Below are 72,089 nucleotides of genomic sequence, written 5' to 3'. Positions count from 1 at the left end.
TCCGCATGAAGCGGCTTTTACGGCAGTCCTGGGAACTCGTATCGTTCGTGCAGCTTACGGAAGAGGAGGGTGCGCAAATTCGCTCGGTCAGGATGCAGGGTTCTCGGTGTTGATCGAGACGTGCTCACAGGAGAATGCACCCGAGTTGAAGCGCGTAACCTTTGACCTAAATCGGGGCGCCGTTGGAAGCCCAGTGGCGTTCACCGGTGAATGCTGCTTCACGGTGCTGAGCACATTCGAAGCGACGCTCCTCGTAGCTTCTTCGGTGCGCGGTGTCATCCTGCGCCGGTACCATCCGTGGTGTCATCCTCGGCGGCTGTCCGGTGGTGTCGGCCATCAGCGGCATCGTCCGCCTCGGTGCTCTGGATCGGTGCCATCATCCTACTTGACACGTCGCGGCTGGCGTGGGTTGTCATCCTCACCTCAATCATTCATCGGTTAGCACATCAGGAATAGGCTTCGTGCCGCTGCCGCATGGACATACATCCGCCCGTTGTTGGCCGTATGCAGACTCAGTTGGAAAAAATGCATCGAGTTCGCGCAGAGTTCCTGGAAAGATTGGGCATGACCTATGCTGGATTTATGGACAGCATGAGTGCCCCATTTTCGCGGAAGCGGAAATGAGATCAACATTCGGCGATAATGGGCGACTGCGTCGATCCTGCCCTGAAGGCTGACACCATATGCACGCGAAATCCGCGAGTTTGAGCACTCATGGCACATGTACGCCAAAAGATCCCAGGCGAGCACCATGGCACATGTACGCTAGATTGGGCACCATAGCACATGTCGACCGGTTTGAACAGCCGGTTACCGCACATCCTGCAGCGCAGCTGGCAGGCGATGAAGCTGGCTGGCGCGACAAGCTAAGCGATGGCTAATGCGTGACAAGCTAGCGATTAGGCTGGCACCAAGCTAGTCCAGCGGTGACAAGCTAAGCGATTAGGCTAAGTGACATGGAGCTGTAGCGACAGCAACACCTAACATGACAATCTAGCTTGTCGCGTGATGCAGTCGTCTTAGTGGCATGACTCTCAGAGCACATCTAAGACCTAGCGATAACAACAGCCGACTAACAGCCTGACAGCAGCACAGCTCAACCTAGCAGTGAGCGCCAATCAGCCTAGCAGCTAATGGCAACTAACGATGCGCTAGCATTGACAAGCAAGCTAACAACTTGCATGACGGTGACAAGCAAAAATACCCAATTTTACAACCCTAGCAAAGCGGCACTACAACAAGCAGCAACCTATAGCAGCAGCTGACAGCAAGCAACCTAACTCTGCTCTGCGGCTCTCATCACTAAGCCCAATAGCGGTGGAGTCTCTGATGCTCATACGGACACAACACTAGATATCTACTAGACACGACCAATTTCTGACATCATCTTAAATTTGCATAGACATGGTAGAGATGAAACACGATACCCACATTTCCACAGCATCATCATGAAGCAAATTACTAGCATTTCTACGGAATCATCATGCAGCAAGCATAGGGAGGAGGAGCGTAGGGGAGCTCACCACGAAGCGGTGGGTTGGGGAGGGTGAATCGGGGAGAGCGGCCGAAAGCTGGCCAGGGAGATGACGTGAAGAGGGGAGAGACTCGTGCTGCTCCTGCTCCTGCTCCGCGGGCGTGCGCGGCGTGCTGCAACTCGAAGAAGGTCGCGACTTGCTGCTCCTGCTCCGCGGCGAGCTTGGGGAAGGGATCTGCTTGGGGGAGAGACCGTGGTAATTGATAGTCCAGGAGTTAGAACATAATCGTTGCATTTTTAATGGATTCAAATGAAGCACACCATAGAAACTCAATAGACTTTAGAAACAAGATTGTGTATTTTCTGATTTGGTTGTTGTAAACTTTACGTAACCCTATGAGATACAAGCTGCCTAACAGGTGTGCAGCTTTCCAGGTGGAGAGAACATGCGAGTGACATAAATCCACATAAGTAGGAAGACAATTAAGCTATCTAGTGTCACATAAATCAAATAAGTAGGATTACAATTAATCTATCTAGTCTAAAATTTTAGTAGATGTTGATAAATAAGCTAAATATAGCTATACCTATGCTGCTTTAATTGTTTTCTGACCGGGTCGCCGTGTCAACAAAATGAGAGAGGGACAAGATAAGAACTATCCTACAGAGTTAAACTTGGCATGTTGCTACGAGCTATTTTTCTACATTTGTGCGTATATCATAGGATGTCCAATGACACAACAGATACAAACACTTAGGTGAATCAGCTATTTAAACACATGTTAAATCAAAAACAACACTAACCCAAACAAAATATAAGCACATTAAGTGGGACATGATCAACTAAACAAATCATGATGAATTAAAAGCTTGTGGCTGATGTACTACTCCATCAACATAGGTGAATCAACATAGCTACTCACCTGACACATGAACAAGATAACGAGATAAGTCATGATTCACAACGGGCAAAGGAGGGGACGACGGCGGTAAAGTTCAAATGGGCTCGAGCCTGGTTGCTTCCCTTCTAGAGATAGACATGCCGCGGGCGAGCAGCGATCAATAGCGCGAAAGGACCGAGGCGGGGTTAGGGTTAGGAGGGTTCGTGCCAGTGCGGGGAGAGGAGGAGAAAGGCTCGGCGGGAGAGGAGGGATTACACAGGCGGAGACGTGGCGCAGGGGGAGATGGAGGTGCGACGGTGGAGAGGGCGCCGGTGGGAGGGTGGGGCTCTGCTCGCCGGCGTGCTCGGGGGCTCTATCCGCGGCGTCTTCTATACTCAGGGGCACGGCTGTGGACAAGGGGACGGTGGAGGGTGGCGGCCACCGTGCGAAGCGGCGTCGCGAGCGGATAGACAGACAGGGTAGCGTCGCGAGGCAGATCGAGGGAGGGCGGCGCGGCGCCGGAGGAGGATTGGGGAATGGGGATGGGAGAAGAAGAGAATAGGGTTTTAATTTGGCTAAGTCTGACACCCCTAAGCAATGGCGCCTTGCTCGGGTGCGCCACGGTGACTCTTAACAATAGCGCACCACTGGTGCGCCACCTACGCTGAGATAGAGGTCAAAAACAAAATGGATGGTACCTTGACAAGGTCAGCACCGTCACCTTATTATTTAGCTATCAGTCCCTGTTTAGTTCCACAGCCAGCAGTTCGAACCCTAGCGGCTAATTACTAACTTTTTTTAAATGATTTAACTTGACAGTAATAAATAGCATAATACACCAAAATAAAAGGCATAAATAATTATAATTATGTAGAATATTAAATACTATAGAATCTAGAAAATATCCAAAAAATATAAATTATATGTCTATTTTGGTCAATTTGCAAAATAATGTTAGATTAACAATATGACATCCATTATTCATACAGAAAATAAATACATATTATCTTTACAATCTTCTTGCCCTTCTTTCATGGTTGAATAATTTAGCCGGAACTCCTAGACTTCTTCTCTTGAATGGGCCTTTAGAGGTAGGGTGGTCACTGCTTCTTCTTGTTGTGTATAGTTTCTTCATCCTTCGTAAGTACGTCATCTTCCATCTTGATTCGCCGTACTGAGTGAAGTCTAGCTAGATTGGCGGCTCCATCCATTCGATGATGCTCCTTTTGCCTCTCACCTCCAAACCAACAAATTTGAGCTTTTCGGGTCGGTAATGAAGAAGCATTGGTCCACTTGGAAGCTAGTACCCATGGCTCATATTTCGCGGTGACTTTGCATTTTCAAATCCCTGCAAACAAACACATGCAACACATATGTGGATCGAACTGCATATACAACACATGGGCTTCGCATCAACACACATGCGTGATCGAGACGCTTTTCGCATACTTTATACGTGTGTGCAAGACGATCGGAACCGGTCACACAAAGCATAAAACCAACAAAGGCCGATACGCGAGACCTAGAGTGGATGATGTAAAAAGTTGAGATTGAGTAGGGTATTAAGCTAAGAAAGCTTCACCATTACTTACTGATAAGCTAAGACACTTAGCAATGAGCGCACTACTAAGTAGTGCGCCACTGCCACCCTTCTCTCATCTCTTCTAAAAAGGGAGCTCCTTTTAGACGATGGCGCACCCTAATGACATACGCCATAGGTAACCTATGTAGCGGTGGCGCACCACAGCGATGCGCCATTGCTAAGCCTATCATCTCTAAACGGTCTGGACACCTCCTAGCCGGTGGCGCACCTCTGCAACGTGCGCCATGGGTAAGGAATGTAAACGGTGGCGCCCCGGAGACGTGCGCCTACTAGGTTGGGGAGGAGATCTGGCCTCCTGTCACCACTTGTATAGCGCACCGAGTCAAGGTGCGCCGCTACTACTATGGTGGCCACCTGGTGCTAATGATGCGCCAACTGCTAAGTAGTAGTGAGCGCACGGCAGCTCATGGTGCGCCAACGATGGCAGTCTTACGGCTAGGCCTTTTCCTGGCGTGAATGATTAGTAGTCACGGTTAGTAATCTTTGACATAGGCATGCCGAATAAGCATGCCGAATAAGGCCACCGGATTATCGCAAGGATATGAGGCCCACCACCTGACTTTCAAGGCCTAGAAGCCCGGAGAATTTCGGATAATGAATATGAAGTTGTGACCAAGATTGTGTAGATACGGAAAGGCCCAACGCCTTCTATGATTTGCTAACTTATCATGCAGAAATCCTAAGCTCATACTCCTATATAAAGGAGCGAGACGAAAAGGATCGATTCATTGTGAACAAAACCACCGTAACTAATCGAAACGCATCAGGCAAACCTTACAGATCTACTTGCCCTCTACTTCTTACGAAACCATAAGTCTACAATCTGTAGGCAGCTGACAAGTTAATACCTTGTCAATTGGCGTCGGCGAAGTGGGGATTGGGTGTGAGTCGTCGATTTTGATGGCATCGTCAACATCATCAGCTACGCAAGCAATGCGATGGATGGAGGTAAACAGGTCAACCTGATCTACTTCGATTTTGTTCACCACCCCACTCCCGCCCGTTTGCATGCATATGCCGTCTGGAGGAGTCGCGGGTAGCGTTAGGGAGCTTCCAGCTACTCGTCGGGAAAGAAGGATGCCAAAAATCCCAGCAGCTTCCGATTTTTTCATGACCGTTGCGGCCGGATCTGATTTCTCGGGATTGTCAACATGTCTGCCCGAGTCGGGGAGACGAAGGAGTTGCTGCGTCCATGCTTCCCACCAAGCCCGCCGACGGTGGGCACTCAGGTACATTGGTGGTAAGCTTCAAAGTCAGTTCACGGATTCCAGTGGAGGCGACCTGGAAAGCAGCAACAACGACAACAAGCACATTCCTACCAGCAACTGTGACCTCTGCTGATGACAAGAGTCTTACGTTGATCTAACCAGTGGTGTCACCAGCACAGTGAGATGGTGAGACAGCTGTATATCCACCAGTACAGCTGCAATTGGTGGAGACAGAACAAGAAGGATGAAGAGTACGAGGCTGCAGAATGATTGACAATCCTTGCTGATCATGAGGATCTCATCAGGGCAGCAACAAGTACATGGACCACTTGAGAAAAGTGCAGCTACGCAAGGAAGGCGGATGGGACCTCAGAGAAAGCATATGCTTTGGAGCCAATGACCACTACAGCTAAGCCGAAGGTGTTGCAAGCTTATCAATGTCGTCGCTTGTTTCCTAGGGCTAGAAAAACCAGTGGCGATGCTCGATGAAAGAAGAGCTGCAGGCTATTTATGCATTAAGTGACGCGGGAGGCCAAAGCCTGAGTCGACACTCATCAACCCAGGAGATAGTCATGAACACCGTTCCAGGCAAGATCTCGACTGTAGCGTGCCACAGGGCATGTTAGAACTTGATCTAGAATCTCAGCTGTCATGCATGTCAATAGATACGAGGAACATCATCACGAAAACCACTGAAGGTGCAGGTATATGGCGACACACACTTACATAATGGCATCAAACCACCTCAAGGAGATCCCAGAGAATCGCATGCAGATGGCTATAGCTGCAGAGTCGATATAGAGGCACAGCCAATAGTAGGAAGAGAAGGTGCACCCACAACTTGAAAGGTGCTCCCACGCAGAAATGGTTCTTTACAAAATAGTCCCGTGCTGGACGAGAGTTAGAGAAACAAAGGATAGCACTCGACGAAAGGAGAGCTGCAGCTTCTGCATCAAGTGCGCGCAGGGCCGCCCTGAGTCAACAATCAGGAACTTCGGGGGACAATCACAGAGACGCCCGTGCAAGAGGAAGACCTCGACTGGCAAATGTGCCCGAGCATGAAGGAGAGAACCTGATCCAAAACGTTGACATGTCCTTCATGTCGATAGAAACGAGAGGGCACATCATCCCAAAAACACCGGAAGCAGGATATATGGGGATACATGCCTTCATATTAGCATCCAAACCACCTCCAGGAGATCTCAGGGAAGCACTGTATCAGATGGTCATGGCAGGAGTTGGAGTCATGGGGACGGCAATAGCAGGATCGAGTACACTGCAACCCGAAAGTGCTCCAAGAAATAGTCCAAGGCAAAATAGTCCTCGACCCACTACGGTGGCGGCGCGAGATCCTCCACGAGAAGGTTACGCGAGAAACAAGGTGGCGCAAGAACGAGTCGACAGAGCACGACAGGAGAGGGACCGTGAAAATAGAACACGAGAGCGTTGGCACTCACCGGAAGTTAGCGAGGATGATTTATGCCGGCTCCCTTGCTTCACCCGACGAGTTTCGCAAAACTAAAGTGCCTTCTAGCTTCAAGTTACCTGACAGCTACAAGAAATTTGATGGATTGCAAAATCATGAGGATTGGATAGTTGATTACTTACAGACAGTGAAGCTGATGGGCGGAACCAGAGCAACGGCCATGTAGAGCATTCAGGCCCACCTCAGCGGAGCCGCAAGATCTTGGATGAAGAAGTTACCGGAAGGATCCATCGACAGCTAGGAAACTTCCGAGGACTTGTTCGTGAGGAATTTCCGTTCCACGTGCAAGAAACCTGCGTCAATAGAGCAGCTAAGTACCTGCAGGTAGAAGTCGGACGAATCAATGAGGATGTACATCCAGAGGTGGAGCATCATAAAAAACTCGGCCGAGAACGTGTCAGATGAAAGGGCAATGGACGTGTTTATCACAGGAATCCGAAGAAGAGATCTAATCGAGGAATTGGGAAGATCCAACCCGAGAACAATAGCTGGCCTCATATAGATAGCGAATCGCTGGACTGACGGGGATGATGTTGTTCATAACAAACGGAAGAGGTCACCCGAGGAAGATCATAACAGGAATAACAATCAAAATAGGCGACGTTTTCGACCCTTCACAGATTATGACGGTCCCAGCCAAGTGGCGGCTGGCTTCAGAGGAAATAGTGGAGAAAATCATCGGGATGATTACCAGTGGAATAATGATCAGCGCAACGATCATAGAGATGCACCTTGTTCTAGCAGGCAAAAATAACCGGCCTAGGTTCCCAAGGCCATACAACATGTCACCCGAAGATTTGTTCAACGGGCCAGGCCAGATGCACTTTTACCTCGACAACAAGGGAAAGAGATAGTCGGGTCATCTCCAGAAAGACTGCCGAACTTTTCAAGCTTTGCAAAGATACGCGGAGAACACCAACATGCAAGCAGAAACAGGGGGTACGTGCAGGGGCCAAGGAGTGAAATTCACCTACCACCACCACCCGCAATTACCAGCGCAAATCAACATCGGTTGCAACTTACGACACCTCCGAGCGATGATGGTGACTTCATAAACACAACGGGTGCAGTGTCGATGATACAGAAGGGCATGCCCTCGAACAGGGTGCAGAAGTTAATTTCGCGATAGGTATACATGGCAGAAAAGATGCCTCCACCAACCATTGAGTACCTCAATTGGTCGGGACAGGCCTTAGGATTCACCCAAGAGGACCACCCACCTCAAGTTCCATGACAAGGACAGTCAGCTATGATCTTGCCAGCGGTGATTGCAGGTTTTGAGGTCTCCCGCATATTCATAGATGGTGGAAGCCGTTTAAATCTCTTATACGCGGATACGCTACGGAAGATGAATATCTCTCTGGCAAATCTGACACCAACGGATACGCGTTTCCATGACATTACACCGGAGAAGCCGAATTATCCTCTAGGCAAGATCTTACTCGACATACAGTTTGGAACTCGAGAAAATTTCAGGAAGGAGAAGCTGGAGTTTAAAGTTGTCGATTTTCCATCACAATATCATGCTCTCTTTGGACGACCCGCATACGCCAGATTCATGGCTGTGCCGCATTATACATACCTATTATGGAGGATCCTTGGACCCACTGGCCCAATCACAGTCAAAGGAAGCTTTGCTCTAGCAGATAAGTGCGATAAGGATTTTCACAAGCTTTCCGAAATATTCGGGATGCAGGCCGAGTACGAAGCATCTAAACTCACCACCAACTACGACGTGTTACCCGTCGGAGTTAGATCCTTGCAGGAGCAAGCTTTCAACACCTCCAAGAACTCTAAGGAAGTACAGATCCGCCCGATAGATCCAAAAAAGACGACAGCTATTGCGTCCAATTTGGACATCACATAGGAAAGTGCGCTCGTCGAGTTCCTCCGTGAGCGCTGGGAAATCTTTGCATGGTGTCCAGCTGACATGCCAAGAGTACCAAGGGAACTTGCCGAGCACCCTCTCAATCTGGACCGAAGGGCTGGACCAATTCGACAACCTTTGCGGCGATTCACTGAGCCAAACCTCAAAGCCATGCTATCTGAGATTCATCGGCTGAAAGAAGCAGGTTTGATCAAGGAGCTGCACACTGAGGCCATGTGGGTCGCTAACTCAGTACTGGTCCCAAAGAAAAACACTGAAGTCCTTCGCATGTGCGTCGATTTCACGTGTCTCAACAAACATTGTCCAAAGGATCACTTTCCCCTCCCGAGGATCGACCAAATTATCGATTCCACGGTAGGTTGTGAATGTCTTTCCTTCTTCGACGGGTATTCTGGTTACAATCAGATCCGCTTGAAAGAAGAAGATGAAGTCAAAACAGCTTTCATAACCCCTTATGGCGTATTCTGCTACAGAACAATGCCCTTCGGGTTGAAAATCGCGAGAACCACGTATCAGCGGATGATGCAGAAGTGCCTGGCCACGTAGATCGACGTCGTCATAACAACAAAGCAAGGATCATCCCTGATCGATGATCTCAAGGAAACCTTTGACAACCTCGACAAATTCCGCCTCAAGCTGACACTAGTAGGAAAAGGCTTATCAGTGGCGCACCAAAAATCAATTCTGTGGCGCATGGGTGGTGCGCCACATAATTCTCGCCACAAAAATAAGGTTTCTGTGGCGCACCGGCCCATGCGCCACAGAAAGTCTTATTTCTCTGGCGCACCGGCGGTGGTGCGCCATAGAATTTTTTTTTGAAATTCAAAAAAAATGGCGGCCAGATCTAGATCTAGATCTAGATCTGGGGCCGCCGATTTTGTTTTTAAAATTTCGCTGCAAGGTAGCCGGAGGTGGGTGGGTGGGTGAAGGAGGAGGACGGTCGGAGGAGGAGGTGGTGGTGGTGGTGGTGGTGGTGATGGAGGTGGTGGTGGTGGTGGAGGAGGTGGTGGAGGAAGAGGAGGTGGTGGTGGTGGAGGAAGAGGAGGTGGTGGTGGAGGAGGAGGTGGTCGCCGGAGGAGGAGGAGAAGGTCGTCGTCGCCGAAGTAGGTCGCCGGAGTAGGAGGAGGAGGAGGCCGGAGGAGGAGGAGGCCGGAGGAGGAGGAGGAGGAGGAGAAGGTCGTCGTCGCCGGAGTAGGAGGAGGAGAAGGAGGCTGGCCCCGGAGGAGGTGGTGGTGGTGGTGGTGGAGGAGGAGGAGGCCGGCCGGAGGTGGTGGTGGTGGTGGTGGTGGTGGTGGAGGAGGAGGAGGAGGAAGAGGAGGAGAAGTGGAGGAGAAGTTTGCATCCAAAGAGGAGAAGTGAGGAGAAGTTAGGAGAAGTGGAGGAGTAGTGAGGAGAAGTGGAGGAGAAGTGGAGGAGAAGTGGAGGAGGGCGGCAGAAAATTCAAATTTTGGACGTTAATTCTGTGGCGCATGGGCACTAGGTGCGCCACAATTTTTTTTTTTGTATTTTGCAGCAAAACAACTTTAACTGGCCGTAACTTTTTACTCTTTTCGAATTTTGGGATTCTAAAAATTGTCCAACCGGGTTCGTATGCAACCAGAATTTTCGTGGGATCATTTTGATATATTGTGCGTCTTTTTTCGAGTTCGTATGCAACCAGAAATCCAGTTTGATGATTTTCCCACACAATTTTGCAAAAAAAGTCGAAATTTATGTTTGTTAATTTTCAGTTGTAAAAGATGACATAATACATGGGCATCTTGATGGAATTTATTTTTTGAAATTTCTATCTATTTCTTTCATTTTTTACAGAGGTAAAAAAGGCGATCCAGGGGGGGGGTGGAGTTGCGTGGGGAGTCAAAAAAAGTTCTGTGGCGCACCATCCCACGTGCGCCATAAAAAGTCTTAATTCAGTGGCGCACCAGGACCAGTGCGCCACAGAATGTCTTATTTTTGTGGCGCACGTGGTCCGTGCGCCACAGAAATAGTGAAACCAATGGTTGGGGCTGGCTCCACAAAGTTTCTGTGACGCATGGATTGTTGGTGCGCCACAAAATTAAGAAATTTCTGTGGCGCACCGTGCCTGGTGCGCCACAAAACAACTTTCTGTGGCGCATTTTTGGTGGTGCGCCACAGAACTAAGTCCCACCTATAAGCGTTTTCCTACTAGTGTGAACCCGACGAAATGTTCCTTTGGTGTTCCTGCGGGAGAACTCCTCGAATACGTAGTGTCAGCAAGGGGAATCGAGGCCAATCCCGAGAAAATACGGGCTATCTTGACGATGAGAAAACCAACCAAGCTCAAGGAGATACATCAGCTGACTGGATGTGTCGCAGCTTTGAGCAGATTTGTCGCCAGGTTGGGAGAAAAAGCGCTGCCTTTTTTACGCGCTAATCAAGGAAGGGGAAAAAATGAGTGGAATGAGGAAGCAGACAAAGCTTTTGAGCATCTGAAGCGAACTATGTCAACACCACCAGTGCTGGTGGCACCCCAAGAAAAAGAACCGTTGCTGTTATATATCGCGGCCACACCTCAACTGGTCAGCACAGTCCTCGTGGTAGAGCGAGAAGAATAAGGAAAGATTCACGGGGTTCAGCGGCCAATATATTTCCTTAGTGAACTTTTATCACCATCGAAGCAGCGCTACCCGCAGTATCAGAAGCTAGCTTATGGAGTTTTTATGCCAGCACGGAAGCTAAGACATTATTTTTCGGCGCACCCGATAATAGTGGTCAATGAGGCCCCTCTTTCAAATATACTGAACAACCCAGAAGCTACGGGACGTGTCTCCCTTTGGGGAATCGAGCTTTCCCCCCGGGACATCACATACGAAAAAATAAAGGCGATCAAGTCACAAATTCTGTCGGACTTCGTCGCGGAGTAGATGGAACTTTAAGATACGGGACCACCGGATTTATCGAGTACCTGACACATGAATTTCGACGGGTCCAAAAGACTGGAAGGAGCAGGAGAAGACGTGGTACTTGTCTCACCCCAAGGTGACAAGATAAAGTATATATTACAGATGACCTTCCCAAATGCATCAAATAATAAGGCAGAATATGAAGCCCTGATTCACGGGATGAAGATGGCAAAGGCGTGCGGTGCCACCCGCTTAAATATCTTTGGCGCCTCCCAGTTGGTGGCTCAACAGGTGATGAATAAGTGCGATGTAGTCAATGACAACATGATAGCATATAAGGAGGTGTACAACGAACTCGAGAAAACCTTCGAAGGCTGCGGCAAGATAAAGAATCGGGGGCTCCAAGGTGACAAGATAAAGACTCGGGGGCTCCAACAGCTCCAGAGACACATACATCGGAAGATGAGAAGGAACCAGAGGAAGTCATGATGATCCAAATTCCCTGGATGCAGGTTTACCTGGCGTACATCACAAAGAAAGAGATACCCGAGGATCCGGTCGAAGCAAGGCGAGTTATTCGACGATCCAAAGCCTTCACCGTGGTTAAGGGAGAACTATACAAATGAAGCATTTCAGGAGTATTGCAGAGGTGCATCACACCCGAAGAAGGGCGAGTTATATTAAAATACATACATGAGGGAATATGTGGCCACCACGCAAGCAGCCGAGCAATAGCAGCCAAAGCTTTCCGCGTGGGATTTTATTCGCTGGCAGCAATAGAGGATGCAAAAGACATAGTCCGCACCTGCAATGTGTGCCAGAGATTTGCATCCAAGCCCCACTCTCCAGCAGCAGAATTGATACCGATACCGTTGGCATGGCCTTTCGCACAGTTGGGGCTCGACATGGTGGGAAAATTACACAAGTCTTGGCCAAGAGGAAACGTATATTTGCTTGTGGCTGTCGAAAAATTCACCAAGTGGATCGAAGCAATACCTGTAACTTCAGCTGATGCAACATCGGCGGTGAACTTCATCAAGGGGATAGTGTTTTTGTTTGGCGTCCCAAGCAGCATAGTTACGGACAATGGAAGCAATTTCACCTCCCGAGAATTCAAGGACTACTGTGAAAGCGTGGGCATCAAGCTGCAGTTCGCATCAATGGCGCATCCGCAAACCAACGGTCAAGTTGAAAAAGCCAACGGGCTTATCTGCAATGGCATCAAGTAGCGTCTATTAACACCGCTGGAGAAAGCTTGACACACCTGGATCGATGAGCTGCCATACGTATTGTGGAGCTTACGAACAACGCCGAATGCGGCAACCCAAGAAACACCTTTTTTCTTGGTCCATGGAGCCGAAACAGTGTTGCCGATAGAAATAAACACAACTCCCCCAGAGTCGCGGAATATGAAGAAGAAACTTCGCAGAAGGCACAGGAGGATGATCTTGACGCACTCAACGAAGCAAGAGACGAGGTGCTATCAAGATAAGCGCATATCAGCAGAACCTGAAAAATTATCACGGCTGACGGTTGTGACCCAGGTCTTTTCAAGTTGGCAATGTAGTCCTTCGACTCACACAAGATGGACACGAGAAATTTGAGTCTCCATGGTTGGGACCGTATATCGTCACTGAAGTTGTTCCTGGAGGAGCTTATCGGCTGAAGGACAAGAAATCGGGCAAGGACGAACCAAACCCGTGGAACGTGGCGCTACGGCGTTTCTATGCAATTCTGCGGCTCGGTTCAAACCAAGCGCGTTCGAAAAAAGAAAAAGAACTCTTACACGAATCTATCTATGGTTATATTCTTTCATGCAACATGGACAATCTGGGTCGAATCATCATACCGAAACTACTTGATGAAAGTGGCGTCCACTCTAAGAAGCTCATCGATCATCTTCTCGGCTACGGGAGACACAACTGCACTATGTTTGTCAATATTTATCCTCCTCTTCGACGTCTTGCGTTAAAAAGTGTCGATAATCAGGGTGAACTTGGCGCCAGCCACCATTTGAGCTTTCGCAAAGTCATGGATACTCTACACGTCTCTAAATTTACCCATAAGCTCGGTAAGGTTCTCAGGCTGAGGGTTCCGAGGAAACATAGCATTGTACACCATGGCCAGAGTACTACCGAAGAAGTCGCGGAATTCCTGAACTTGGGCAACTCGATCCTGGAATTGAACCATACGGCGGGTGCGGTCTTCGTCTGCCCAGAAGTCATTATCATTTTGCTTGGCAAGTCGAAGAAGGATTTCGACTCGAGATTTTACCCATTGTTGTTCGGCGGCAGCATCAAGAAACGAACCTAAAAGTAACACAAGAAGACACAACACATCGTGAGAAGGGATACGAAGAATATAAAAGGAGCGGCAAGACAAAAGTAACATACCAGCCATATCTTGACTTGCGTCAGTCATCAAGTCAAACATATAACTCTCGCGTTGAACAGCTCGTGAGGCATTAGCAGTCGTAGACTTCTTCAATTCGAGAGCTTCCTGTGCTTGCCGAAGAGCAGCCTGCTCACGATCCGAAGATTTGCGGGATTGGTCCATAACTATCACAGCCAGTTTCCTCATCGCTTGCAGCTGTTGTCGAAGATCGGCTAGTTCTTGGTGTATCAAGTCAGCACACGAGGAATCATCCAAGAAAATGCCGCCAGGAGCTCTCGCAGAATGAGAAGTGGCGGGTGAAGCGTTGGAAGGTCCAGCAGCTTTGGTATAGTTATCAAAAATCAACTGGAAGAAAGAAATATCGACATCAATCATTCGGCAAGGAACATTTTTAATTTAGATTCAACACATTTACATAAGGCGAGCCCTTACAAAAGATGACTCCTAGCGAGTTCATACAAATTTTCGAGAACAACAAAAGGTGGCGACAGCTACAAAATAGAAAAGAAAAAAGAGACACGGGTTGGTCTACTTGACCTCCGTCCGAGCAGTGCTAGCAGAAGTAGAGGACGTAGGGTCAAGGAAGGCGATGAGCTTCTTCGAGTGAGGCTTGGCATCCTTCACAAGAACCTTCCGCTTCTCCTTGTTTATGCCATTGGGAGTGCCAGATTTCACCCAGTCGACTTCCTGGCCGCTGGCAGCAACCAAGGCGATGGTCCCTTCGAATCCAATCTTCAGGCTAGCCTGACGATAGGCCAAAGCATGATCTTCCTTCGCCAGGAAATGCTGGGTGAGCTGGGAGTAGATCTTCGGCTGGGTATCTTTGGGGAAGAAGTGGGGGAAGATGCGCTTCAGGGCGGCCCGTGCGGAAGAAATGTTGGTGCGCTCCAAGTCGCAGATCAGTTCAAGAATCTCGAGAGCGTCATTGAGGCGATCGTCAGATTCTTGGTTTAAAGTATATTTCCCACCCATCCGCCTTGGTGGAGAAAAGCAGGAGTTCGTCAAGATTAAAGACAAGCAAAAACAGACAAAACTGAAGGCAAGGGAAAACATGGCTTACTTGTAAATCTTCGGTTCTGCATTTCGAAGCGCTCCACTATGGCATTTTCGTGCTCGATTTGCTGGGTCTCCTTGTCGCTTAAATCGTCCTCATCGATCTTGAGCCTCTGGCGGAGATTTTCGACAGCAGCGACATCTTTCTCAGCTTTCTTGCGAGCTGTCTCGCTGGTTTTCAGCTTGGTCTCCAGCGCGTCGGCACGTTCTTCGGCGCGGCGGAGTGCCTCTGAAAAGGAAAACGTTAGAAGACGAAGAATCAAGATGGGAATATGAAATATACTTAAAGCAGTAAAGTTTCACCTCTTAAAGTGGTGGCCTCGTTGTGGAACCCAATAAATTGGGAGCCCAGGTTGATTAGCTCTTTCATTAAGGGCTGCACAAAGTTGACAAGATAGAAAAACATCGTCAGAGGTGAAAAATTCGACAAGATAGAAAAACATCGTCAGAGGAGAAAAATTCGAATAAGCAAAAGAGGTGGCAAGCAGGAAAAAGGGAACTTACATCATCCAGGAGAGGAGCCGATGTACTCCCGGTGGCAAGCTCTTGTGTGCTACCAGCCCCGGTTCTAGCTTTCTTCGCTAGAGGCGCTCGGGGGCTGGGCACGGGAGTTGGCGCTTCCGAGTTATGCTCCGGGGGAGGCGAGGTTTCCACAGGAGTACGGTGTTCTTTGGAAATAACTAGGGTGTTGGAGGTGCTCGTAGGAGCTGGCCCATGAGCGGCGGGTTCCTCTTCTTCTGCTCCTTCGTTAGATCTATCAATATAGCAGCAAAGTAAAATATGAGAGTACCGAAGGAAAAAGAGATAGACAAAGGTAAAAAAAGAGCAACTTACGAGCTAACAGCACCAGCATCGGCGAAGGGGTCGAAGGCACCTTGTTCCTCCGGGGAAGATTCTTTGGCAGCTGGTTCGGTAAGCTTGGACGCGCCGGAATCTTTGACATTGTCTATTTTCCTCTTGCGCCCATCCGGAGAAGTGGCAAGAGGAGGAGAGATGGAGTGGGCAGATTCAAAGTGTTGTTCTGATTCTGTTTCTTTTTCGGAGGAACCCGCGGATCTTTGAGATTCCACGGCTTCACTCTCAGGAAGAGAGGATTCTTGCGAATCGTCGGTAACAATGACTCGACCATCCACCTCTCCACCTTCAGGTAGGGGGGAAGAGAAGAGAGATTCTGGTGATCCTGCTAGGTACAAAACAACGAGAAGACAAGAAAATAAGCACACAAGGGAAGTCAACAGCAGTCGAAAAATAGGGAACTCAACCTGAAAGAAAACACTTACTTCGGGAAGAGCGTGGTTAGCACTATATGGCTCCACGCGACAGGATGATGGGACTTCGTGGTTTTTGTTCAAGGAGGTAAAACGGCGGACGAGCCTCACCAAGTCCTTCACAGAAAGGTCCTTGGAAAAACGGTCAACATCCTTAGCTCCTGAGTACATCCAAAGAGGATTTTTGCGAGCCTGCAGATACTGCACTTGAATTGAAGGAAGTAGGAAATTATTTGTACACCCAAAAGTTCTTCCCCGTCCGTATTTTGAAGCTGATGGATGCGGGCCATCAGGGCCTCACTGGCCGCTTTTTCTTTGGTAGTGGCTTCTGTGTCCCAAGACTTGCGCCTCTGGATTTCTTCGGTAGGATCAAAGGGCGCGAGACCATACTCTTGGGAGAGGGCGGACTCATCCTGGATGTATAGTCATTTCTTGCGCCAACCTTCGAAGGAGTCGGGGAACTTCACGTCGAAATAATCGACATCGGGACGGACGCAGATACAAACGCCACATACATTGTAGATGACGATTCCACAGGTCCCAATCAGGATGAACACCGAGGAAACACTGGCAAAGAGTGATAAAAATAGAAATGTGGAGGAGAGAATTTGGGGTTAGCTGATGCAGCTGGATCCCATAGATGAATAGAAGGCCACGAAGAAACTCGTGGACAGGACCAGCAAGGCCGCGAACAAGGAAGTCGATGAAAGTTACCCAGAATCCAATGGGAGGATCAGGAAAGCTCTCATCTCCGGGCATCTTCAGGGCCTCCTTCTTCTTCAACAGACCCATATTCTTCAGCACACTATTTTGGACAGTACATGATATTATATTGAAGAGTTCATGGTGTAGTGTATGAACCGGGACGGAGATAGTAGATGATATTATCTCCATTTTAAAATATTTTTTTTTGAAAGATATAGTACCATATCTTGGGAAAATTTCATCAATCGTCATAGATCACGCGAGATAGAAGGAATTTCCATGATCATTTATTTTTCGAGTAATTTCACTTTATACATGGAGGAGAACGAGAAGAAGGAGCGCCGAAAATTCAGGCTCGAGCGCCAGGCGGAGACGGAGCTCACCGAGTACCGTTGGTGGAACTAGCGGGAGCAACTTGAACATCAACAACCATACCGCCAAACCTCAACCCACCTCCACCACCACCACCGCCAAACCGTAAAGTCAATCCACATCCGAGCATCACAGTGCATGCGAATCTCGACATCGGACCCGACGGGCTCCCCCTTTTCGGGATCCCAATGCAGAATGTCGTGGCAGCCGCAGTCCAAGAAATCAACCCCGTTGGCATGGACACGATAGAAATCCGACACAGCCAGGCCCTCATCGAGAGGGCGGTCGAGCAGCATCTCGCCCAAGTCGACTCGCTACGAAGGTAGGAACCCGCGACCTCTAGCAACCACAACCGGCCGGATAATCGCCTATTCGCCGCAAATGGCGAGCCGGTTGATGCGTGCACGATCATTGTGAAAAACCAACAGTGCATCACCGCCAACCATCATGACTTGCGGGAAACTCTCGACTCTACTCAGCCTGTTCGAGGCGACTTCAGCTGACTTGGGCCTCAGTGCTTTGGCCTCATGATCCGGGGCGATAATAACCCCGAGGGTTTCAAGGCGCCACGCGAGATCGACAAGCATGACCCCTCACACGACAAACTTGTAACACTATATTTCTCTGAGTTATGTATTACAACCTAGTAACACAATTTTGATCTTTGTAAATTATGTGTTACTACCTTGTAACACCTTCAATCGGGTGTTACAACTTTGTAACACTCTTCGCATCTCCCATACTTTGTGTTACAAACTCGTGGTGGACAGAATTGGTGTGTTACTGGGATTTTATGGAGTAACACAATTTTTCTTGTGTTACAGATATGTGTTACCAAACCTATGTATTGTTGTAGTGGCAGCTTCTGGTCTTGGGCGGAGATCTTCGACCGCTCCCAGCCTGAAACCCTGACCTTCTCCGCGGGCTCGTCGGTGCCCGGAGCATGGTTCTTGCACTGCTTCGTGCGCGGAGCCATGGCGGAAAACTTGGTGGAGAAACATGGGGAGAGAGAGCGTGTGCGTGAGGAGCTTGAGGAGCAGCAATGGCGGGGAGACAGAGAGCAGATGCGCGGCGCAGCAAAGGGGATGAATGAGGAGTACCAGGTAAATTTATAGAGAGAAGTTGATGCGTCCAGCCGTTGGATGAAAAGAGGGAAGTGTTCCGAGCCCTACGCGTGGCCAAAGGGTAAAAGGGTCTTACCACTCCGAATTTACTGAACGGAAGTTACTTCGCGCGTGTCGGAAATTACGGAGGACATGTGTCCCCCACTTGCGCGACGTGTCGATGGCGCAGAGTTTTGGACCCACGACCCAGTGAGGTGACAACAGTCATGGCTTTCCAAGGTGGGCATCGTGGCTATCGTCAGTAGCGACGTCATTCAAGAAAGCTTCGAGTGGTTTAACAAAATGTAGCGACAATAAAGCTTCGAGTTCTAAAAAAGAAACTTTGGGAGCCTATGATCAAACGCAAGCATCTGTTCATATGCTCGGGGGCTACTCTTATCATAAGTATTGTGTATACTCCTGATAAGAGGATGATGCGAAAGATAAAAATGCAGAGTTGATCAAAATAGCAAAAGTTGAGCCTACAGCCAAGTGCAAACACTCGGCTGTAGCCTCGGGGGCTACTCCCATCGGAGCGCTGGTCGCGCACCCGATGAAATATGAGGAAGAGAAAATAGGAGAATGACAAGAAAACCATCCATGAACACTTTGCTCTTACTGAATCCTCTTATTTGTGCTTCAATTACCAAGCCAACATGACCTGGTTTTGGGATAGACATCGGATGGTTCGCCCTGCTAAACAGGATGCTCTGCGACGACCAGTCGACATACTCTAGAATATTTCCCATGGTACTTTCTGCGAGGTTGATTTCTTGCATGAGCTTCTTCATCTCTCTTCTCGAAACACCAGTTTTGTGAATCATACTCATATGTCCCCGCGGTGGGGAAAGGACTCATTAGGATTACGAGTTTGAATTTGTTGAAGTTGGTGCTGAGGTGGGGGTGGTGGTGGAGGTATCGGCTGCTACGGCTGCCCCCTGCCTATCTCGTAAAACTTCTGCATTTCGATAAACTGTCGAAAATCTCTGAGCAGATGACTAGACTTCTTAGTGTGATCCTTGGGATCGATATATGCATGTATGTAACAGGGAGCATTTAGCTGCTCAGCAAAAGGAAACTCCGGGACCCTTGAAGGTCGCCCCTTGTAATTGCCGCGATTTCCTCCCGAATTGTTGCGATTGTTATCTTGACGATCATCACGTCTATCATCATACCGATCATCTCGTTGATCGGAATATCCAGCAGCTACGATGTTAGCATCATCGTATCCGCGGTCTTTCCTCTTCTTGCGGCGATCTCGTCGATCACCCGAATCATGCCTCGGCTGGTCGTCATCTTCGTCGTCACTGCGCTGACGAGGTTTTCTTACATGATCTTCTCCATCAGCCCAACTGTTGGCAATCTCTATCAACTTGGTGATAGTTTTTGGCTTCTTTCGACCAAGTTCTTCAATATACGATTCCCGTCGAATGCCGTCACTGAAAGCATCGATTGCTCTATCAACGGAAACATCTTCAACATCGTTTAATAGTTTAGTAAAACGCCCGATGTACGTGCACATTGATTCTATCTGCTTTTGTTGACAATGTCGTAGCTCTTCGATTCCGACCGGCCTCTTGTACGTAGCTTGAAAGTTTTTTACGAAAGCCTCAACCAAATCTTCCCAGGATATGATAGAACCCTTTGGCAAGCCTCTCAACTATGCTCGTGCCGAATCTTTCAGGTAAATCTGCAGACACTGCATTGCCACTATTTGATTTCCCTTGTACAAGATAACATTTTGTAAGTAATCATCTATCCAGGACCTCGGCTCCTGCTGCCCGTCGTATTTGGTAACATCAGTGGGGGTAGGCTTGAATCTCTTTGGTGGCATCGTCTCCCAAATTTTGTAACTTAATCAATCGGCTCCTCGCAATTCGCCGTCGTATTCCTGAGTTTCCTCGGAGTCATCGCTATCATATCCTTCTCTTGCAGCCCGTCGTCGTCGAGCTTTATCAATCCTGCTTTGCGTGATATCATCTCGAGTGTCTTTCGAACGATGCCTGGAACCACTGCCCTGGTGTGTATCCTTCTCCTTTCCAGGAACGAGTTTATCTCCAAGGATCACGAGGCTTTCCAGAGCACCCCGATGAGTTGCGCCATCAGCCCATCGGGTGTTGGATGATGGTTAATCAGATATGCCGCGAGGTTGGCAGTTTCTCCCTCGATGGTTTTCGGCCTCAGCATGCCTGCAGTGTCCATAGTCCTAAAGGATTTGGACAAGTTTGAAGTTATCTCCCTTGCATCACCTTCCGAAAGTCGAGGCATCCTTGGTCGATTTCTTCCCGAACCTTGGTTGCTCCGAGACGCACTAACATGTGAGGCTCTACGTTGCTCACTGGATTGATCAGCTACGAGCCAGCGCCGATCGAGACCTGCTTGCTCGTTTGACAACCGCACTCGATTCCTCTCCAAGATAGAATGATATGCGTTAAGAGTCCCTGCCGAAGTTCCAGAAGGGAGCCGAGTATTGTTGGTTATAGCAGCTCGAGCCGCTTCCCACTCTTCCTCAGTAATAGTGTAGTCACTATTATCGTTACTGGAGTTGTTCTCGATGTTGCGACGCCTATTGGTACATCGTGTGCGCTCTCCTTCCTCTCTGTCGACCGTGTTGAGAATAGCATAGATCTGATGATGCGCCACCTTCCAGGTAGTTATCCTGGCGATGTTGTCGATACTTCCATCATCCGAAGAATATTTGGCACTGCAGACGAACGGCGTGTCATCCGAGCCCAATCCATGCCTGATGTCGCAGTTTAGGCAATAGTACGATGTCAGATCGGATGACATAGAATCATCGGATCCAACGGACATAGATGACGTCGATCGGCATGGAGTCGATGGCGGTGAAGATGTTGTCGTCGATGCAGATAATTCAGCCGATAGATCGATCGGGACCGGAGTCGACGCGGTCGACCCTGCCGCTGATGATGATGGAGTCCTTGCTGTGTTGGAGACGAGTGGATCGGGCAGCCGAAGGATGCCCTCGGTGTTAATGCAGTAGTGGACGCTCCCGAACGTCATATTCAACCCGCCTTGCAGATCTGAAAAGATCGGACGAGACGAGTCGTTGTGCGGAGTAAACTCGAAGGACCCGAATCGAATCGAGTTCTCCGAGCTTGGTGATGAAGGAGCCGACGACAACGCCGGCGATGCTGATGAAGTTGCGGACGACATGACTGAAACAGCCGATGATGAGCCTTGTGCCAACAGGTTTCCCACATACGGCGCCAATTGTCGAGGGTGCTCCTCGGCAATGCCCACTTTTTGGGGCTTAGGCTTGACGTCATCCTGCAGGATGACATGAGACATCGGATAGCAAACAAACGGGGAGAGAGATTTACGCAAGTTCAGGGCCATCGATGAGGTAAAACCCTTACTTCCTGCTTGTCTGATCTTGATTATCAAAATTATTGGATTATAATGGGGTAGTCGAAGGCTAAGACTAAGATCTCGTCGAGAGGCTAAGATTTCTAATGACCTAGCTCTAGACTTGAGGGAATTCTGGCTGTGGTGATTGTGTGTCCCTCGACAGACCCTCTCCTGGCCCTTATATTGCAGGCCAGGTCTCGAGAGTTCTGTCCGGGTTCGGTCAGGTTACAAAGAGTTCTACGTCTAAACTTTCATTTTTCTTCGTCTTCTTTCCTTGTTCGTCAAGAATCTTTCTTCGGAACCGACATAACGGCCCACCTTAGTCGGTGGATGATCTTCATGGGGCCCTGGTTGGGCCGTAGGAGGTAGCATAACATTGGTTATCCGAAGGGTAATGCCCACATCAACGACGGTTTTCTTGGAATGGCAAAAAATGTGTATAGGTAGATATAGTGGACACAAGTGGGAAAACTTTTGCCTGATAGAGTTGGATGTACAAGCAAACATACCATGCTTAGTAAGAAGAAATTCTAGCAAGAGGGAGAATCAGAACTAAGGAATACCTTATAACATTTGTCACAATGCATAGAAAATTTGTTAATAAATATTCATCAAGGACAAACTACTAACATAGTATTGAAAGAAGTTCAAAAGCCAAATAGGGCTAGTTGTAAAATACATCTCATCATAACAGAGGAACATGCCTCCTAACTTGAAAAATCAATAGTAATTAGTGTGAAAACACAATAATCATTGGTTAATAATCAAAAAAAATTATATTAAACTTCAAAAGGATTATATACATTCTAGATGCATCAGGTTGTGATTCATTACCTACATCAATCCAACTAGACCATCTGATATGGGGTTTTCTCTTGTTTTTGATATTTAGTTCCTTGGATTGGCTGACTATACGAAACAGGGGCTTGTTTCCTTACATGTAGGAGGCCTCGAACTTGTCCAAGCACGAAGCTCAAAGCCCATAGCACAAACTCTAAAGAGCGCTAAGATGAATGATCGAATTAGCCGTTTCTATCAGGCTAGGTTGAGCTCGACTCCCGGCCTCATGTGAAAAACACGTAAAGTTGTGATTGCCTTCTCGAGCTCCTTTTGTTACTTCTCCTTCTTCTCTCATGTTAACACAATTGTTTCAGTACGCCGAGACCTTGCCATCAAAAGGTCTGAATCGACGAGCTGATTCCATCCCATTAATGATTTCAACTTGCGGTAATTGTAACTCTCAAATTTTGCCTCCCCATTCAGATTTTATTGATATCAATTTACTTAAATTCACCGCCTACTTTTAAAATTTCTTTTTAGTAGTAGCTTCATCTTGCTGCTTGGCATGACTTTCATGTCATGAATTTTTCTGTTTGGAAAAAACATAGACAAAGTGGTTATGAGTTTATTATGATATATGCACTCTCCATGTCTCTTTGTCTCGGTGTTTCGTACTTCCCTTTCACCATACTCTCTTTTCATCATTTTATCTTTTCTCCAATTTGGTTTTGTGATGCTGTCCACACAAAAAGTTCTTGATGGATTCGGTGACTCCATTTTCTTGATTGTTTCCAACTTTTGTCAACAATACCTCTTAAGTTTTATGGTTTCGGACGAAGTTTATCGGGATTGATTTTGCAAAATTCTTCATGCATGGTCGATCAATTTTAATTTCATTTGGTAACTTAGGCTCGCCTTTTCATGCAACTTCAATGTTGAAAGTTTTCTGTTTTATGAATCATTGTACTTACAAGTGCGAGGAAACAAAATCATGGTACTTGCAAGTGTGAGGTAATCTCACCAATCTTTCCATAAGGTAACCATATACAACACCATACATGCAGCCAAACCGAATCACTATCGGGTGTGGCTACGTGTTGCCATGTCAATGCAGACAACCAAACACCATGTTCTCGTACTGTCGAGCCTATCTCTGTGAGAGTATGACTCGTTTTTTCATGAGCTCGTCTCGCCAGAGCCAGGCGTACCTCTTCATCAATCACGCTCTAATAGTCGACGGTTACATCCGCTCTCCTGGTCATTAATCAATGGGCATGTCTTAGCCAACCAACGTAGCTTGCTTTGATGTAAATCCAGAGAAGAATGCTTATGGTTCAAGAGCTCAGGGTGTTTTTTTCTGCGGATGGTTCGGGAGCTCAGGGTGTTTTTTCTTGTTCATCTTACAAGGCTGGATTGCCATTGGCCAAGAGGAAGAAAAATCTTCAGGCCATGCCCCAGTATTGACCCGAAAAGGTTAGATCGAATCCATTTACTGTATCAAGCTGAATTTGTCGCACAGCAATACACCATTTGAGAGCGACATGTCGTGCCGATCGAGAACTCCAATTCGAACTTGCCCTAGCCAGCTCGATTCCCCTGCGTACACCGATCGATTGTTTTCGCCATGATATTGGCTGTCTGATGCATGCACGATAGGGATGCGATGGTACTTTGTACGGGACTCTCAGGAATCCGTCTACCTTTCCTCCTATACTAGAGTTGTGATGACTTTTGGTTGAGGCTGCGTTGAGCGGGTCTTCATTGCGGCGCACGGTGGCGTCATTTTCATCTGTTTAGATCTTGATAGTTTCTTTAGTTGTTATCACATATTCTAATATTTTTCCTCTCATCCATTATTCAGCAGATGGTGATAGATAGTGAATTAAGGTGGTGCAAGTTGACGCTTGTCTTTTTTTTTTCAAAAAGGACGCTTTATTATTCAAAAGTTTTGAGGTAATACACCCGACCTCTGCATAGCTAGGATGCACACAACCGTTCGACAAGTTTACAACTTTAGTTCAGAATAAAATGTACCGAGAAACAGAAGTCGATCATGGACTATCCGAGACTATGCAGCCACCCATGTTAGGTAATAAACTCCTTGGTTGAATTCTCCAACCGTGTAAATACCTCCGTAAATAGGTTGCGGTTCTCCATACGTTGAAGCGACGACCATGAACGGAGCGTAGCCGTAGACCGGTAGATTATCTGCATAAGAGAAAAGTTTTTTTGTCATTAAAAATCTTGTCATTTCTACATAGCCATAGCGACCAAATAACAGGGATCGATCCCACTCTGATAAGATTTTTAAACCTGACCTCTATCCCATTTAGCCAATTGCCAAAAATATTTACAATGCTTCGGGGTGGATGTAAGCTAGATATTTATTAAGTTGACCACTGCACAAACTTTGAAGAAAAGGAAGATATTTTTTTCCGGAAAAGAAAGAAAACGCTTCAAGGCCCATGAAAATAAGGAGGAAATGAATAAATGTTTTTTCGAGTTAGTTTTTAAAACTAAAGTATTTGTTTCATTATCCGTGGAGTGAAAAAGTAAGTAACATCCTCTCTTTCTTCATCCTCGATCTGTGAATATATTTGTTTCAGCCTGGACTTAGCTACAATGCCAGTTACATCACCCACATACACATAGCAAGTGGATTCTGCACGCTTATTGTAAACAAGAGACTTGGCCAAAGCTGATATGTGCTCACCAGTTCATCAACAGCAAGGCTACAAGAAATTGATCTTTTATATGTTTTTAGATCATTAATATTGTAGAGTTGGTTAGCAAATTAATCATATGTTCTGCGTCACAAAGTAACATTGAAAGCTTCCATGAGATAAGTTATAAGAAGTTTGTAATATTGTCTTGATCAATCAATGAACGCCGCAATGCTGTGTCTCTCCTTGTTGAACCGCTCAGGGTTCAGAACTTTTCTAAGAGAAGCGTTTTTTTGCTGAGATGACGCCTCGAACCGCGTGTCGATCCCAAGCAAATTGCACCGTTGGACCAAATCAGCTGAGAAACTCCACTTTGATTGAATCAGCCTTGTCTAAAATTGCCCACCTGATGATCATATCATACAAAGTCTCAAAGGCAAAAAGCAGTTTGAACTTAGAAGCACACTGACGACTGAACCCATTCAGAAAGATAGGCAGGCAGAAATAGCCAGAGATCCGCCGTGCACTTTGCTTTATCTTGCAACGATACGGACCATACGGTTCGTCCCAATGAGAGCGAAAGAATGGAACTATAATGCTGCCTTTCCGTTTTCCTTTACAGGAGGCAAATCCAGAACGATTGCTGAGAGACTTCCGGCAATGTGAAAGTGAACATAAGCTCCGCTGAAATGGTCGCTTATCTCTCTTGATTCAACTTGCCATTTCAAAATTAGGCAGTCGGCCCGGCCGAAAGGATAATCGTGAGGAAACGGTCTTCAAATTTCTTACTTTGTCGACATGAGGCATATTCATAGAGTAATAATCAGAGTCTCCGGGCTTGTACACTCTGATGTGCTAAGCAATCTAAACATCTAAACACTGTAGACTGTATATGCTGGAAGATGAATCAAGTTTTTTGAAGAAGGCCCTCTGAATGTGATTATAATTGTAGCAAGTAGGAATGCATGCCAACTATTGAGAAAAATCAAGCTGCAAGGAATGACATGCCAACGTACAGGCCATGACGACTAATCCATCCTGAATTTCTGATACAACAAAGCATGCCAAATAGCGACGTTGGAGCGCACATGCTCATGATTGACCCTCCTAACTAGAGTACAAAAGGGATCTAGCACTACACAACCAAACAAGCAACGTACAAGGAATACATCCAAAACGATTTTAAAAAAAAATACTGTAACAAGTTGCAGAGAACGCTACTACTATTATCTTCTCCCTCGTTTTGTCCCCCTCACACCTGCTGCGTACGCAGCTTCCCTAATTGACCACGTTTTGCTGTCGTCGGCTCGTCGCGCCGAGCATATATAAATAGCCCAAAGCCTCGCAATCTACACACCATCAGCCAAACGCACCCTCTTCTTCCGAGCATCGAACTTCCTTGCCCTAGCGTCAACACCACCGAACAACTGATCCATCACACACAGAGCTCCCACAACCACTAGCAATGGGGAGGGCTCCGTGCTGCGAGAAGATGGGTCTCAAGAGGGGGCCGTGGACGGCGGAGGAGGACATGATCCTGATCGCTCACATCGAGCAGCACGGGCACAGCAACTGGCGGGCTCTGCCGAAGCAGGCCGGGCTGCTGCGCTGCGGCAAGAGCTGCCGCCTCCGGTGGATCAACTACCTGCGCCCGGACATCAAGCGCGGTAACTTCACCAACGAGGAAGAAGACGCCATCATCCAGCTCCACACCATGCTCGGCAACAGGTGGTCGACGATTGCCGCAAGGCTGCCGGGTAGGACGGACAACGAGATCAAGAATGTTTGGCACACGCACCTCAAGAAGAGGCTTGAGTCTTCAGGTAAACCACAAGGCGCAATCAGTGCGCAGAAGCGCAAAGCCAAGAAGCCTGTTGCTGTGGCTGCATCCGAGGGCCCGGCCTCCGAGCCGGCTTCGTCGCCGGAGCAGTCCCTGTCGACGTCGTCCGACAGCGACGACTCAATGGCCACGTCAGTGGAGAACACGGGCAGCTTCACCTCGGGCGAGTTCCAGATCGACGACAGCTTCTGGTCGGAGACGCTGGCAATGACGGTGGACAGCTCCATGGAAGCCGGCGACCCCTTCGGTTGTGCTTCGCCGACCTCGAGCAACAACGAGATGGATTTCTGGGTCAGACTGTTCATGCAGGCTGGTGACTTGCAGAGCTTGTCTCAGATTTAGGGAGAGGACTGGCTGGCTGCTGGTAATCCTCTCACTGTTCGATCTGAAGCGCTACCAGCTCGCTGGAACAAGCGTGCGGCTCGGCCGGACCGTCGTACAACCACGGTAGACGCGGCACCACGACCGACGAGGCAACCGCTCTGAGCTGAAGACGCTCGATCGTTTCATACTGCGCGAAGACGAACCAAGGCGTATATATAAAGAATTATTAGGAAATTTCTGTAGTTCATCTGCTGAGTTGACTCTTGTTGCCTGCTCAGTTTCACTTGCATCGGCTAGCTATAATTAAGAGTGTAAACTTCAACAATGTTTATGTTTGAGGGACTAATGAAGGGGCGTGCAGGTTGAACCGAAAGACATGATCAAAGATACCAATTCAAAGCGGGATCATGTATATTGCAGTCCGTTAAAATCTTCTGACGAGTTATTACAATATAATGTTGGAAATAGTCCCTCTTATAGTGAGAAATCATTTTTAGCTCATAGATGTAGATGCACCCATTGTCTAAAAAGTGAATTTCAAAATGTCTAAAAATTCTATAAAAAAATCTAGGTGTACATCTTAACATTCTATGTTCATATATACTAAGTTTCCCAAAGAAGTATATTTTATGGGTTGTGTGAAAAAGATAATTTTTGGTGATTTAAAATAGATTTTTACGTGACATGTTTTTATCCTTTTTACGTCAGTCATACAAAATGACTTTTTTCCACAAACTTTGTGAGTGAACATAGAATGTATAAATGTACAACCAGGATTTTTCATCATAATTTTTCAACAATTAAAAATAAATTTAAAATATTTTTTTAATAGGCGCATTTAGACCTATGAGCTAAAACACCATGTCCCTTACAGCTCGGATACAGTAGTAAACATGTTTTTTTTTTTACTTTTTAGTCTCATCCAATTTATATGCTCGATCAATAACGTCCCTGTACAACTCATGAATTGTCATATGCTTCGTAACAAAACATTGCAAGTACATTCTCTACATGCATAAATTTTGTAACGGTCTAAAACTTAAAAGCTATGTTTTTTCACTTCAATCTATTCTATCTATTACTAGTACAATACCCGTGCTTTGCTACGGTTAACACACCCTTATCACAATACTTAGATTTTGTTAGTATATTTTGAACACTGATGATTAAAGAAATTGAGTCTTTTATACCCATCTCGTAGCTATTAAGTTCACATTGGTGAAACTCTGTAAATTATCTTTTCAGTTTCTCTACCGATTCTCCGTAAGGGCTTATTTGCCTCTCGGCCTTTTCGATATGAGAAACCCTGGAAACTAATCCCAAAACTGGAATTTCCTTCTGCACAAGGAACCTTGGGCGAGGTTATTCCGGATGAGAAAATGACCAACTGCTATTTGAACGTCGTGGAGAATAGAAAGGGGTAAAGGGAACAACAGAAGATCAGGCGCTGGATAGCGTGAGGAGTCAGTGCATCTCCGACCTTTGCATCAGCGCGGTCGAAAAATACGTGCCCGACACATAGTAATAACCGGACTATCCGTGAAGACACTAACATAGCTCAAATATGCGCCTTGGATGCGTCTCCGTGGACACACCAAGTGACAGCTTGGGTCTGGGCGGACGTTTCATCGGGCCAGCCTGGCAGTGATCCTGGCTCGATGCGTCTTCTCAGCCACGCCAGTACTGGCGACGAGGCGTCGCTTTGGCAGTTTGCGCCACGTTAATGGCGATGCCTCGTCTGCCGAGCGGCCGCTGCCAACCTCTGGCAACGAAGTTATGGCGATGCCACGCGTGCCGCGCCCCTCGGCTGCCTCCGGCGTATATAAAAAGGAGCGCGCGCTCGTCTTCCTCATCCTCTCCTCCACACAAACCCTAGCCGCCGCACAGCCGCCTCCACCTCCGTTGTAGCCACAGTTGTCTACAACGATGAGCAGCGCCGATCGCCGCCAGGCTACTCTGCCTCCACCTCCGTCTACACCTACTCCACCTCCCCCGGTCGACAACACCGTTCGACGATGACAACAAAGAAAGCGCGGACGATGTTATCGACTCTGCCAGGACCGCGAGGTTAATGGTTGACCCGGAGCAGGAGGCAGAGGAGGATCGCGCGGCGTTCGTCACACAGCAGGAGGTGGCTGCCGCAGAGGACACCTCCGATGACTCTTCCGAATTCAAGTGGGATCTCCTGACCCGGAGGAGGCGGAGGCGAAGCAGAGGGCTTTAGTAGAGTCCTTCGAGATGCTCAAGAAGGCCGGGGATGCCGCCAACGAGCTGCTGAGGCATCGGCTGCTAGAGGACGCGGCATCCCACCAAGATCTGGCGACCGCACGACAAATGGAGCGGTGGCCGGCGGAGAAGATGATGAGGAGGGAGGGAGGCAACGACGGGGCCGGGCCATCGGGTGCAAGTAGCCTAGGGCTTGTTTCTCCTTTTATTTCGTGTAGTATGTTATGATTTTCCCTTGAATGAAAAATATTGTTGGAGAAACAATATGGGTCGCCCCGTTGGAAGCACACCTAGACGCAAATGGACGCGCGGTAAAAACGATCATTTTCGTGTCCGTGAAATGCGCACGGCCACTTTTCGACGTCCGATATTCGTCGCCCGTTGAAGATGTACTCACATCCAAGGCTGTGGCTACTCTGTGCTAGCCGAGTATTTCTCTCCCAACCTATCGTGAGGCGAAACTCTCGTGCAGGGACGGGTCATGGAAAAGCCGGGCTCCCTCCCCACGTTGGCATCCAAATGGGACAGTTGGCCGACTCGGGTAAACCTAAGGACTGTATCGACTTTTTGTAGTGACATAAGATTGACGCGATGTTTTTCTAACAACCATGTAATCTGTAGCTCTAATGCCTAAATTAGTTCTGAAATATATGATCACAAGAATTCAAAATGGTGCAAGTTTTTTTAAGTTACTATTGACGTGTCACTTGCAAGGACTATCACAAAAGATGGACTATATACACCATTTTGCAGCAGCAAATATATAAGGTTGTCAATTTCAGCATCACTCCACGGAAACTTGGCCATGATGTACATCTCGTTGTCCAAGGTGACAATGTTAAGCATAGCAACAATTTAGATGGAGGACTTCTCCGACCAGCAGCTTTGTATTTGCTGATAATATTATAAGAAACATATGGATCTGAACTAGAGACATCACATTAATGGACATCAACATAATTACCGTGACAGATAGATCTAATATTTACAGCTACAATTTAACAAAATATTATTAGTTATGTAACTTTTTTGACATGTTTCATGTCGATAACTTGTCGGATATAGACTACCATGGTAAAGTCAACACGTATTTTTCTAGGGATTTCTATTTTTGTGCCCTTCGTTCGTTAGTTCTATTATTTTTTCCTCATCTCTAAATTTTTTTATCACTTTTGCCCAATCTCTTGTCTCAAACTCTCACAAGAAGGTCAAATGCATGTTGTCGTGGGGTCAATGACATTGACCATTATTCTGACATGTGGAGCCGCGGCGTGTGGATCATCATCGGACCATGTCTAGCTCACCTCCATAGGTAAAGTATCTAGTGATTCCACGCTTTACGTGATACCATGATACCAACCTAGATAATTTAAATTTATATACATACGTCAAAGAGTTCTGGAAAAAATTGTAGATGTTCACAAGATGTGTGTTTACATTCCTTAGAAGTTTCGAAAGCAAATTTGGAATACATAAACAAAATAAAAATAAAAATTGTTACATGAATAGTGCCATTTTGTGTTTTTGTCTTTTTGTGACACTATTTTTGTTGGAATTTTCTTTTTTATATCGTTGTGTGGATTTCGAATTTTATTCTTCAAATTTTGGGGATGATAAATACATATCCCATAAATATTCAAGAATTTATTTTGGAATTTTTGATATTTGCAATTTTAAATTTTGATAAATGGTATCATGGTATCACGTAGAATGTGATATCAGTAGATATGCTATGCCCCTAGATAAATCAGAGCACATTCTCTCTCTATCTACCTCATTAACCTCATGTCTCTCTCTTTCTGGAAAACAAATGAAAACACCTTTTCTCTCTCTTGCTCGATAGAAAATCTAGAGCAGTCAACACACAGTGCAAGGGATCCCTGATTTCCACAAAATAAGATGCTTAAGGAGAAGCAACACACATAGAGAGAGTACAGAGTCAACATGCAGCAATAACATATTCCTCAAACCGTCCTCATCGGCTCTAGCAGTTGTCGCTTCCTCTCCTTCTTGCTGCCTAGACCCTTGTTCTTCAACATCTTGGGTTTGGGAGGCGGTATGTCATTCCTCTCGATGTTCAGGTTGTGCAGGTGAATCCCAAACGCCTTGTGATCATCCATGAAGGCATACTTGTTGACATTCTCTCACACTTAGGGAGGGTGGAACCAAGGGCTTCATCATGCATCATGATGTTCTAGAAGTTGGCGCCGATACACCTGTGACAAAAGGGGCACATGTAAACGTATCCAGCCCAGCGGCCGTCGAGTTTACCCGACTCGAGCCTCCTCTAGATGTGACGACCCTTCATGTGGAAGGACTCGTCATCACTACCAACCTCGTCACTATCTTCATATTATGAACAACATTCAAGTATGAGTAAAATTCAGCAATAGATGACTCAAGTATGAACAACATTCAACCCAAAGAAGATCCTCATATGAACATGGCAAAAAGAAATGAGGCACCCTAAATTAACATTGGACACACGTATCTACTTAGAAATGGAGTTAGTGAACAAGATATAATGCACGATGAATTTGTACACACCAGTGGGTCACTAACCCCACTCTGAAAATATGAATCATTTGAGTGCCCAGTAGTTCATCATAGGCAAATAATCATCAAAGGCACTACCACAATCTCCAAATCTTAAAAAATAATACAGCGAGTCTAATTATTTGCATGTCTAACTTGCATAAATTAACCGAGTGAGTTCAATTAATTGCATAAATTAACCAATTGAGTTTAGTTACTTGCATAAATTAATCGAGTGAGTTTAAATCCCTAATCCCCAAATCTAAAAATATCCCCAAAAACTATAGATTTGCACACCCTAGGCACCAGATGCGAGCACGGCCTAACCCCAGGCACCAGATGCGACCACGCGGCTGGCCGGAATCTAACACAAAATGAAGAGACCAAATCCTAGTTACTTCAGATAGATCCTCAACAATGTTCGTGTCTTCAGGGTTTGGCGGCGTGTTGTAGGGCTCCTCCTCATATGGGTCCCAATCTAGCAGCCGCTTCCCGCGGCCGTATTCTTCATCGTCGGTGGGGACAGGGGCTGGACACCATCGGCAGCAGAGGCGCGGGCCTAGACTCTAGCAGCTGCCTTGACGAGGGCCTCCGATTGGCCCACTCCATAGGCCGCTGTAACGGCTTCAGAGGCGGTGACGGGCACCACGCTCTCCTTCTCCATCTATTTCTCTCTTGTTTTTCATAGATCTTAGTACCATATGAGCTGCCAACATGATTATGGTCATATATGTAATTCATATGTGGTGGATCTTTATTCTATGATATCTAGATATGAGATTGGAATCTATTATGTGTAAGATGTATTGATAGATGCATATCATGTATCCCGTTTTTTAAGTGCTTGTTTTGACCCAACGTGTATGCAAGAACATATGTGGGGAGAAGTGTGTATTAGATGGAGTAGCATGGTTTTAATGATTGAATATGACAACAAATTCATGATCTACTATGGTTTTAACTTTTCCTTTGCTGCCTCACTAGGGATAAAGTGAATGCATTTGCTATGTTTATCATGTCACAATAGTGATAATCTTGTTTGCTGAAGGTAGCATATTTGATATTCAAACATCATGTCCAAAGTACTTAAGCTATGCTCTGTTAATTCTTAATACAAGATTGCTTGGAGTTTTCCCTTTCTTGTGGAGTATAAGATAGGTGTGTTGCAGCATCTCTATGTTAGGACGTGTTACCCAAATGAATGCTTATAAAAAAATATTGAAGTTCCACCAATATTATCTCATTGATGAATTGTTGGTATCCACTACAACTTAAAAAGAGAGTAGACAAGTGAACCCATGAACCCCGGACCAATTTTAATCATAAGAAACACCTTTCCATCACTTTTATCATACTTTCTACTCACAGCACTATTTTAATACGAAAATACAAAATACTTTCTTTACTTAATCTCACACAAAACCAAAAAAATAACTATCTCACATATGTTCTTGCAAATTCTTGCATACACGTTGGATCAAAACAAGCACTTAAAAATGGGGTATATGATATGCATCTATCAATACATCTTACACATAATAGATTCCAATCTCATATCTCAATATCATAGAATAAAGATCCACCATATATGAATTACATATATGGCCATAATCATGTTGGCGGCTCATATAGTACTAAGATCTATGAAGAACAAGAGAGAAATAGATGGAGAAGGAGAGTGTGGTGCCCGTCACCGCCTCTCAAGCCGTTGCAGCGGCTTATGGACTTGGCCAATCGGAGACCCCCGTCATTGCAGCCGCTGGAGTCCAGGCCTCCATCCCCGCTGCAGAGGGAGTCAAGGCCCCCCCCTTCCCCACCGATGATGATGAAGAAGACGATCGCGGGAAGCAGCTGCTGGATTGAACCTGTACAAGGAGGAGACTTACATCGCACCATCGAACCCCCACAACACGAACATTGTCGATGATTGGTCGGAGGTAACTAGGGTTTTGTTTCTTCATTTTGTGTTAGATTCTGGCCCGCCGTGATCTCATCAGGTACCTAGAGTTAGGCCATGCTCACATCTGTTGCCTAGGGTTATTGCTAGTGCGGATCTGTAATTTCTGGGGATATTTTTAGATTTGGTGATTGTGGTTTTGAACTCATTCGGTTAATTATGCAAATAATTAACCTCACTTGGTTTATTTATGAAAGTAATTGAACTCACTCGGTTAATTTATGCAAGTTAGACATGCAAATAATTAAACTTACTACGTTATTTATTTAGATTTGGGGATTGTGGCCGTGCCTTTGATGATTTTTGCACTGATGATGAATTTTTGGGCACTCAAATGATTCATATATTCAGAGTGGGGTTAGTGAACCATTAGTGTATACAAATTCCTTGTGCTTATATATATATATATTTCGTTCACAGATTCCATTTCTGAGTATGTATATGTGTCCAATGTTAAACTAAGACCGACTCAGTTCTTTTTGTCATATTCATATTAGGAATAGCTTTTGGTTTAATGTTTTTGATACCACAATCACATATTGCTGAATAGATCACGTTGCAATTCACTCACACTTGAATGTTGTTCATAACAGGAAGATAGTGACGAGGTTGGCAGCGAGGATGATTCCTTCCACGTGTAGGATCGTCACGACTTGAGGAGGCTCTAGTCGGGAAAACACGACGACCGTTATCTTAGGCTGAAGGCGTGTACAAGTGCCCCTTTTGGCAGAGGTCTATCGCCACCAACTTCGCCAGCATCGTGATGCATGCTAAAGCCCTTGGCTCTACACGCCCTAATGTGGGAGAGAACGCCAACAAGTATGCCTTGATGGATAAGCACAGGGCGTTTGGAATTCACCTGTATCGCTTGCGCAACCTAGCCATCAAGAGAGGTGACATACTGATGTCTATGCAGGCTTATAATCTTGTAGACAGTGTTGGGCCTCCAAGTGAAGAGGTTTGTCGAACTCAAGGAGGTAGAGGTTGATGTCTACGGGTGCTTCTATTCTTGTAGACAGTGTTGGGCCTCCAAGAGCAGAGGTTTGTAGAACAGCAGCAAGTTTCCCTTAAGTGGATCACCCAAGGTTTATCGAACTCGGGGAGGAAGAGGTCAAAGATATCCCTCTCAAGCAACCCTGCAACCACAAAGCAAGAAGTCTCTTGTGTCCCCAACACACCTAATAGGTGCACTAGTTCGGCGAAGAGATAGTGAAATACAGGTGGTATGAATAAATGCGAGCGAGTAGCAACGGCACCGGAAAAGTGCTTTGCTGTCCAGGACTGGTGTATAGTTGATGGTGATAATATTGCAGGCAGTAGTAAAACAGTAAACAAACAACGATAGCAGTATTTAGGAAACAAGGCCTAGGGATCATACTTTCACTAGTGGACACTCTCAACATTGATCACATAACAGAATAAATAGATAGATGCTAGACTCTACACCCTCTTGTTGGATGATGAACACCACTAACTGTGTAGGATTACACGAACCCTCAACGCCGGAGTTAACAAGCTCCACAATATTCAATGTTCATATTAAAATAACCTTAGAGTGCATAACAGATCAACATAACCAAACCAAGTACTAACATAGCATGCACACTGTCACCTTCACACTACGAAAGGAGGAATAGATCACATCAATACTATCATAGCAATAGTTAACTTCATAATCTACAAGAGATCACAATCATAGCCTACGCCAAGTACTACACGATGCACACACTTGTCACCATTACACCGTGCGGGAGGAATAAACTACTTTAATAACATCACTAGAGTAGCACACATATATATTGTGATACAAAACACATTGCAATCATAAAGAGATATAAATAAGCACTTCACTATGCCATTCATAATAGTGAATAAGTATTCTGTGAAATATAGCCTAAGAGACCCACACGGTGCACACACTCGTCACCTTTACACACGTGGGACAAGGAGTCTCCGGAGATCACATAAGTAAAATCCACTTGACTAGCATAATGACATCTAGATTACAATCATCATCATATGAATCTCAATCATGTAAGGCAGCTCATGAGATTATTGTATTGAAGCACATAGGAGAGAGATTAACCACATAGCTACCGGTACAGCCCCGAGCCTCGATGGAGAACTACTCCCTCCTCATGGGAGACAGCAGCGTTGATGAAGATGGCGGTGGTGTCGATGGAGGAGCCTTCCGGGGCACTTCCCCGTCCTGGCGGCGTGCGGGAACAGAGACTCCTGTCCCCCGGATCTTGGCTTCACGATGGCGGCGGCTCCGGAAGGTTTTCTCCGGTTTCGTCGAACGTGGTAGGGTTTTCGCGACGGAGACCTTAAGTAGGCGGAAGGGCAGCCTCGGAGGGGCCTCGGTGGGCCCACACAATAGGGGGCGTGCCCCACCCCTTGGTCGCGCCGCCCCGGCGTGTGGGGCCCCCGGCTCCTCTCCGGTACTTCTTCGATGCTCCGGAACCTTCCGGGAAAAATAGGATGTTGGGCGTTGATTTCGTCCGATTCCGAGAATATTTCCTTTCTAGGATTTCGAAACCAAAAACAGCAGAAAAACGAGCAGCGGCACTTCGGCATCTCATCAATAGGTTAGTTCCGGAAAACGCATCAAAACGATGTAAAGTGTGTATAAAACATGTAAGTATCATCATAAAAGTAGCATGGAACATAAGAAATTATAGATACGTTTGGGACGTATCAAGCATCCCCAAGCTTAGTTCCTACTCGCCTCGAGTAGGTAAACGATAACAAAGATAATTTCTTAAGTGACATGCTATCATAATCTTGATCAATATAATTGTAAAGCATATGTAATGAATGCAGCGATTCAAAGCAATGGTAAAGATAATGACTAAACAATTGAATCATATAGCAAAGACTTTTAATGAATAGTACTTTCGAGACAAGCACCAATAAGTCTTGCATAAGAGTTAACTCATAAAGCAATAGATTCAAAGTAAAGGCTTGAAGCAACACAAAGGAAGATTAAGTTTCAGCGGTTGCTTTCAACTTGTAACATGTATATCTCATGGATAGTTGTCAATGCAAAGCAATATAACAAGTGCAATAAGTAAACATGTAAGAATCAATGCACACAGTTGATACAAGTGTTTGCTTCTAGGATAGAAAGAATAGGCAAACTGACTCAACAATAAAGTAAAAGATAGGCCCTTCGCAGAGGGAAGCATTGATTACTATATATTTGTGCTAGAGCTTTTCATTTTGAAAACAAGAAACAATTTTGTCAACGGTAGTAATAAAGCATATGTATCATGTAAATTATATCTTACAAGTTGCAAGCCTCATGCATAGTGTACTAATAGTGCTCGCACCTTGTCCTAATTAGCTTGGATTAACACGGATTATCATTGCATAGCACATGTTTCAACCAAGTGTCACAAAGGGGTACCTCTATGCCGCCTGTACAAAGGTCTAAGGAGAAAGCTCGCATTGGATTTCTCGCTTTTGATTATTCTCAACTTAGACATCCATACCGGGACAACATAGACAACATATAATGGACTCCTCTTTAATGCATAAGCATTTAACAACAATTAATATTCTCATAAGAGATTGAGGATTAGCTGTCCACACTGAAACTTCCACCATGAATCATGGCTTTAGTTAGCGGCCCAATGTTCTTCTCTAACAGTATGCATACTCAAACCATTTGATTTTGAAAACCGCCCTTACTTCAGACAAGACGAACATGCATAGCAACTCACATGATATTCAACAAAGGTAAAAGAGTTGATGGCGTCCCCAGAAAACATGGTTATCGCTCAACAAGCAACTTACTAAGAAATAAGACACATAAGTACATATTCTTCACCACGATAGTTTTTAAGCTATTTTATCCCATGAGCTATATATTGCAAAGGTAAATAATAGAAATTTTAAAGGTAGCACTCAAGTAATTTACTTTGGAATGGCGGAGAAATACCATGTAGTAGGTAGGTATGGTGGACACAAATGGCATGGTTATTGGCTCAAGGATTTGGATGCACGAGAAGAATTCCTCTCAATACAAGGCTAGGCTAGCAAGGTTGTTTGAAGCAAACTCAAGCATGAACTGGTACAGCAAAACTCACATAAGAACATATTGCAGGCATTATAAGACTATAAATTGTCTTCCTTGTTGTTCAAACACCTTTACCAGAAAATATCTAGACTCTAGAGAGACCACTCATGCCAACCAAATTTTAACAAGCTCTATGTATTTCTTCACTAATAGGTGCAAAGTATATGATGCAAGAGCTTAATCATGAGCACAACAATTGCCAAGTATCAAGTTATTCAAGACATCATACCAATTACTACATGTAGCATTTCCCGTTTCCAACCATATAACAATTAACGAAGCAGTTTCAACCTTCGCCATGAACATTAAAAGCTAAGAACACATGTGTTCATATGAACCAGCGGAGCGTGTCTCTCTCCTACACAAGCATTTATTCAAACAAAAACAAAAACAAACAGACGCTCAAGTAAAGTACATAAGATGTGACCGAATAAAAATATAGTTTCAAGGGAGGAACCTGATAAATTTGTCGATGAAGAAGGGGATGCCTTGGGCATCCCCAAGCTTAGATGCTTGAGTCTTCTTGAAATATGCAGGGATGAACCACGGGGGCATCCCCAAGCTTAGACTTTTCACTCTTCTTGATCATAGTATATCATCCTCCTCTCTTGACCCTTGAAAACTTCCTCCACACCAAACTCAAAACAAACTCATTAGAGGGTTAGTGCATAATTAAAAATTCACATGTTGAGAGGTGACACAATCATTCTTAACACTTCTGGACATTTCTCAAAGCTACTGGAAGTTAATGGAACAAAGAAATCCATCCAACATAGCAAAAGAAGCAATGCGAAATAAAAGGCAGAATCTGTCAAAACAGAACAGATCCGTAAAGACGAATTTTAAAGAGGCACCGGACTTGCTCAAATGAAAATGCTCAAATTGAATGAAAGTTGCGTACATATCTGAGGATCACTCACGTAAATTGGCATAATTTTCTGAGTTACCTACAGAGAATTAGGCCCAGATTCGTGACAGCAAGAAATCTGTTTACGTGCAAGTAATCCAAATCTAGTATGAACCTTACTATCAAAGACTTTACTTGGCACAACAAATGCAATAAAATAAGATAAGGAGAGGTTGCTACAGTAGTAACAACTTCCAAGACACAAATACAAAATAAAAAGTACTGTAGCAAAATAAACACATGGGTTATCTCCCAAGAAGTTCTTTCTTTATAGCCATTAAGATGGACTCAACAGTTTTAATGATGCACTCGCAAGAAATAGTATTTGAAGCAAAAGAGAGCATCAAGAGGCAAATTCAAAACACATTTAAGTCTAACATGCTTCCTATGAAAAGGAATCTTGTAAATAAACAAGTTATGTAGGCATAAGCATAGGAAAACTAGACAAGCTCAATTTCAAAATTTTAAACATATAGAGAGGTATTTTAGTAACATGAAAATTTCTACAACCATATTTTCCTCTCTCATAATAATGTCCAGTAGCATCATGAGCAAACTCAACAATATAACTATCACATAAAGCATTCTTATCATGAGTCTCATGCATAAAATTATTACTACTCCCAACATAAGCATAATCAATTTTATTAGTTGTAGTGGGAGCAAATTCAACAAAGTAGCTATCATTATTATTTTCATCATCAAATATAGGAGGCATATTGTAATCATAATCAAATTTATCCTCCATAACGAAGCGGTACTAAAAGACCAATATCATTATAATCATCATAAATAGGAGGCAAAGTATCATCAAAGTAAATTTCCTCCTCAATGCTTGGTGGACTAAAAAGATCATGCTCATAAAAACCAGCTTCCCCAAGCTTAGAATTTTCCATATCATTAGCAACAATGGTGTTCAAAGCGTTCATACTAATATGTTCCATGGGTTTTTTAATTTTCGCATCAAACCATCCATGTCTTAAATCAGGAAATAGAATAAGAAGCTCATTGTTGTCCATTATGCCTAACTAGTGTAAACAAGAAACAAAAAGATGCAATTGCGGGATCTAAAGGAAATAGCTTCGAGCACACACACAACGGCGCCGAGAAAAGTACTTTACCCGGAACCGGAGTATGAGTGCCTTTTACCTTTCCTCCCCGGCAACGGCGCCGAGAAAATTGCTTGATGTCTACGGGTGCTTCTATTCTTGTAGACAGGTGTTGGGCCTCCAAGAGCAGAGGTTTGTAGAACAGCGGCAAGTTTCCCTTAAGTGGATCACCCAAGGTTTATCGAACTCGGGGAGGAAGAGGTCAAAGATATCCCTCTCAAGCAACCACTGCAACCACAAAGCAAGAAGTCTCTTGTGTCCCCAACACACCTAATAGGTGCACTAGTTCGGCGAAGAGATAGTGAAATACGGGTGGTATGAATAAATGTGAGCGGTAGCAACGGCACCGAGAAAAGTGCTTTGCTTGTCCGGGACTGGTGTGTGGTTGATGGTGGTAATATTGCAGGAAGTATAGATGCAATAAAACAATAAACAAACAGCGATAGCGATATTTAGGAACAAGGCCTAGGGATCATACTTTCACTAGTGGACACTCTCAACATTGATCACATAACGGAATAAATAGATAGATGCTAGACTCTACACCCTCTTGTTGGATGATGAACACCACTAAGCTGTGTAGGATTACACGAACCCTCAATGCCGGAGTTAACAAGCTCCACAATATTCAATGTTCATATTTAAATAACCTTAGAGTGCATAACATATCAACATAACCAAACCAAGTACTAACATAGCATGCACACTGTCACCTTCGCACTACGAAAGGAGGAATAGATCACATCAATACTATCATAGCAATAGTTAACTTCATAATCTACAAGAGATCACAATCATAGCCTACGCCAAGTACTACACGATGCACACACTTGTCACTATTACACCGTGCGGGAGGAATAAACTACTTTAATAACATCACTAGAGTAGCACACGGATATATTGTGATACAAAACACATTGCAATCATAAAGAGATATAAATAAGCACTTCACTATGCCATTCATAATAGTGAATAAGTATTCAGTGAAATATAGCCTAAGAGACCCACACGATGCACACCTTGTCACCTTTACACACGTGGGACAAGGAGTCTCCGGAGATCACATAAGTAAAATCCACTTGACTAGCATAATGACATCTAGATTACAAGCATCATCATATGAATCTCAATCATGTAAGGCAGTTCATGAGATTATTGTATTGAAGCACATAGGAGAGAGATTAACCACATAGCTACCGGTACAGCCCCGAGCCTCGATGGAGAACTACTCCCTCCTCATGGGAGACAACAGCGTTGATGAAGATGGCGGTGGTGTCGATGGAGGAGCCTTCGGGGGCACTTCCCGGTCCGGCGGCGTGCGGGAACGAGAGACTCCTGTCCTCCAGATCTTGGCTTCGCGATGGCGGCGGCTCTAGAAGGTTTTCTCTGGTTTCGTCGAACGTGGTAGGGTTTTCGCGACAGAGACCTTAAATAGGCGGAAGGGCAGCCTCGGAGGGGGCCTGGTGGGCCCACACAATAGGGGGGCGCGCCCCACCCCTTGGCCGCGCCGCCCTGGCATGTGGGGCCCCCTGGCTCCTCTCCGGTACTTCTTCGATGCTGCGGAACCTTCCGGGAAAAATAGGATGTTGGGCGTTGATTTCGTCCGATTCCGAGAATATTTCCTTTCTAGGATTTCTGAAAACAAAAACAGCAGAAAACAGCAACTGGCACTTCGGCATCTCGTCAATATGTTAGTTCCGGAAAACGCATCAAAACGATGTAAAGTGTGTATAAAACATGTAAGTATCATCATAAAAGTAGCATGTAACATAAGAAATTATAAATACGTTTGGGACGTATCAGAGGTCAAAGATATCCCTCTCAAGCAACCCTGCAATTATGATACAAGAAGTTTCTTGTGACCCCAACACACTTAATACACTTGTCAGTTGTATAGGTGCACTAGTTCGGCGAAGAGATAGTGAAATACAAGTAATATGGATGATTATGAGTGCTAATTGCAATCTGAAATAAAAATGGCAGCAAGCAAACATGTAGCAAAACTGGTTGTAAACGGTGCTTCAATGCTTAGAAACAAGACCTAGGGATCATACTTTCACTAGTGGACACTCTCAAAAATAATATCATAATTGAATACATAATCATTTCTTCACACATGCTACTCTGAACCACTCTCCGGTTGGATAACGAACACAAATTCACCGTGTAGGGCTACAAAAGCACTCCTTAAAGTTTGCATTCCAAATCTAGGAACGCCCCGCGCTGTGTTTTTGAGCATACAAAGATAGTACGAACAAAACACCACAATTTATAAGTACTTCTGTAAAGTTTAGCCTAAGAGACACACACGGGTACACACTGTCACCTTCACACCGTGGGACAAGGTGTCTCCGAAGATCACATAATAAAACCACTTGAGTAGCATAATAGATGAAGAATAACATCTACTTATTCAACTAGATTACAAAGCTCATGATCACATAAAGATCATACCATGAGAGAGAGAGATAGACCACATAGCTACCGGTAAAGCCCTCAACCTCGGGGGAGAACTACTCCCTCCTCATCATGGGAGTTAGCAACAACGATGAAGATGGCGGTGGAGTCGATGGAGATGGCTCCGGGGCAATTCCCCGTCCCTGCAGATTGCCGGAACAGAGACTTCTATCCCCCGAAACTTGTCTTCGATGGTGGCAGAGCTACAGAACTTTTCGTGGATGGAGGCTGATTGATTTAGGGTTTTCGCGGCGGGAGGCAACTTATAGGCGGAAGGGCGAGGTCGGTGGGAGCCAGGGGCCCCACACCACCCCTAGGCGCGGCCAGAGGTGGGCCCGCGCCTAGGCATGGTGTGGCCACCTCGGTGCCATCCCCCGTCTCTGCTTTGGACTACGTTTTCATGTCGGGAAAAATAGGAGGTTTGGCTGTTGTTTCGTCCAATTCCGAGAATATTTCCTGTACAACTTTTCTGAAAAATAAAACAGCAGAACTGTCACTGTGGCATCTTGTCAATAGGTTAGTTCCGAAAAATGTATAAAAATGCCACGAAGTGTAAACAAAACATATAGAAATTGGTGTAAAACAAGGATGGAGCATAAAAAAGTATAGATATGTTTGCAACGTATGACATACCGCCTCCCAAGGCCAAGCTGCTGAAGTCCAAGGGTCTAGGTAGCAAGAAGGAGAGGAAGCAGCAGCGTCTGAAGGCGATGAAGAGGGGTTGAAGAATATGTTGTTGCTTCCTATTGACTCTGTGTTGTGTGTGTGTGTGCTTCATCTTAAGTAGCATATTTTGTTGAAACTAGGGATCCCTTGAAACTCTATGTTGTCGTTGTCGGATACCACTAGAAAAATGTTCATGTCCATTTCTAAGACCGTGGAATGAAATCGAGTGTCCATCAACCTTCCTACTTGAAAGCAAATGCTCGAGTCTACTCGTGCCTATCTGAAGAACGATATCCTCACACACTTCGTCATGGGGGGGGGGGGGGGGAGACAAGAAGCGTCTTGAGCGCGCACCTGTTTTGATTATTGGCAAGGCCAGGAAGAAAGGAAAGACTAAGCTTTTGAGGGAGTATGTGCATAACCCGAGAATCCCTTTGCCAAGTACCCGCAGATCTCCGAAAAAGAATGAGCTCAGTTTGTGCTAACCAATCCTGCAAACTACTCCCTCTGTATGGAAATGTAAGACGTTCTAGCAACTGTTTTAGCAGTCTTAAACGTCTTATAATCTGGTACGGAGGGAGTAGTGATCTGTGACTTGCCATGCTTGAAGTGTCAATTCTACTTCTAAAACGTATACATGTCATTGTCCCAAAACTTCAGACGTATCTGCAAATTCTTGTTCGGATATATGTTGTGCTGCAATGTGTGACTTGTGGCATATATCTCTGCAGTTTCTATTATCTTTATACTGTTACATCTACATATATTGCTAAAATGTTACATATAGTCCGAGTTTTGAAGAGAAAACTCGGACCCTACGAAAGTAATGGCCGGTTGAAAATAACAACCGTTTTAGGAGCCATAAGAATGAAAACTCGGACCCTACGAAAGTAATGGCCGGTTGAAAATAACAACCGTTTAAGGAGCCATAAGAATGGAGTCGGCCAAGAAATAAAGATGTTGAGCCGACCGTAAATTTGAGCTGTCTCCGGTAGACAATATAGTGGAGACGGTTGTTTCTTTTTGTGCGGTTTGAGGGCTTGGGTACTACAACCGCTTCCTAAAATTATCTTTAATGTTACTCTTATTAGAGACCATGGGCCAGAGCCAGGTAGGTAAACCGGTTCTGACCTATGTACAAAACCGGCTCTAGTGGTATGTTTTGTAGCAATGGCAAGTTGTCGACGGGTGCCTAGCGACGTCAAGTGTATTGCGACAGCCCTGACAGAGGCTCTCGTCATATGATGTTTTCATTTTTTCGATTTTTATGGTGGCCTTCGGTCTCACGTAAAATGATAGAACTTACACTCAACCTTGATTTTCATGTTGCTATGACCCGACCAAACACACACAAAGAGTAAATCCATGTTCTCACTAAAACACATGCATGAGATTCCCATAATGACACCTAATCATCAACTCCGCGATTGGAGATAATTGGAGCATTTTCAGACTAGTATATGTTAATGTACTTAAGTTTTTGCTCGCCGATCAGGTGGCTTCAGCCTCGACGACTTCAGTTTCATGACCATGCATCCAAAATCACTCAGAACGGAAGGGGTTCCCCATCTCGTTGCCACGGACTCCCTTTACGTACGGAAATGTCGTACCTGAGTAGTTTGACACTGAGTCAGAACCTTTTCTCACCTGGAAACGTAATGTTGCATTTGTGGACACTTAGAAACGTCTTTAGTTATGGTCGTGACGGATAGACTTAGCTAGCTCCGCGGCGAGTGACGATTGCGTGACGAATTGACTAGAGCACATCGCACTTGTGCTGTTAAATAGGCATCAAATTAACGCCTTCAATCACAGCCGAACTCCTACTCTTTTCTCATCCTTCTTTAAAACAATGTTCTTGTCCTATTATGGTAGCGGTCAGATGCAAAGATTTCGCTCTGAATTTTAGATTTAACAAAACAATGTTGATCAAGGTGTCCCATACAGATATATATGGAGGTTCCAAACGTCGGACTGACGATCCTGGCAAAAGAGAGAGAGTGAACACGCGCCTTCTGCAGCCGCATTTATTTTATTTACCTGCAGTCCTACTCTTGCTTGGACTAGATCTTTTTTACTTCACGCGCATATTGCTCTTGTTTAGCCTTCTAGGATTACCCATTTAGTGTTATAACTGTCGACGATTCCATGTGAACTGTCACCATTTTGTTTAAATACATATATACATAAATGATTTTTATTATGTAGATATGTGTGAATCCAGATAAATTTGTGACTGTTAGTATAAAATTATAAAATAGAGGTAGTAATCTGTAATCACAAAACTCTGTTACTCACTCTGGGTGTTTCAGGAAATCCCGAAATTTCAGAATGGAAATTCGAGGAAAAAATATTTGGTTCTAGAAAATGACACCCGAAACTACATCCAAATATTTGATCCCGGAAATTCAGGTACCCGACAATACGGGTTTAGACTTGGAAATTCCTGAATAGCCCGAAATTACATACTGAGCACACAAAAAATGACAAGAAGAAACAATTTCCTTCAATCGACGAGTCGGTCGCCGAAAGTGCAACTTGCGGGTCTCCACAACGAGGCAAGCATGATGGAGGGCGGAGGCGTCCTGTCGGGCATCAAGGATGATGGGGAGGCGTCGACGAGGAGAGGACAGTGGTGAGGGAGCTGCGCAAGTCGTTCGGGCGGGAGGGTCGCGACTTGCAAGCGAGGCGCACCTCCTCCTGATCTAGGTCACGGCGGGACGATCCCGAGGTACCAAACCAATCAGGCGCAGTCCCGTCCTCGATTTGTCTCGTTGTGGCATGTGGGTGAGGTAGTTGCAGCTAGATCCTGGAGGAGACATGGAGTGAGGAGGCCCGGGACAGGGGAAACCGGGAGTGGGGAGGTTGGGGAAGAGGATGTATGCACTCGTGCTAGTCTAGGGTTATCAAAACAATGTCTTCAATAAAATCATTGCCAGGCACAACCAATTAAGGTTAGATATTACGTTTTCACTCTGAAAGGTAAGACTCTGAACTTCACATGTGTTGCCACCCCCACTTTCATACTAGTGCTATGAAGGTCGAAACACCAAGCAAATCCCTCAATAGCGACAAAGACTTGAACCTCAATTGATAGTCCTCTAATTCGGCCTTCAATATATTTTTCGCCTCTAACTTCACCATGGACCAAAATGTCACCAGATGACAACAGAGAGCAGAGCTTCGCGCCACTCCCTCCTGAACCAAACGGTCAAAATAAAACCATGGGTGATGTGGGCATTACCCTTCAGGTAACCAATATTAGGCTACCTCCTACGACCCAACCAGGGGCCCATGAAGACTACCCAACGACCAAGGTGAGCCCATACATCGGTTCCAGTAAAGAAGGTTCATCCGAAGAAGGATTCTAGACGAACAAGGCAAGAGGACATTAAATAAGGAAAGATTAGAGTAGATCTCTTTGTAACATAGTCGAATCCGAACAAAACTCTCGGGACCTGGACTGCAATATAAGGGCCAAGAGAGGGTCTGCCAGAGGACACAACTTCAACACATAGATTCGTCGCAAGTCAGGAGCTAGGAGTTTAGAATCTTAGCCTCTCGACGAGACCACAACCATAGCCTTCGGCTACCCCATTGTAACCCGAAATATTGGTTAATCAAGATCAGACAAGCAGAAATTATGGGTTTTACCTCATCGAGGGTCCCAAACCTGGGTAAATCTCTCTCCCCGTTTATTTGGTATCCGATGTCTCGTGTCAGTCTGCATGATTCCGTCAACCCTAAGCCCCTCATGGTGGGCATTATCAGGGAGCACCCTCGTCAATTGGCACCGTCTGTGGGAACCCTGTCGGCACAAGCCGCGTGATCGGCTGCTTCGATCATGTCATCTATGACTCCACCAGCATCGCCGACGCCATCGTCGGCTCCTTCATCACCAAGCTTGGGGAACTTGATTCTTTTTGGTTATTTGAGTTTACTCCGCCAACGATTTGTCTCGTTCGACCTTCTCAGGTCTGCGCGCCAGGTTGGATATGACGTTTGGGAGCGTCAACTACTGTGTCGATGTCGAGGGCATCCTTCGGCTACCTGATCCGTTTGCCCCAGCACGTCAAGGACATTGGCTTCATAAGCTGCAATATCGACCGCATCGACTCCGGTCTCGGTCAATCTATATATCAGCTATGTTATCAGCATCAACACCAACGTCTTCGCCATCATCATCTCCGTTCCGTTCGACATCATCTATGTCTGTTGGATATGATGATTCTGCATCGTCCAATCTAACGTCATAATATTGCCTCAACTGTGACACCAGGCGCGGGCTAGGTTCGGATGACACGCCGTTCGTCTGCAGCGCCAAGTACTCTTCGGATGAAGAAAGTATAGACAGTATCGCTAGGGCAGCCACCTGAGTGTGGCGCATCATCAAAATCTACGCTATCCTCAACCCATTCAATGGAGAAGGACCTTCGAAAGGTGAACACACCCCACGCGTCAATCGAGGAGGTCGCCGCAACGTTCAGAATAGCGCTAACAATGATAATAGTGATTACACTATCAATGATGAAGAGTGGTAAATTGCCCGTACTGCTGTAGCCAATAACACTCGAGTCCCCTCTGGAGTTTTAGCAGGGACTCTCAATGCATATCATACTATCTTGGAAAGAAATAGGGTTCGGCTGGCGAACGAGCAAGCTGATGTCGATCGACGCTAGCATGCAGCCGACCAGTCCAGCGAGCAACGTAGAGCATCACATGGAAGCGCGTCCCACAGCAACCAAGGTTCAGGAAGATATCGGCAACGAACTGCTCGACTTTCGGAAGATGATGTGAGGGAAACCACTTCAAATCTTTCCAATTTCTTCATGACTATGGACACCGCGGGCATTACTAGGCCAAAGACTGTCGAATGGGCAACGGATAATCTTGCGGCATACCTGATGAATCACCAGCCGACACCCAATGGTCTCATAGCGGAAGCTCATCAAGGTGCGTTGGAGAGCCTCGCAATCCTTGGAGACAAGCTCACCCCTAGGAAGGAGAAAACTACGCATTAGGGTAGTGGATCTAAGCATCGTTCAAAAGATGCTCGTGATGATATTACACAGAGCAAAATCGACAAAGCTCTCCGTCGACGTGCTGCAATGGAAGGATACGATAGCGACGATTTCGAGGAGACCCAGGAGTATGATGGGAAACTTCGAGGAGCCGATTGCTTAAGCTACAAGATTCAGGAGACGATGTCGCCGAAGAGATTTAAGCCTACTCCCACCAATGCTGCTAAATATAATGGGCAGCGGGAGCCAAGGTCTTGGATAGATGATTATCTACAAACAGTTATGTTACACAAGGGAAACCAAATAGCATCAATGAAGTGTCTGCAGCTTTACCTGAAAGATTCGGCACGAGCATGATTGAGAGGCCTGCCAAAAGGATCTACCAGATCCTGGGAGCATTTGGTCGATGCCTTCGTCAAGAACTTCCAGGCCACTTACTAAAGACCTGTCGGAATCGAAGAACTACGTCATTGTCAGCAGAAGCCGAAGGAATCAATGCGCGCGTACATCAGATGTTTTACTAAACTCCTAAATGTTGTTGAAGATGTTTCCGTCGATAGAGCGATCGATGCTTTCAGCGATGGCATCCGACGAGAATCTTACATCGAGGAACTTGGCCGGAAGAAGTCATAAACTATTACTAAGCTTATGGAGATTGCCAACAGTTGGGCTGATGGAGAAGATCACGTAAGGAAGACACGTCCGCGCAGTGACGATGAAGACGATGACCAAAGGCATGATTCAGGCCATCGACGTGATCGCCGTAAAAAGAGGAAAGACCGCGGGTACGATGACACCAACATTGTAGCTGCCGGATATTCCGATCGACGTGATGATCGGTACGATCATCAACATGGTGACAGACGTGATGATCGTTGGGATAATAATTGCAGTGGTTCTGGGGGAAATCGCGGCAACTACAGGGAGCGACCTCCACGGGTCCCAGAGTTACCGTTTGCCGAACAGCTAAACGCTCCCTACTACATACACGCGTACATCGACCCCAAGGATAACACCAAAAAGTCAAGCCATTTGCTCAGGGACTGTCAATAGTTTATCGATATTCAGAAGTTCTACGAAATGGGTAGGGGGGAGCCACAACCCCCGAATCCACCACCGCCACCTCAGCATCAAGTTCAGACTCGTGCTTTCTAATGAAGATTTTCCTAAACCTCGGGGGCAGATGAGTATGATTCATAAAACTGGCACTTCGAGAAGAGAGATGAAGAAGCTTACGCAAGAAATCAACCTCGCAGAAAGCACCATGGCTAACATCCCAGAATACATCGACTGGTCTTCAGAGAGCATCCTGTTTAGCAGGGCCGATCACCCGATGTCTATCCCAAGACCGGGTCACGCAGCCATAGTCGTCGAAACACAGATAGGAGGATCCAGCATGAGAAAAGTGTTCATGGACGGTGGAAGCGGATTGAATCTAATATTCGCAAGCACAGTCAAAAATGTGGGCATCGCAACCAATATGTTGCAGGAGTCCGATACATGTTTCCATGGCATTGTCCCTACTTTGCCAGCATACCCTCTTGGCAGAATTTCCTTGAATGTCGTCTTCGGGAAACCCGATAATTTCAGGAAAGAAAGGATCGAGTTCGTGGTAGTGAATTGGGTATCGCAGTACCACGCTATACTCGGGAGACCAGCTTACGCTAAGTTCATTGTTGTGCCGCACTATGCGTACCTTAAGATTAAGATGCCAAGCAACAATGAGACTAATATTATGGTTCACGAAAGTTTCTCTTGTTCGGATAATTGTGATCGAGAGTTTCAGAAGATTGCTGCTAAGTTCGGGAAAAAGCAAGAGGCTAAAACTATCGACTTCCCTTCCAATCAGCTGGCTTTTCATGATAAAGACTCTAAGCTTAAGGAGGATGACATCGCCAAGAAGACGAAGAAACAACCAGACGATCCTGCAACAACAGTACCAACTATCACACCTTTGGCAGCAGATGACAAGGCCTCAGTCGAAGGTGCTAATTCTTTGGAATAATCGCGAGTGCTCCTAAGGAAGCTATCGGCACCATACCGGACATCATCGGCACCTCGGGCGTGAACCAAGAGAAAAATGACCCTCCTCTTAGTTAAGAAGACGAACGGTGGCATACATCTTTATCTTCATAGAATTATTAATAAAGGTTCAAGTTTCGTTTATACGAGCATTCAGTTGATTCGGGACACCCAAACATTTTTTTAAAGATTATTTCGCATAATACCGCGAACATTAGGCTACCTCCTACGGCACATGAAGACTACCCAATGACCAAGGTGGGCCCATACGTCGGTTTCAGTAAAGAAGGTTCATCCGAACAAGGATTCTTGATGAACAAGGCAAGAAGACGTTAAACAAGGAAAGATCAGAGTAGATCTCTTTGTAACCTAGTCGAATCCGGACAGAACTCTCGGGACCTGGCCTGCAATATAAGGTCCAGGAGAGGGTCTGCCGGGGACACAACTTCAACACATAGATTCGCCGCAAGTCAGGAGCTAGGACCTTAGAATCTAAGTCTCTCGATTAGACCACAACCATAGCCTTCGACTACCGCATTATAACTCGAAATATTCGATAATCAAGATCAGACAAGCAGGAAGTAAGGGTTTTACCTCAATGAGGGTATCGAACCTGGGTAAATCTCTCTCCCCGTTTGTTTGGTAACTGATGTATCGTCCTAGCCTACATGATTCCGTCAACCCTAAGCCCCTCATGGTGGGTATTACCGGGGAGCACCCTCGTCAATGGGTGTACACGACCGAATACCACCTGATCCAGCAAACTCCAGGCAATAGATGCACTATTACATTCGCCGGTGGAGCCTTCCAAAACTCAACACTCCGACCATATCAAGAAGGACATGCCTTGGGAAGATCTTTATCTTCGCACAAGAGAAAACATATGTCACCTTTATTAAAAAGCCGTGTTGGTAGCTCCCACGGCACCGGCCAACAACAGAGAAGAAGACAAATTGTCAGACACATTGTGACGCTTCCTCTTCTCAACCACTACATATTCTACATCTGACAGCAGCTCGTATACACGTGCCTTATGTGGATATAGCCACACACAACCAAAAGCTCATGCTTATGCAAAGTGAATTGTTGTTCACCATCGGATTCTTGACGATCCTATCGAACTTATCGTGGTCGATGTGTCCGATGGTGTCGATGAAGGATGAACCCAATCAGCCGCACAAGCCTTTTGTGCGTCTTGCCACTCCCAGTCACACATTCTGCCCATAGGAAACCTGCAACTGTTAAAGCCAGCAACGCAATTCTCCACCATGAGTGACCAGCAACCTTGAGAACATTCATAGTCTGCCTATATGAAAAATCCAGCTGTTATAGTAGCCATGCAGTTCTCCGGTAGGCATCCTAGCGACCATGAAACGACAATCCCTTGTGATCAGCAGCCAGAACGGTGATGATCTTGCCACTTGGCCGATGCATACTGCTGCTGACCAGATAGAGATCTAACTTGCAGGTGGTTGTCCTTCCATATCACGATCTACCTGCGATTGCCGGGGACGGACGTCGTCACTGTTATTCAACATCATCTCCGCCAGATCCAAGGCCGATGGCTGGCAGCATAGACAGATCGATGGCGGCCAGATCTTTACGAACAGGTGGAGTGGAGGAGGGCGGAGGATGGCCCGGGCGGAGAAAAAAACACGTGGAGAGGCTCCATCGCCGTCTTCTGCCGTTTGACGGCTTCCTCCAACGGCGGCGGGGTGGTAGGAGCGACGGGGTGGAGCTTTTTTTTGTGGCAGCGAGCGGCGCCTCTGGAGTCGCAAGAGGGCGACCCCGGAGGCTGTTCTCCGTGTCTCCGTCAAAAGAAAGAAAAAATGGGAAGAATTTTACTTTCCGACCTCTGCAACAACTAGGGATGCACACAACCATTAAGCATGACTTCTAAGATATACTACCTCCATCCTAAGACGTAAGGTTTACTATTTTTTTTATGAAAAGTCAAACGAAGTGAAGTTTGATCAAACTTTTAGAATTTTTTTTGAACAAATATGATATTTTGTAGATAGCACATGAAAATATATTTCATTATCTATCTAATAATATTGATTTTGTACTTTTAATATTAATGATTTTTGATAAAAACTTGATTAAACTTGACATAGTTTGACTTTAGGTACGTATGACCGAGTCACCACTCCACGAATCTTGTCGTGAAGCATAGGCCTCGTGTACAGTGTACTGCTGCTCAGATTAGTCTATTAAAATTGGAAAGTTCCTGGTAGCCACGCTTGCATGAATGCATCGCTTTGATTATGACCAGTTGGCAGACGAGACAAAGAGAGGAAAATGCGCACGTACAACTCGTATATTCTGCACGGAGTTGTGTCTAGTCCTGTGCTTAGGGCATCTCCAACCGGGCGACCCATCCCGCGCCCGCGCGTCCGGATGGGTCCAGCCGGACAAAAACCCGGCCCAGCGCGCGGACCCATCCCTAAAACGGATGCCCGCGGCGTCCGGAACGACGCAAACCCGGCCCAAATCTTGGCCGGGTTTGCGTGGCCGTGGACGCGAAAGGCTGGTCGCTCGCGTCCGCCCGCTGTCCGCCCCGGCCCGCGTGTCATAGGCATAAGTAATATATTTCATTAAATAGAGAACTCATTACATTTTTTTTTAGCTACTACTTCTATCCTATACGTACGGGGCCGGCGGCCTCGCCGCGCGACTCCTCGCCGGCTCGCCGTCGGGGCCGTGGATTTCACTCGACGCGGGCGGCCTGTACGCGTGAGGATTCCACTCCAGCTTTCTACGGGCTGGGTGGCGCGTCGGCGGCGGCGAGGGCGTCGGCGGCGGCGCGGGCGGCTTCGCGGGCCTCGGCAGCTTGGACGGAGGGCATCATCCTCCTCCTTTCCGCCCGCGCAGCTCGGGCGCGCTCGCGCTCCGCCTCTCGCGGCGGAACCATCCGCTTCCCGCATAGCTCAAGCTCCTGCAGGTCGGCGCGTTCCACAGCGGTGCGCGCCTCCAAGCGGACGCGGCCGGCGGCCTGGGCCTCGTGGTTGTCCTGCCGCCGGCGCATGCGCTCTTGCCGGCCGCGCTCCGCCGACGCAGCATCCTCCCGGCGCGCCGCTCGGGCGGCGCGCATCCGGATGAGGTCACGGGCTGCTCGCATAGCGAGCAGCTCGTTCTTCTGGCCGAGGAGGTCGCCTAAGCGGCGGCGGCCGGCCCGCCAGATGCCCTCGTGCTCCTTCGTCACGCGCGTGAGGTCGGCGAGACGCTCCTCGATGGCGGCGTTGATGTTCGCCATCGCGAGGTCCTCCGCGGCGACGGGCTCCTCCGCGGCGTCCGCCCCCTCCTCCACGGCCGCGTACCAGCCGTCCGCGGTCTCGTGCCATCCCTCCGCGGCCGCTTCCCCCATCTCCGCGTCACCGGCCTTCTTTGCCGCCGCCTCGGCAGCGACGCGGAGCGCCTCGTCGTCGGCGACCCACCGCGAGTCCGCGCGCTCCTCCTCGTCCGTCCGCGGGAACCTGGCCCGGGCGGCGAGGAGAGCTTGGCCCATGTGGACTGAAGGGTGCGCGGCATGGCGCCGGACAAGGTGGAGGGGAAGAGAACGGTGATGCGGTCTGGGTGAGACCGCCGCCGTCTTTTATAGCCGGCGGTCTGGCGGGAAACTTGGGCGCGAGCGCGCGCCAATGGCGTTTTCGCGCGCGCGGGATCTTTCCCGCGCGTTCCACCTCCCGCCATGGCTGTCCCGTCGAGGCCTGCCATGGCGCAGCGCCGCGCAGCGAAGACGAACCACGTGGCGTCTCTTTGGGTCGCCGCGTTGGGCGCCGCGTGCGACCCAAACGGACACGCGGACGCGGGGCGCTGTCCGCGTGTCCGGGCGGCCACGCAAACGGCCCAAAACGGACGGCCCAGCGCGTCCGTTTGGGTCGCCCGGTTGGAGATGCCCTTAGGCCGCGCCATCATTCTTTGTCTACGGTTGAGAGAAAAAGTGTTCAGTTTTGTCCGGAGGCATTGGTTTCATCGTTAGTTTCACGCGTGGATTCTTCAGTAGTCCCAGCTTTTGTGCTAAGAGTACTGTGAAGTGTCTGCAGGAGAAAAACGAGGTCACAAGCTTGACCTTTTTGTTGGAAACCAAACATGTCTCGTGTTAATCATTATTAAGCGTCACTCCCCTTTCCAAGATATTCAGATCTTACTTTTCTTTCCAGCAAACAAGTGTGCATAAAACCTTCAGATGTGACCTATGTCATGAGTGCAACAAGAACACATGACAAAATATTTATTCCATCTGATTCATATTATTTGACACTAATATATATTATTTTTTTATTTAATGATATTATCAATCATTTGGGATTAATGGAAGTTCCTCTAAAAGGTAGAGCTTTTACATGGTCAAATATGCAAAAGGAGCCTTTGTTAGAGCAACTGGATTGGTTATGTACTTCCTGTTAATGGACTATCTCTTTTCTAAACACAATGATTTTTCCTTTAGCAAAGACAACCTTGTGTGGTAAAAATTGCTACTAAAATTCCCAAGTCCAAGATTTTTAGATTAAAAAAATTCTGGATAAAACAGCCTGGATTTTACCCTCTAGTGGAAAAAAGTTTGGCAACAACAAGTGGCTGCAAAATCCTCTGCTGCTAGAATTTCTGCTAAATTCAAATCCCTCATATATGAGTTGAAAAAATGGGGGAAAGACTTTCACATATAAAAACTATGATTGGTCATTTTAATTCAGTTATTCTATTCTTTGATCAATTGGAGGATAGCAGGTTGCTTAGTATCCCAGAATTTAATATCATAATTATTGTGAAGAATCATATGAAAATTTTGATGGGAATACAGTTAGATTATTGGAAGCAGAGGTGCACTGTCAGATGGGTGCAGTTAAATGGAGAAATACAAAATATTTTCATGCAAGGGCCACTAAGAGATACATGCATAATAATATTGATGGAATACATAGTGTAGATGGAGTGTTTCTAGAGGATCATCAACAGAAAGCAGCTGCTTTTTTGCACTGTTTCAAACAAACAATGTGGGTGTATTATCCCTCTACTGAGACACTTAATATACATTATTTTGTACAACCAATGGATAATTTACAGGCACTTGCAGCAGAATTTTCTCTAGTAGAAATTGAAGGGGTAGTAAAGCATATCAAATTGGATAAAGCCCCTGGTCCTGATAGTTTCAATGGAATGTTTCTAAAACATTGTTGTTATATTGTGAAGGGTGATTTCATTCAGCTTTGTAAGGATTTTCATAAGGGAATAACTTCTCTGGAGAGTATCAATGGATCCTTTATAACTTTGGTGCCCAAGAAACAATGTCCAGAGACCGTTACTAATTTCAGACCAATTTCTCTTACCAACACCTGTATCAAGTTCCTAACCAAACTGATGGCAAATCATTTTCAAGATGAGATCACTAGATGCATCAATGAGAATCAGTATGGTTTCATTAGAGATAGAACCATACAAGATTGTTTGGCTTGGACCTTTGAATATTTGCATCAATGTCATAATTAAGTAAAAGAGGAAATGTGTAATTATTAAGATTGATTTTGAGAAGGCTTTTAACACCATTGAGCATCATGCAATTCTTGAGATTTTGAGATGTAAAGGGTTTCCCCCGGATGTCATCAGAATGGTTAAGCAAGTTTTGTTTTCTGGCTCATCTGTTTAGGTCAATGGAGTACTGTTGCGGTCAGAAACCCACCGGCGGGCAGCGACTGGCAACACCGTAGAGCCGGGAACAACTAGGGCTGCGGCTGGCCCCAGTCCCTCAGAGCGACGGCCCGCAAAGCCTTCTGGTCACACGTCCGATGCTGTCGCAAGGGCGTGCCACCTGACCTATACCTGGTCGGGAAGGTGTTGGATGATGCCTCGCTTAGTTTCCTGCATGGCATACACGTAAACGTTAAATACGAGCCTCGATCGGCTCTCGGGTTGTCTCGTGAATCGGCTCAAAGAGCCGATCCACCCATGATTCGTACAAGGTGTCCGAATATATGGTGGTCCTGCTTGATCAAGATAAAGTTAATGCGATCTACGACGATTTAGGGTTTTCACCGCATAATCGGATCATCCTACTCACGATTGGGCCTCGCGCTCGCGTACGGTGATCGTAAGCCAATCCTAGACAGGGCCTAAAAACCAACACGAGGTTGATCCCCGGAACATCCTGTCTAGGGGTAGAAAACTACACCCTACACGCCGCTGGATCCTCCAACCCTTTGTAAGGCCTAACTATTGCGGATATTAAACTAATCCTTGAAGAACAAGGAGCAACCGTAACGGATCGGATCTACTAAACGATGATCAAGCGGGGTGCCGCCCCTACACCTAAGATAGGTGTAAGGGCGGCTAGATGTATAAGGGTCGCACTACGACAAGCATATGATACGAAGAACAATGCTAACCCTAACACATCTAAGATAACTACGTTGCTCGCCATCAAAAAGGCTTCGGCACGAGCAACGCATGAACAACGTAGACAAGCTTATGCTGCCTAGATCGCAAGATGCGATCTAGGCAGCATGGTGCTTACCAGGAGAAACCCTCGAGACGAAGGAGTTGGCGATGCGCCGAGATTTGTTTGTGTTGAACGTTGGTTGTTGTTTATTCCATAAACCCTAGATACATATTTATAGTCCAAGGGACTTTCTAATTCAGGTGTGCACCTAACCGTGCACGGGTAAAACTCTGCCTCCTAACCGACACGTATCCTACTATGGTACAGATACACGGGCAATTAGCCCAAACTTGGTACACTAGGCCGATTCATGTATTTCTTCTACATATAAATCTTCAAGCCCATCTCCAATCGCGGCCCACCTCTGAGTTGGTCAAATTCCGGTGATAACACATGCCCCCCTGGTTTTGGAAATGACATTTCCAAAATCATTATGCTTTCCTTCGTCGGGTCATGTCGTGGCAGAGCAGAATTGTTGCAGCATCCTTCATCATGACACCTTGTCTTCCCAACTTCTCTGCAAAATTTGATAGCCTTAGCATCATTTCCTCGGAAACTGCAATGGCATTAAATCTCCACTAGGCTCCTCATTATTTAACCGTGCCGATTGATCAGTCCTCTTCATCCCCTTCCTCTGTTCTAGCTGTCGGCACCGAAAAACCCTCTCCTTCCATAGCCATGTCGTCCTCTTCCTCCACCGTTTCTCTCCAATCCTCTTCCTCAAGCGAATCGATCCCAGGGCACAACCAGATGGAGGCATACAACCAGCGCGCTCCCAAGCATTGGGACGAGCGAGAGTGGGACTATGATTTCGTGCCAGAGGGCGAGGACCTCGTCTGGTCAGATGGGGCCATGCCCCTAACTGACGGGGAGGATGACCTCCGATTCCTGATTGACGGAGCACTGGAGGCGGAGAGCGACGACGACGACCCTCCCTTCCGGGGGAAATTCACCTCCATCACCAAAGAAGAAAAAGAGGATGACGAAGACGAAGACATCTCCTCCGACACGAAGAAGGAACAGGAGGACAACACCTCCGACGAACCGCCACCAAAACGCATCCGTGGCTGGGCATGGTCAGATGAGGAAGATGATGATGACGAGGAAAAAGCCTCCGCTGAAGGTCACAGCAGCAATGACGACAGCTACCCCAGCGACGGCGAAGACAGCAACAGCCCTTAGAGTAGGGACCTACTAGCATAGGATTAGCAGCAGTAATCTGTTCCTCTTTGTTGAACAATCGGCTTCTCTTTGTAAGAAATCTTATTATCAATGAAATACTTCCTTTGATGTCCTATATGTTGATCTAGCCGATTTTTTCCTCATCTGACTTTGTCGACTGTTAGCCTAATCAATGCTTAATGACTGATGGTAACGCATCGGTCTCTCACGATAATCCGCGAAACAGGCCAATTCAGTCATCCCTCCAAGTTAGCCAGTTCTGCCGACGATGATAGCACAGCCGATCGCAGTAGGCTGGCGATTTGGTCTTGAGCAGGCGTCTTTGAGAGAACCCTGGAACTGTCGCTGAATCAGCTTGGATGCTAAAACTGATAACTCTGTAACAAAAGCACCACTCTTCAGAACAGTTGCGATGTAGAGCCAGCCGATTCCAACCAAATCGGCTTCCCAGAGCAAAGATTTTTTAGGGCGAGCTGCCCCCCGAGCCTTAATCAAGGCGAGAATACCGGCGAGGATGCACAGGTCTAACAAAAAGACTCTGACCTTGATACGTCTCCGACGTATCGATAATTTCTTATGTTCTATGCCATATTATTGATGATACCTACATGCTTTATGCACACTTTATGTCATATTCGTGCATTTTCTGGAACTAACCTATTAACAAGATGCCGAAGTGCCGATTCTTTGTTTTCTGCTGTTTTTGGTTTAGAAATCCTAGTAACGAAATATTTTCGGAATTGGACGAAATTAAAGCCCAGGGGCCTATTTTCTCACGAAGCTTCCAGAAGTCCGAAGGAGAGACGAAGAGGGGCCACGGAGGGGCCACACTATAGGGCGGCGTGGCCCCCCCCTTGGCCGCGCGGCCCTGTGGTGTGGGGCCCCCGTGCCGCCTCTTGACCTGCCCTTCCGCCTATAAAAAGTCTCCGTGACGAAACCCCTAGGACCGTGAGCCACGATACGGAAAACCTTCCAGAGACGCCGCCGCCGCCGATCCCATCTCGGGGGATCCAGGAGATCGCCTCCGGCACCCTGCCGGAGAGGGGAATCATCTCCTGGAGGACTCTACATCGCCATGGTCGCCTCCGGAGTGATGAGTGAGTAATTCACCCCTGGACTATGGGTCCATAGCAGTAGCTAGATGGTTGTCATCTCCTCATTGTGCTTCATTGTTGGATCTTGTGAGCTGCCTAACATGATCAAGATCATCTATCTGTAATTCTATATGTTGTGTTTGTCGGGATCCGATGGATAGAGAATACTATGTCATGTTAATTATCAAGTTATTATACATGTGTTGTTTATGATCTTGCATGCTCTCCGTTTCTAGTAGATGCTCTGGCCAAGTAGATGCTTTTAACTCCAAGAGGGAGTATTTATGCTCGATAGTGGGTTCATGTCTCCGTGAATGCGGGGAGTGACAAGCAACCCCTAAGGTTATGGATGTGCTTGTTGCCACTAGGGATAAAACATTGATGCTATGTTCGAGGATGTAGTTATTGATTACATTACGCACCATACTTAATGCAATTGTCTCGTTGCTTTGCAACTTAATACTGGAGGGGGTTCGGACGATAACCTCGAAGGTGGACTTTTTAGGCATAGATGCAGTTGGATGGCGGTCTATGTACTTTGTCGTAATGCCCAATTAAATCTCACTATACTTATCATGTCATGTATGTGCATTGTTATGCCCTCTCTATTTGTCAATTGCCCGACCGTAATTTGTTCACCCAACATGCTTTTATCTTATGGGAGAGACACCTCTAGTGAACTGTGGACCCCGGTCCATTCTTTAATACTGAAATACAAATCTGCTTGCAATACGTGTTTTTACTATTTTCTCTGCAAACAATCATCTTCCACACAATACGGTTAATCCTTTGTTACGAGCAAGCCGGTGAGATTGACAACCTCACTCGTTTCGTTGGGGCAAAGTACTTTGGTTGTGTTGTGCAGGTTCCACGTTGGCGCCGGAATCTCCGGTGTTGCGCCGCACTACATCCCGCCGCCATCAACCTTCAACGTGCTTCTTGACTCCTACTGGTTCGATTAAACCTTGGTTTCTTACTGAGGGAAACTTGCCGCTGTGCGCATCACACCTTCCTCTTGGGGTTCCCAACGGACGCGTGTCAAACGAAAAGACAATACGTCAACCACGCGCATCAAGCAAATTTCTGGCGCTGTTGCCGGGGAGATCAAGACACGCTACAAGGGGAGTCTCCACTTCTCAATCTCTTTACTTTGTTTTTGTCTTGCTTTATTTTATTTACTACTTTGTTTGCTGCACTTATATCAAAACACAAAAAAATTAGTTGCTAGCTTTACTTTATTTGCTATCTTGTTTGCTATATCAAAAACACAAAAAAATTAGTTTACTTGCATTTACTTTATCTAGTTTGCTTTATTTACTACTGCTAAAATGGCCACCCCTGAAAATACTAAGTTGTGTGACTTCACTAGCACAAATAATAATGATTTCCTATGCACACCTATTGCTCCACCTGCTACTACAGCAGAATTCTTTGAAATTAAACCTGCTTTACTTAATCTTGTTATGCGAGAGCAATTTTCTGCAGTGTTAGTTCGATGATGCTGCTGCCCATCTCAATAATTTTGTTGAACTATGTGAAATGCAAAAGTATAAAGATGTAGATGGTGACATTATAAAATTAAAATTGTTCCCTTTCTCATTAAGAGGAAGAGCTAAAGATTGGTTGCTATCTCTCGCCTAAGAATAGTATTGATTCATGGACTAAATGCAAGGATGCTTTTATTGGTAGATATTATCCCCCTGCTAAAATTATATCTTTGAGGAGTAGCATAATGAATTTTAAACAATTAGATAATGAACATGTTGCTCAAGCTTGGGAAAGAATGAAATCTCCGGTTAAAAATTGCCCAACCCATGGACTGACTACTTGGATGATCATCCAAACCTTCTATGCAGGACTAAATTTTTCTTCGCGGAATTTATTGGATTCAGCTGCTGGAGGTACCTTTATGTCCATCACTCTTGGTGAAGCAACAAAGCTCCTTGATAATATGATGGTTAATTACTCTGAATGGCACACGGAAAGAGCTCCACAAGGTAAGAAGGTAAATTCTGTTGAAGAATCCCCTTCCTTGAGTGATAAGATTGATGCTATTATGTCTATGCTTGCAAATGGTAGGCCTAATGTTAATTATAATAATGTTCCGTTAGCGTCATTGGTTGCTCAAAAAGAATATGTTGATGTAAATTTCATTAAAAATAACAATTATAATGATTCTAGGCCATATCCTGCTAATGGTAATTCTCATGGTAGATATGTTTCACCTAATGAAGAGAAGATGTTTGAAATTGAAAGATCCACTAAGAGCTTCATGCAATCACAATATGAGCAAAATAAATTGTTTACTAAAACAATGAATGAGCAATCTACCTTGTTGAAGAATATAGGGAATCAACTTGAAAATCTGAATAGGGAGATCTCGGGGTTGCAAACTAAACTTGCTAATGCTCGAAAACCGAATCTCATACATGTCCGCATCACAATCTTCTTTAATTAATAAAATGGCTGCTAAACCTGAGGATTTAGATGATAAAATTACTACTACAGCAAATGCCATCCAAGTTAGAATTAATGAGAATATAAGATTAATGGCTGAACTGCGTGCTAGGTGGGATAGAGAAGAAAATGAAAAACTAGCTAAAAAAGAAAATGTAGCTAAAGTTTGGACTATTACCACCACTAGCAATGCTAATGATTCATATGTTGCTGCACCTCCTACTATCAATGGTAAAATAATTGGTGTTAGCAATGCTTCTACTCCTAGTGCAAAGCGCGCAAAATTACTCGAAACTGCTAAAACCGCTGAAACCGCTTGTGATAAAACTGCTGAAATTTTTTCCAACCTTGGGGATGATAATCCCATTGCTTTAGATTGTAATGATTTAGATTTTGATGATTGCCATATCTCTGAAGTTATAAAGTTCTTGCAAAAACTTGCTAAAAGTCCCAATGCTAGTGCTATAAATTTGGCTTTCACAAAACATATTACAAATGCTCTCATAAAAGCTAGAGAAGAGAAACTAAAACTTGAAACTTCTATTCCTAGAAAGCTAGAGGATGGTTTGGAGCCCATCATTAAAATGAGAATCAAAGATTTTGATTGTAATGCTTTATGTGATCTTGGTGCAAGTATTTCTGTTATGCCTAAAAAAGTCTATGATATGCTTGACTTGCCACCATTGAAGAATTGTTATTTGGATGTTAATCTCGCTGATAATGCTAAAAAGAAACCTTTGGGGAAAGTTGATAATGTTCATATTATGGTTAACAATAACCTTGTCCCCGTTGATTTTGTTGTCTTGGATATTGAATGCAATGCATCTTGCCCCATTATATTGGGAAGACCTTTTCTTCGAACCGTTGGTGCTACTATTGATATGAAGGAAGGTAATATTAAATATCAATTTCCTCTCAAGAAAGGTATGGAACACTTCCCTAGAAAGAGAATGAAGTTACCTTATGATTCTATCATTAGAACAAATTATGATGTTGATGCTTCATCTTTCGATGTTACTTGAGACACACTTTACGCGCCTAGCCGAAAGGCGTTAAAGAAAAGCGCTTATGGGAGACAACCCATGTTTTTACTCCAGTATTTTTGTTTTATATTTGTGTCTTGGAAGTTGTTTACTACTGTAGCAACCTCTCCTTATCTTAGTTTTATGTTTTGTTGTGCCAAGTAAAGTCTTTGATAGAAAAGTAAGTACTAGATTTGGATTACTCGCGCAGTTCCAGATTTCTTTGCTTGTCACGAATCTGGGTCTATCTCCCTGTAGGTAGCTCAGAAAATTACGCCAATTTACGAGCATGATCCTCAGATATGTACGCAACTTTCATTTAATTTGAGCATTTTCGTTTGAGCAAGTCTGGTGGCCTAATAAAATCCATCTTTACGGACTGTTCTGTTTTGACAGATTCTGTCTTTTATTTCGCATTGCCTCTTTTGCTATGTTGGATGAATTTCTTTGATCCATTAATGTCCAGTAGCTTTATGCAATGTCCAGAAGTGTTAAGAATGATTGTGTCACCTCTGAACATGTGAATTTTTATTATGCACTAACCCTCTAATGAGTTGTTTCGAGTTTGGTGTGGAGGAAGTTTTCAAGGATCAAGAGAGGAGTATGATGCGATATGATCAAGGAGAGTGAAAGCTCTAAGCTTGGGGATGCCCCGGTGGTTCACCCCTGCATATTATTAAGAAGACTCAAGCGTCTAAGCTTGGGGATGCCCAAGGCATCCCCTTCTTCATCGACAACATTATCAGGTTCCTCCCCTGAAACTATATTTTTATTCGGCCACATCTTATGTACTTTTCTTGGAGCGTCGGTTTGTTTTTGTTTTTTTTGTTTTGTTTGAATAAAATGGATCCTAGCATTCACTTTATGGGAGAGAGACACGCTCCGCTGTTGCATATGGACAAATATGTCCTTAGGCTCTACTCATAGTATTCATGGCGAAGTTTCTTCTTCGTTAAATTGTTATATGGTTGGAATTGGAAAATGCTACATGTAGTAACTCTAAAATGTCTTGGATAATTTGATACTTGGCAATTGTTGTGCTCATGTTTAAGCTCTTGCATCATATACTTTGCACCCATTAATGAAGAAATACTTAGAGCTTGTTAATTTGGTTTGCATATTTGGTTTCTCTAGAGTCTAGATAACATCTAGTATTGAGTTTTGAACAACAAGGAAGACGGTATGGAGTCTTATAATGTTTACCATATGTCTTTTATGTGAGTTTTGCTGTACCGTTCATCCTTGTGTTTGTTTCAAATAACCTTGCTAGCCTAAACCTTGTATCGAGAGGGAATACTTCTCATGCATCCAAAATCCTTGAGCCAACCACTATGCCATTTGTGTCCACCATACCTACCTACTACATGGTATTTATCCGCCATTCCAAAGTAAATTGCTTGAGTGCTACCTTTAAAATTCCATCATTCACCTTTGCAATATATAGCTCATGGGACAAATAGCTTAAAAACTATTGTGGTATTGAATATGTACTTATGCACTTTATCTTTTATTAAGTTGCTTGTTGTGCGATAACCATGTTTCGGGGACGCCATCAACTATTCTTTGTTGGATATCATGTGAGTTGCTATGCATGTCCGTCTTGTCCGAAGCAAGAGAGATCTACCACCTTCATGGTTGGAGCATGCATGTTGTTAGAGAAGAACTTTGGGCCGCTAACTAAAGCCATGATTCATGGTGGAAGTTTCGAGTCTTGGACATATATCCTCAATCTCATATGAGAATAATAATTGTTGCCACATGCTTATGCATTAAAGAGGAGTCCATTATCTGTTGTCCATGTTGTCCCGGTATGGATGTCTAAGTTGAGAATAATCAAAAGCGAGAAATCCAAAATGCGAGCTTTCTCCTTAGACCTTTGTACAGGCGGCATGGAGGTACCCCATTGTGACACTTGGTCAAAACATGTGCATTGCAAAGATCCGGTAGTCCAAGTTAATTAGGACAAGGTGCGGGCACTATTAGTATACTATGCATGAGACTTGCAACTTGTAAGATATAATGTACATAACTCATATGCTTTATTACTACCGTTGACAAAATTGTTTCATGTTTTCAAAATAAAAGCTCTAGCACAAATATAGCAATCGATGCTTTCCTCTTTGAAGGACCATTCTCTTTACTTTTATGTTGAGTCGGTTCACCTATCTCTCTCCACCTCAAGAAGCAAACACTTGTGTGAACTGTGCATTGATTCTTACATATTTGCATATTGTACTTGTTATATTACTCTATGTTGACAATTATCCATGAGATATACATGTTACAAGTTGAAAGCAACCGCTGAAACTTAATCTTCCTTTGTGTTGCTTCAATACCTTTACTTTGATTTATTGCTTTATGAGTTAACTCTTATGCAAGACTTATTAATACTTGTCTTGAAGTACTATTCATGAAAAGTCTTTGCTTTATGATTCACCTGTTTACTCATGTCATCACCATTGTTATGATCGCTGCATCCACTACATATGTTTACAAATAGTATGATCAAGGTTATGATGGCATATCACTTCAGAAACTAAGCTTGGGGATGCTTGATACGTCTCCGACGTATCGATAATTTCTTATGTTCTATGCCATATTATTGATGATACCTACATGCTTTATGCACACTTTATGTCATATTCGTGCATTTTCTGGAACTAACCTATTAACAAGATGCCGAAGTGCCGATTCTGTTTTACTGCTGTTTTTGGTTTCGAAATCCTAGTAACGAAATATTCTCGGAATTGGACGAAATTAAAGCCCGGAGGCCTATTTTCTCACGAAGCTTCCGGAAGTCCGAAGGAGAGACGAAGAGGGGCCACGGAGGGGCCACACTATAGGCGGCGCGGCCCCCCCCCCCCTTGGCCGCGCGGCCCTGTGGTGTGGGGCCCCCGTGCCGCCTCTTGACCTGCCCTTCCGCCTATAAAAAGTCTCCGTGACGAAACCCCCAGGACCGTGAGCCACGATACGGAAAACCTTCCAGAGACGCCGCCGCCGCCGATCCCATCTCGGGGATCCAGGAGATCGCCTCCGGCACCCTGCCGGAGAGGGGAATCATCTCCCGGAGGACTCTACATCGCCATGGTCGCCTCCGGAGTGATGAGTGAGTAATTCACCCCTGGACTATGGGTCCATAGCAGTAGCTAGATGGTTGTCATCTCCTCATTGTGCTTCATTGTTGGATCTTGTGAGCTTCCTAACATGATCAAGATCATCTATCTGTAATTCTATATGTTGTGTTTGTCGGGATCCGATGGATAGAGAATACTATGTCATGTTAATTATCAAGTTATTATACATGTGTTGTTTATGATCTTGCATGCTCTCCGTTTCTAGTAGATGCTCTGGCCAAGTAGATGCTTTTAACTCCAAGAGGGAGTATTTATGCTCGATAGTGGGTTCATGTCTCCGTGAATCTGGGGGAGTGACAAGAACCCCTAAGGTTATGGATGTGCTGTTGCCACTAGGGATAAAACATTGATGCTATGTTCGAGGATATAGTTATTGATTACATTACACACCATACTTAATGCAATTGTCTCGTTGCTTTGCAACTTAATACCGGAGGGGTTCGGACGATAACCTGAAGGTGGACTTTTTAGGCATAGATGCGGTTGGATGGCGGTCTATGTACTTTGTCGTAATGCCCAATTAAATCTCACTATACTTATCATGTCATGTATGTGCATTGTTATGCCCTCTCTATTTGTCAATTGCCCGACTGTAATTTGTTCACCCAACATGCTTTTATCTTATGGGAGAGACACCTCTAGTGAACTGTGGACCCCGGTCCATTCTTTAATACTAAAATACAAATCTGCTGCAATACTTGTTTTTACTATTTTCTCCGCAAACAATCATCTTCCACACAATACGGTTAATCCTTTGTTACAGCAAGCCGGTGAGATTGACAACCTCACCTGTTTCGTTGGGGCAAAGTACTTTGGTTGTGTTGTGCAGGTTCCACGTTGGCGCCGGAATCTCCGGTGTTGCGCCGCACTACATCCCGCCGCCATCAACCTTCAACGTGCTTCTTGACTCCTACTCGGTTCGATTAAACCTTGGTTTCTTACTGAGGGAAACTTGCCGCTGTGCGCATCACACCTTCCTCTTGGGGTTCCCAACGGACGCGTGTCGAACGAAAAGACAATACGTCAACCACGCGCATCAGACCTCAAGTAACTGGTAATCCGAGATAGCCACCAAGATCTACTGAACGCCGATGTCGTAGATGAAACACCTACCAGCTTAATGAGAAAGAGGCTGCCTTGCATGCCAAACTGATGCTACTGCTGAACCTGGCGCAAAGGGACGTCGGCTCATTGCAGCTGAGGCTGCTCTCATTGTACATTCCCTTCAAGGAAACAGAAGCTCTTGAAGCCGAACTGAACACCATCTTGGCGAAAATCTGGGCCTCGAGCACATAGCCGGTAGGTCTTGTGTAATTGCACTAGAGTCGATGTCCTTGCATCGGCTGTATATCATAAAAAAAAATTTTACTGGCCGATTCTTTCCTATCGGCCCCCAATATTTCACTGCACACATGTTCACCTGCACATGTTCACCTGCGTTAGGTGCCCCCCGAGCCGATTCTATCACGGGATTTGATGGTATCGGCTCTTCAGGTATTCCCTGCTGGATCAAATGTTGAACCCAGGCAGCATGGATGGTGAGGATAATTTTGGCCGATTGCTGGAATCGGCCTCCACGTTGAATTGCTCAATGAAGGTTTTGTAATGTTCCTCCATAAATCCTTAGGGCCTATCTCCTGGATCGGCATCGCCACGTTTGTCCATAGACGCTGCGTTCGCTATACGGTCGGGCCTGTGGATAAGACCAACCTAGTCCCATCCTGTGTCACGTTGATTCGCTCGCAGTCGTCGAAATTGGGTGCCTCGTGTAATCCTGGAGCACCAAACTCCGTTGGAAAGACGAGCACCATGTTTGTGCCAGCCGATGTCTCATCATCGGCTTTCTTTTGTCTGGGGCGCCACTCTTTTCTTTGTGGCCGATCTTCTTCGTCCAGGGTTCGCTGAATTTTGGCGGCCAGATCAGGCCGTGCCTTCCTCAACGTGTGCAGGTATAACCTTTCGGCTTCTTCTAACCCACGTAGACGCTGAACCCTTCGTTTTTGGGAATGGCTGAGCCCATCAGGGCACCACCTTGGCCGATGATACTTGTCTTCTTCATCATCGTCCTCTAGTTCCTCGAGATCTTCCACCCGAGCGGACTCAGCATGCTTGTTCCGAGGCGGGAGAGGCCCTAGACGTTTGAACACGGACACGTTAGCTGCATCCTTCTTCTTCGTTTGCATTCGGGCGCTTGCCGATTGTTGGCAATCGGCTCATTCCCGAATCCCAGCGAGTGTCCGAAGAAAGGGCAGTCCCGGTGCCTATCCACGTCGTCTTGCTCCCTCGACTTTTCCTTGGCGTGGCGCTCGTATCGCTCCTCGTCGTGATCATGCCGACGACGTCTCCTGTCGTCCCTAGCCAGACGATCTTCTTCATTATCGTCGTTGTATCGCCGGCGTTGGTCGTATTGACCCACATACTTGTTGAGGAGGTGATCAGAGAGAGGTCGCTGATATCTTATGTTCTTCACTTCTCCCTCTGTGACGTAGCGCTTGCCGTCTTGGCGGAGCCGATCGCGTGGAGCGGCTTCCTCTGTGTCTTTGCTATGAGAGCAGCTGCCCTCATCTCCGTCCTTACCAGAGTGGTGCCCAGGTCCCACCATGTTGATATTGTACGAGAAATCTGGCTGGCACCCTCCATGGTAAGTATACTCCACCATGTTAACGGCGGGGAAGGGGTGTGTGTCGACCTTCATGGCGTACTGGTTGAAAATTAGCCGTCCTTTTTTTATCGCCATTTGGATCTGCTGACGCCACACCCTGCAGTCGTTAGTGGCATGGGTGAACGTGTTATGTCACTTGCAGTATGGCTTTCCGTTCAGCTCCTGCGCCGTAGGGATCTTGTGGCCTTCGGGTACCTTTATATGCTTCTCCGTGAGTAAGAGATCGAAAATCTGCTCAGTTTTGGTCACGTCGAAGTCGAACCCTTTCGGAGGGCCTTGTGGCTTCACCCATTTGCAGGACACGGGGCCCGCCGCTCGAGTCCATTCAGCCACTCGCTACCTCTCGATCTCCCGCAGCACCTTCATCCTCGTCTCGCCTCAACCGGGGCCACCGCACGCTTGAATTTGTCCCGGTAAACATCCGGGTGGCGTCGTTCATATGCTCGATGCCTTACGCACCATGTGCGCCAATGAAGGGTAGTCCGCTTGGGAGGCCACGTCCTTAATCGATGATGAGAGACCCACCACCGCCAACTCGATCGCTTCTTTTTCACTTACGTGAACCGAATAGCATCGGTTCCTAATGGTCTCGAAGCGGCTGGATGTATTCGACACCGTTTCCCCGCGCTTCGTCGTACTTGTGCTAGATCGGCAATGCCAGCCTCGAAAGCCTCTGAGTGATACTGCTCATGGAAATGCTCTTCCAACTGCTTCCAAGTCCGGATGGAGTTCGGTGGCAGCGATGTGTACCATCCGAAAGCCGATCCTGTGAGGGACTGCGCGAAGAACCTCACACGCAGCTCGTCTGATGCTGAGATCGTGCCCAGCTGTGCCAAATATCGGCTCACATGCTCGATGGAGCTGGAACCATGTAATATCCCAGTATTTGGGGTTACAAAAAGAGAGGAAACAGATGTGTGCATTGTATTCATGCATAGAAAATCCGGGGAATTTTCGCGCTTTTGTTTAAAACCTCCAAAGGGATCGAGGTTTCTCTTACATCGGTGGAATTGAGTTAGTCTTCGATGTGGGTGCGATAAATCTCGACATGACCTTTCGAACTCATGTGTTTTGGGGGAAACAATTTGAATTCAAATTCAAATATGGAAACAGAAATTCAAATAAGAATTTGAATTCGAATTTGAAATTTAAACAAGTATATAAATATTATAGGTAAAAGTACACACATTTGAAAATTCAAATGAATAAATGATTTAAACTTTATTACAAATATCATTACTCCACTATTTACAAGTCACATAAATAGAAATATAGAAAGATTACAAAAGAATAAAAAAGAATTCCTATACTAAATCTTGATCTTCCCAATCTTCCAATCTTCTTCTTTTCCTGCAATAAGAGAAACAAAACAAAGAAAAAGGGAAAATATTGGGTTATGGTTATAATGTTGCCGTCATATGAAATGAGGCATTTTAATATTGGAACTTAATTAATGGAAATTAGGAACCAGTCCTAATCCCCAAAAGTGATTAGAGGGAAATATTCATCTTCGGCAACATTTGTGATTTAGGAACTACCAGATAGTACCATTGGAGGCAGCAATGATAAATTAGGCATCAAATAGGCAACCAGGGATATTGTGCAACAAGTTATGATCAATTGGAATGGCAACAGAAGGCAACATTGTTATTTTCCCTCTAATGTAATCAAGTTCCTATTTAGAAGCCACAAATTAATTTAAATGGATCATTATTGACATAGAAAGGTCAATATGACCCTAACCAAATATTAATAAGCCACTGATAATTATGCAAAGCTTACATGCCAATAGATCAGTAGGCACAATACAGTTGGCAGCCACAAATAAAAATAAAGGTCAATACAAGATAACTACAAGCACCAGCCGTGCCTTGCACATGAGGCAAAGCAAACATCTACTTGACCACATACAACTGTACCAGGGACACAGGCAGCATAGTCACCGCATGCAACCATGTGCTGTCAGCAGCACAAGCAACAGCCAACTATATAAAAGGCAGTTGCAAGCAGTATCAGGCAGTCCCTTGGACACACACAATCTATCCAGACCATAAACTTGTTTGTGCTTGGACAAAGGCAAGCAACAACAGCCCTTGTTCATATACACATTAGTAGTTATCAAGAAAAGCTAGAACAACAAGCACCCACACACATCTCTGAGAGACAGCAACTAGATCAATATGAAGTAGATCAAGAAGCAAGGAGGAGAAGTTCATTACAAGCAGAAGGAGTATTTCAGGTTCCAGAGCAGATCAAGCTGCCAAGTACAGCAGGTTGACCTTTAAGATCATCATCTAGCATATATTATTTTCAGTTCAGTTCAAAGCATTTTGGTACGAGAAACTCTCAGATTTGCATACAAGTGGTATGCTAGTCTCATCATCGAGTTTATTGGGCATAAATTGCACCTTCCCTTATAAAAAACATCCGCCTCAGCCTTTGCATCATTGGCAAGACCACAAGATCAAGCAAGCATCTCGTTCTTATCGATAATAGCTCACGAGAAAATTGGTAGGAGGGATGATTCTCAGATTAGCATAGAAGTGCTATGCTAGTTCATCATAGAATTAAACAAACCACAAGAAGTAGTATCTGTTCATATCATAGAATGTGCCTCAGCCTTTGCATCACGAGCGGGGCCACATAATCAAGTCATATATCTGTTCTTATCAGCTTAATAATAAGCAAGCCATCAACTTAACCACAAGATCTGATCATGTATGCACATGATCCGAGTAAGCGATCCCATCCATCGGAGGCTATAAGCATACCAGCCTAAATACAGATAAGCCATCAAATAAATTGCCAAGTCGAGCATCAAGTAAATATATAATGCATCCTTCGACAAAAGCAACATAACCAGATCATGCATGCTTGGGTTGGTACAGCAATTCCAAACAGGGGCATCACAAGAATATAACATCCAGTGAGAGCAATTACATAAGGTTACATACTCGTCCAGGAAATGTTTCGGCCAACCAAGTAGTACCAAAGTGGCAGGACAGCAATATAAGTATAAATATAATCTCATAAGCAAGCCACCAAACCAAGCATCAATCTACAAGCAAATCATGCCTGGTACCACAACAAGATGAACCATGGCTCACAGGTCAAAACACCACCACCTAAAGCTAAGATCTTATATCCCAGAATTAATAGGAGATCAACCAGGACATATTTGCGCAGTACCAGACCACCTGCACATCATAGACTACAACTAGAAGCTCACCAGAAACACCACCACCACAAGAGCATGTCCAGTCGATCTCGATCAATGCCCAATTACTAGATCACAAGGCATAATAGAGGGATCAGGGGAGAAGTTAGCTCACCGTGCTGTAGGGTTGCAGACGAAGTCGACGCCGGGGTTGCGGTCGCAGACGCCATCCGACCGGCGTCGAGGAGGAAGTAGTCACCACATCACCACCACACCATCGGGATGCCAGGGGGTGGCCGAGGGCGTCGAGGTTGAGCTGGGGCTCAAACTGGTGGTCGAGGGAGTCAAGAAGAAGGGGCTGGAGCTCGAGGAGGTCAAGCAACGGCCGTGGTGATACTGAGCCGTGCCGGCGACCAAACCATAGGCGGGGCTAGAATCCTCGCGGGCGCGCGCGTGATGGCGACCAGGCATCATGGTGAAAGGGGACCAGGGGAGGAATTGATGGAGGTCAGCCAGGTGGAGCAGCGGCGGCGTGCCGCAACCATAGAGGCGGCTGACATCGGCCGGAGGTGAGGCAGGGGCGGACTCGCCGCAAGTATCGTGGGCGAGCGAACGAGGTCGTGGGAATCAAATCGGGGAGGTGGAGATGTAGATCACCTCAAGGCGGAGCAAATCCATACCACGCC

At 45.7% G+C, this 72,089-nt stretch overlaps 1 protein-coding gene across 2 annotated transcripts; it reads left to right on the top strand.

Moving 5' to 3' along the window:
* Positions 1 to 26,496: 26,496 nt before the first annotated feature.
* Positions 26,497 to 27,651, top strand: LOC124687664 (transcription factor MYB30-like). 2 transcript variants are annotated; one of them, XM_047221426.1, is made up of 2 exons: positions 26,497 to 27,179; positions 27,234 to 27,651. In XM_047221426.1, the coding sequence occupies exons 1-2, from the start codon at positions 26,580 to 26,582 to the stop codon at positions 27,294 to 27,296; spliced, it is 663 nt and encodes a 220-aa protein (XP_047077382.1). In that variant the 5' UTR covers positions 26,497 to 26,579; the 3' UTR covers positions 27,297 to 27,651. The 2 variants fall into 2 exon arrangements, with proteins under 2 accessions (XP_047077382.1, XP_047077381.1); XM_047221425.1 differs by having other exon boundaries at positions 26,497 to 27,651.
* Positions 27,652 to 72,089: the final 44,438 nt, after the last annotated feature.

Source organism: Lolium rigidum, chromosome 2, assembly GCF_022539505.1.
Source record: "Lolium rigidum isolate FL_2022 chromosome 2, APGP_CSIRO_Lrig_0.1, whole genome shotgun sequence".
NCBI lineage: Eukaryota > Viridiplantae > Streptophyta > Magnoliopsida > Poales > Poaceae > Lolium > Lolium rigidum.
This window is presented reverse-complemented; position numbering and strand designations above follow the sequence as displayed.

Coding starts and splice junctions, on each gene's coding strand:
- LOC124687664 (XM_047221425.1), top strand. CDS start 26,580: ATGGGGAGGGCTCCGTGCTGCGAGAAGATGGGTCTCAAGAGGGGGCCG.